General features: G+C 43.4%; 2 protein-coding genes across 2 annotated transcripts; both read left to right on the top strand.

Annotated features, from left to right (window-relative positions):
* Positions 1-12,004: 12,004 nt before the first annotated feature.
* Positions 12,005-21,116, top strand: RPL34 (ribosomal protein L34). Its single transcript, XM_033956296.1, has 5 exons — positions 12,005-12,068; positions 14,003-14,076; positions 14,302-14,401; positions 17,182-17,285; positions 20,979-21,116. Exons 2-5 carry the CDS (start codon positions 14,012-14,014, stop codon positions 21,061-21,063), a joined length of 354 nt encoding a protein of 117 aa, XP_033812187.1. The 5' UTR covers positions 12,005-12,068; positions 14,003-14,011; the 3' UTR covers positions 21,064-21,116.
* An 11,600-nt stretch (positions 21,117-32,716) lies between these two features.
* On the top strand, positions 32,717-50,872 carry OSTC (oligosaccharyltransferase complex non-catalytic subunit). The gene is made up of 4 exons (XM_033956283.1): positions 32,717-33,116; positions 39,955-40,048; positions 42,544-42,741; positions 50,640-50,872. The coding sequence occupies exons 1-4, from the start codon at positions 32,978-32,980 to the stop codon at positions 50,656-50,658; spliced, it is 450 nt and encodes a 149-aa protein (XP_033812174.1). The 5' UTR covers positions 32,717-32,977; the 3' UTR covers positions 50,659-50,872.
* Positions 50,873-72,089: the final 21,217 nt, after the last annotated feature.

The following is a 72,089-nucleotide window of genomic DNA, read 5'->3' as shown; positions in this document are numbered from 1 at the left end:
TTGGATTATCTTCTCTATCTTTCCAATTCTGGCCAAAAAACTACTTTGATCAGAGTTCACCTCAGTGCTATTAGTGCTTTCCACGTTCCTGCTAATAATAAATCTATAGCCTCTCATCCTCTTGTTTCCAGGTTTATGAAGGGACCTTTCCCCAGCACCTCCTCTCAAGTCGCCTCCAGTTGTCTGGGATCTTAATATAGTGCTAGCCACTCTGATTAAACCACCATTTGAAAAGTGGTCTTCTTGATTTCTCTCACTTCTGCCCATCAAATGAGTGAACTCCAAGCATTGGTGTTGGACCCACCGTTCACAGCATTCCATCATGATAAGGTTGTTCTCCATACCCATCCTAAATTCCTCCCAAAAGTGGTCACGAAATTTCATCTAAATCAATCCATTGTGCTACTAGTTTTCTTCCCAAAACCTCATGCTCATCCTGGAGAAACAACTCTTCATACCTTGGACTGTAAACATGCCTTGGCTTACTACATACAACAAACTAAGCCACACAGGACTTCACTTCAACTGTTCATCTCCTTTAATCCTAACATATTGGGCAAGCCTGTAACCAAAAGAACTATTTCCACATAGCTAGTGGCCTGTATTTCTTTCTGCTATGCTCAGGCTGGGCTGCAGCTCGAGAATCATGCAACAGAACACAATGTCCAAGCTATGGCAGTATCAGTAGCTTTCTTATGTTCCACTCCTATTGATGAAATTTGCAAAGTAGCTACTTGGTCCTCAATTCACACATTCACATCTCACTATTCTAGATGAGAAAGTCATTTCAGCCAAGCAGTATTACAGAAGTTATTTTCTTCTTAATGGCCAACTCTTCCTCCATCCCATAATATTTAGCTAGGGATTCCCACATGTAAGAATATGCTGCCTGCTTGTCCTAGAATAAAGCACTTACTTACCGTAATAGGTGTTATCCGGGGACAACAGGCAGATATTCTCACATCCCTCCCAACTCCGCTAGTTGGCTTCTTAGCTTGATTATGGAACTGAGGAACCGCAAGCCTTCATCGAGCAGGAAGACACTCACGCATGCGCAGTGCTGGCAGTCACAAAATTTCTTAAAACTTAAAGTGACAGTTCACTTTTAACACTGTCCGTACCGGGCTCCATGGATGACACCACCTACATGTGAGAATATCTGCCTGCTGTCCCCGGATAACACCTGTTACGGTAAGTAACTTTGCTTTTTTATTTGTAGCTTTCCCTCTATAGACCTAAGTAGACTTTATTTCTAAAAGCTAATTACTGATTTATAGGAATGCCTTAATGAAACCTTCTAGCCTCCATGTGTCAGCTTAGGATAAAAAGATCTAGCAAATATGACAAACAAAACAAAATCTAGGGAGGGTAGAGTACAGAGGACAAGAGAGAGACAGGGTACTGAGTTTGGTTAGCAAGATCAGCAAATGAGCAAGGATTTTTGAGGGGGGAAATTGATATACATACATTTTGTAAAAGTTCTGTATCTTTTAGTAATAAGTTTTCTTCTGTGTTGCATCTTGACTACTGAAAGATGCTTTGATGTTTTTTCTAAAAGGTGGTATAGAAAGTTTATTAAACGAATGGACAAATAAAATATTCAGTATTATGCAGACATGCACATTATGGCATTTATTGCATAGAATTCCACTAAGAGTACAGTGTCCCTGATAAAACACTGGGAGATTAAGAGGGTAATCTCCCCTGATCCCTTGAGGAGAGCACTTCCCAATAGGAGCAGGTGTAAATCCCATTGATTTGAAATGAGGGAAAAATATTCATTTTTAGGCCTGCTGTAGTTTCTAACAAACCCACCCAGACCATACAATCTTGAACATTCTTCCGTTTTGAACATGGACATCCTAGGGCTCCTTTTACTACGGTGCGCTAGTGGTTTTAGCACAAGCAGCAGATTAGCGCTCACTAACCCCGCGCTACGTGGCTAGAACTAATGCCAGCTCAATGCATTGTAGCACGCGCTATTCCACGCGTTAAAGCCCTAACGCAGCTTAGTAAAAGGAGCCCCTAGTTTGGTAGAACTGGAACTGAGATGTTCATGAAAAACAAGTATCCAGAGTCTGGTTTATGCATGTCCAAAACACGAGTAGCACTTCTAAAATGAGCACCTTTGTGAAGGGTACTAATACACGCACTAATGCATATCCCAACATCTTCTGTATGACCAACTGCCTTATCTCTTTTGCACCAGCATGAAAGATTTACCGACATCATTATTAATACCACCATTTTATAGTATTAACAAATACAGAGAACGAGTGGGCACAGAATCCTGTTCAAGACATACTCATAGAGATTGGTTTTGATTTTCACCACTAAGCAACTTCAGTTTCCTCATGAAAAAAAGAAAAAAAAACCCTCCCAACTAGATCAACCAATGTCATTTACATTTCAAATATCTTTTCAGTTGGTTATTCCTTAATTAATCAAATAGCTGGTGTATCCCTAAAGTAACACAGTCATGCACTGTGTGAAATCAATTTCCCCTTCTAAAAATCATTAAAATTCAACAAGCCTGGAACCATATTCCTTCTACTTCTGGTACCCATCTTTTCATGCTCCATTAGCTTGGCTCGCCTCTTGGACCAAATCAGATATAATTTCCCAGAATGTAAATAATTCAGAGATGATAAATTAATAAATAATAACAGTGCATTCCTGGGAGATAGGATAGGTCAATTAACCAGCTCTGCTTTCTGTTTCTCCACAGTGGGAATGGGAAGGAAAAGGGGAAGAGGGCCCTTGCAGCTGAATTCATTACTACAAACCTTCCTCTGATTCCTACCAGTGATTTGCAGCTCTTCATTACTTCATCCAGTCACACAAAATTACCTCCATCACTATCTCAGTCCCCGACTTCAAAGAAACACACATTTGCTCAATTGCTTTCCACCCCCCTTCCTTGTAGCAGGCTCAGCATGCTGTCCCTAGAATTGCTTTCACGCCGACTAATTAATAAGGTTTTGACTTATCATATTCATGTCTTTTCTTTGATGTTCTACCTTTGTCAATCAGCCTATTTAATTAGAATTTGTAGTGATAACTCTGCACGTCTTGTGGCTAGATGTAAACTGATGTATGAGGATGTGTTTTCTTTATAAGAGGTTAAAGCAATTTTTGACAAAAAAAAAAGGAAAGTTTCAGTGAATGGGGAAGGTAATTTTCAAGTCTTTTTACATGGGTAAACACTAAACAGGCCCAAAAAGACTCCTTGAGAACTACCCCCACCTCACTGGGGATAGATGTGTGCATGCAGTGAACAGTGAGTATACTTTTACTCACAGGGAAAAAGGGGCCGAGGTAGGTCACATGAGGGAAAGTCACATGAAAATTGTATTTTTAGGATTTCTGAGAAGGCAGGTTAAGTGTTCAAACAAACAAGGCTGTACTTGTTTAAAAATATCCTCTTTTTGAAACCTGGATCTCTCCAAATTGTCATTCGGGCTGGCTCTAGACATGAGTTGGGTGTAAGACAGTGGCTCAAGGCACCAAAATCCTGCCTCCCTGGCTCAGCCTTCACAGCTGCAAGAGTGTATTTTGCTTTCACTCTCATTTCTGTATGGCCACAGGTTAAAAACAGCATGGAGAGGGTCAACATACACCAAAACGTAAAGCAAAAAAAGCACAGCGGGGACAAATTTTACTGACCCAACATGAGCTGTGTTTCGACGTGCAGTGCCTGCATTAGGGGTCTACAAAAGAGTTAACAACAAACATTGCACAATCTATATCATGAGTTAAATCAATGTGGTATGTGTATCTAAAATGTATGTACAATAAAGTGAATAAAATGAGAATAGTATATATATGCTCGTATGTAAATCTTTTATCTAGAATCCAAAACTTATATATGTGCAGATAAAAGAACCATTTGAACAAGGATTATTGTGACTGAATTGTGTTGGTGTGCAATAAACAATATCTTCAATCTTCATTGTGTGTGTGTTAAGAAATATATATTACATAAATGCTTACCAGGCTACCTAGCAGGAAAACAGAATATATTGGCAGACAAATTGAGCAGAATTCTGCAACCATAGGAATGGTCGCTCAACACCTTCATCTTGCAACAGATATTTGTGGCTCGGGGGACCCTGGAAGTGGACCTTTTTGCTTCCCCCTACAATCACAGGCTCCCTCTTTTCTGCTCCAGGCTCAACATTCCCAATCGCCTGGAAATGGATGCCTTTCTACTCGACTGGCAAGGCAGGTTCCTCTATGCATTTCCTCCAATCCCTTTAAACAGGACAACACTGAGCAAACTTTGCTAGGAACTAGCCACCATGATACTCATTGCCCCTCAGTAGACACGTCAACCTTGGTTCCCTCTCCTCCTACAAATGAGCAAACAGGAACCAATCACTTCCAATACTGCTGACACAGAATGAGAGCTCTCAATTGCATCCCAATCTATGTTCTTTAGTCTCATAGCATAGTATTTCTCTACCAACAGTAGATACTCTTTCATTGTCTATACCAGTGTTGGCTATTATTGAAGCCTCTGGGAAACCTTCTGTACAGCAACTGGACTCACTTCTTGTTGTGGTGTAGTAGCAAATCTCTGCATCCAGTAAACGGTCCTCTTCTGTCCATACTGGATTATCTCCTACACCTCTCTGATTCTGGACTAAAGACTAGTTCATCTCAGTGCTATATGTTTTTCATACACCACTGGACAACAAGCCCTTAGCAGTACATCCTCTGATTTCTAGATTCATGAAGAGCCTTTACAATACCAAGCTACCTCTAAAACCTCCTCTAATGGCTTGGGACCTTAATGTGGTGCTTTCAGTTCTCATGAAGCCTCCATTTGAACCACTGTCTGTTTTATCTGATAATCTCCACTATATTCTGTTATCACTTGATTCCCTTGATTTGTAATTCTCAAAATTGAATCCTCTACCACACCATTTAATGTACACGAATCACTGTTATGTAATTTATCTAAATAATCTTTATTACGCAATTCTTTTGGTAATTCCTATAATTTGTATTCCGCCTTGAACAATATATAATGTATAATGTATTCGAAATTAATTTTCCTATGAACTGTTTTCCTACCTTCTTCTACTCTATGTTTATAACCTAACTAATTTATTTTTCTCAAGTACTTTAGCAAGAATGTGAGCCTTTGGGACAGTCAGGGAACTCTAAGTACTTTCTCTTCATCTTAATTAATCTTACTTATTGCATTTCTTCTGTTTCTACTGTAAACCGCTTAGAACCTCACGGTACAGCGGTATATAAGAAATAAAATTATTATTATTATTATTATTATTATCTCTTACGCCTCTCACTTGGAGAATAATCTACATTGCTCTCACGTCAGCATGCTGAGTCAGTAAAATCCAGGCACTAGTAGCATGGCCACCTTATACTACATTTTTTCCTGACAAGGTGGTTCCTCAAACTCAACCGAAATGCCTCCCAAAAGTTGTTTCAGAGTATCATCTCAACAAGTCCATCAATCTTCTAGTGTTTTTTCCTAAGCCACATGTTCACCCTGGTGAGGAAACACTTCATACATTGGACTGCAAATGTGCTCTAGCTTGTTACTTGGATAGAACCAAGCCTCACAGAACTTCTACTCAGCTATTTCTGTCAGTTGACCTAAACATGTTGAGAACTCATGTAACCAAGAGAATTATCTCCACTTGGATAGCAGATTGTATTTCGTTCTGCTATGCTTAGACTGGTCTGACGCTAGAGTGTAATGTTACTGTACATAAGATGCAAGACATGGTGACTTCAGTAGCCCATCTACACTCTACTCCTATTGAGGACATCTGTAAAGCAGCCACCTGGTCCTCAGTTCATACATTCATGACCCACTACTGTTTGGAAAATCTTACCAGACAAGATAGTTAGTTCAGCCACAAAGTTCTCCAAAGTCTAATTTCTAATTAGAAGCCAAATTCCCTCCAACCTTATTTGTTAGCTGGAGAGTCCCCACATGTGGGAATATGCTGTTTGCTTGTCATGGGATGAAACACAGTTACTTACCTGTAACAAGTGTTATAACAACCCGCCCACCTCCCCTTCTTGGTTTCTTAGCTTTGTTACTGAACTGATGAACCGAGCTGGCAGTGGGCAGGAAGGCACCCACGCATACACAGTACGAACAGCCTTTTGATTTCTTAAAGTGACAGTTCACTTTAGATGGTCCGTGCTAAGTTCTATGGATCACGTCACTCACATGTGAGAACATCTGCCTTCTGTCCTTGGATAACACATGTCCTTGGATAACACATGTGCTTTCTGAACCCAGGGGAATTGGGTTTCTGCTCTCCCATGCCCCATCTGGTGGGACTGGGGAATCCCCCTCCCATCTTGGAATTATAGGAAGTAATTCCAGGTTTTCTTTTCCCCCCTTCCTGGGGCTATAGACCGTCCCCTACTTGTGTCCAGGGAGGGTTCTTCACCACTACCTATATTTCTACTGTAGCTTAAAGAAAAATTCTCAAATTCAGTTTCTGGACAAGCTTTTCCAATTCAAAGTTCTTCCCTTGGGGCTCTCCTCCACCCCAAGAGTAATTCATAGTTCAAATTCACACAAATAATCAGGTTGCAGTGCTCTACATGAACAAACTGGGAAACAAAACTTCACACAGTCTTTACAAAGAAGCCCTTTATATTTAGGACTTTGTCATTCAGATGAATATGTTCCTTGTGGCTTCTTATATGTAAAGTCAAGACAATCAGCTTACAGAACTTCAAGACCACAGTTGCTCATCATATATTTTTTTGATACATCTTTTTGCCAATAAAAAATGTCCTTGTTTTTGTTACAAATATCCCAGTCCATTCAGGATAGCCCAGGATGCATTCAGAATCTCATAGTCCAGTAGTCTGCTGCATCCTTTTCCTTCAATACCATTAATCTTGAGAATGTTACAAAAGATTCAGCAGAGTGCAACACGGAGGATCTCAAATTGGACCTCACTTCCCTATCGACTGAGATGGCTGTCTTTCGATCATGAGTCGATATAGTGGAGCAGCGTGTTGAAACAAATGGAATGAACATCAAATTCCTGCAACATCAAATTAAAAAATGGCAATCTTAGAACAAGAGCTCGAAGATGTGCAGAACAGATCACGGCGCAATAACTTTCAGATACTTGGGATTCCTGAAGGCTGAGAGGGTCATGATGTTATATCCTTCTTGCAATCATCGCTCCTGAAAATCCTAGACATGGTCTTCAAACATGAGCTGGAAATCGATCTGACCCACTGGGTGCAGACGTACAAAACTGATCCCAGTGCACATTATCCACGGCCCAACGTGTGAGGCTTCTTAGATATGCTCAAGTCATGGACATCATGAAGCAGGCCAAGCTGAAACACCCTTTGAAATTTGAAGCCTCATCACTGCTTATAGTGCCTGATCTCGCTAAGCAAAGTGCTAAGTGACAAAAGATGCTTTTAGAATACCACCCCCATCTCAAAGCTATCGGGGCAAAGTTTGGCTTATTCTATCATGCAATGATGCGTGTCAATCAGAACAATATCGTGAAGAACTTTGTGAGCCCTACCAACCTTGTGGATTATTTAGAACATCAGGCACCAAGTACCATAGATAAGACCTGAGAAATATTACATCGTCTATGCTCTGATTTCTGTACTTAATATGCTATTGTTGTTGTTACCTCTACAGCAGATATGGGTTGATGTTCCGTTTTCCTATCTGTGCTCTGCCTGCCTTCCTTTCTGGCACACGGACCTTTGATATTAAGCTTAACTGTTTCTACATTTATCTCTTACAACAAACCAATTTACTATGTTAAATAATACTCTAATCTAGGGCTATGGACCTTAATCGGTTATCGCTTTTTCCTTATTACAGACTACGACTGCTATTACTTTGTCTTATGATTCTATACCTGTTATACAGTTCTTGGTTATGTATTTACTTATGTATGGCACTGCTCCATCTTAGTGCCGCAGTATGTTTTTCCTATACGCTAATATAATTTGCAGCTGTTATTTGTTATCTGTCAGCTGGTTTGGCTGCTTGCTGCCCTTGTGATCTCGCTAACCCATCTTTTCTGCTCTCTCACACTTATGTCTGACTCTTCTTTGTTCCCCTACGCTGCAGGTAAAATTTATATTTTCATATTGTTGTCAAGAAGTTCATGGCTTGGCTCCTCTCTTACCTTCTTCAGTTTCAACTGGCCAAATGTGCTACTGTCTTGTCTCTGCTCTTTGATACATTACCCTCTATACTTCTACCTTGATGATGGCTTCCTCACTTGCTATTGGAATTTGAATGCCTTATGTTTGATGTGAATGCCTTATGTTTAGTTTTTACCCTAGAATTTTGTTACACCATGTTATGTCATTGACTGTCTGTTCTTTTTAACGTTAAAGAATTGAATAATCCTGTGAAAAAGCAAAAAATTTGGGATTATATCAATAGACTGCAACCTGATATACTGTTTTTGCAGGAATCCCATCTGTCTGATTCAGACTCAGTGAAACTGTCCTTTTCATGGGCTTTGCCTGTTTTATACTCACCTGCAATAGATAAACACAACGGTGTCCTCACTATTATCAGGAAAAGACAGGATATTGAGCTGCTTACGCTTGCTCCCCTGTGGAACAACCCCAGGATTAGAATACAAAATAACCTGGTCTCTGGAAGATATGGCAAGATCATAACATCTGGAATGTGGGACAACTATTTGACGGTCAGCAATGGTTCACATATGCTACTATCTGCAGGAATTTTAACTTATCTCCTTCACTATTTTTCGGTGGCTTAAGCACACTCATGCTATTAAAAAGAACCTCCTTCCTTCATCCTCATGTACTGGTTATCCTTCATATATATCATATTGTGATAAAATTACATTCAAACGACAAGAAGCATCTCACTGGTATAAGTTGCTTCAACTACATAAATTTACGCCTGACACTTGCTTAAGAGAGTCCTGGCACAATGATGCAAACCTGACTTTTTATGAAGACTCCTGGAATTCTATCTGGTTTAACACTAGTAAAGTCCTTCATTCTTCCTCAATTATTCAAACTGCATTCTTCATGTTACATAAAGCCTTCTGGACTCCTCACTGCATTGCCAAACTTGGACCCCTTTAACAGAACAAATGCTGTGAATGGTACTCTCCAACATATGCTGTGAATGTAATGCTGTGAATGGTACTCTCCAACATATGTTGTTTGACTGTCCCTTAACTTACGCCATAATCATCTTTGGTGCTGAGGCACTTACACGCCCCCTTTCTGAACTGGCATCACTATTACTGAAAGGATTATTGATTATGGCACTGAAGGTGATCCTCTCTAATTGGAAGGATTTGTCTTCTGCTACTTATTCAGCATGGTGGGCCAGTGTTTCTACTATTATAAAATATGAACATATATATGCTGAAAAGACAAGCTCCCTAAGAAATTTTCATGAGATTTGGGACCCTATACTAGTTTTTTGCTCCTCACATTCCACCTGACACCTAGTGGCATGGTTTCTATATATAGATAATCTGACTCTGACCTCTCTCATTTTGTGGCTCAAAGTATTTTTCTGCTCTAATGATTTATATGTACCTAAATCCTATTCTCCTTTTGTAGCCAGTGACTTATATATCATTCTATATCATTTTATTTTTATAATTCAAAATGGATTATTCAAAATGAATACACTCTCTGCCTTCCTACTTGTGTTACCTGCTTGATTGATGTCAGACATTGGTTCCTTGTTTAGCCTACCTACTTTGCTGTTACCTTTGATTGCTTTTCATGTTCATTGTACTTTTTTGATTTGTTCTATATACCAATAAAAATATTGAACACAAGCTGAAGAGCTCTAACCGTTTTAGTCTTTCCTCATAAAAGCCAATTGAACATCTTGTAACTTATATATTTAAAAGTTTTTTGTATATCCTGTGCTTTGTGTAGAACTTTCTCTTTTAAAATATTTTTTTATTTTACACTGTTCTTTTAATTTTTTGTGCTTGACATATTTAGGGCTCCTTTTATGAAGCTGCATTAGTGGTTTAACGCACGTAATAGCACACGCTAGTTTGACGGCCATGCTAGCCGCTACCGCCTACTCTTGAGCAGGCGGTAGTTATTCGGTTAGCACGGGGGGTTAGCGCGTGCTAAAATTTATTTGTGAATTGTGTTGAGTTAATGGTAAGGATAGTATATAAGAGCTGTATATTATTGCATATCTACATATAGGGCTCCTTTGACTAAGGGGTCCTCTTATCAAGTTGCAGTAGGGGTTTAACACGCGTAATACCGCGCGTTAAACTGCCTGCCGCGGTATCCGCTAACGCTTAAATTGAGCAGGCGTTAGTTTTTAAGCCGGCCGCGGGGGTTAGCGCATGATGAAATGTCCGACGCGCTAACCCCACTAGCGCGGCTTGATAAAAGGACCCCTAATGTGCGCTAGCATTTTTAGCGCACAATACAATGCCATGTGCGCTAACCCCACGCTATGCACCAAAAACTAATGCCAGCTCAATAGAGGCATTGGCGTCTAGCACACGCGCTAAAACCGCTAGCGCAGCTTAGTAAAAGGAGCCCATAGTGTACTGCTTCACCTCAGAAACCATAGCAGGTCTTCATTTCTATTGACTTCAGTGACTCAATGCCTGCCATTAAGCAGATTATTTTTAACTGGATTGAAGATTGCATTAATGTTTGTTATTTGAGAGTAAACATTCACTTGAATGCTGTTACAGTACATTATTTATATATTATGGCAACTACAAAGATTATTTTTTAATAAGAGAGTTTCTGTGCAGGAAAACTGTAGAGTAGTGGTATTGTCTTCTCTCCATACTTTATTAAAGCATTATTGTTTAAGTAGGTCAGATGCTGCTGATACAGTGGTACCTTGGATTACGAGCATAATCCGTTCCAGGAGCATGCTCGTAATCCAAAATGCTCGTTTATCAAAGCGAGTTTCCCCATAGGAAATAATGGAAACTCGCTTTGATAGGTTCCCACCCTCCACCCCCTCAGGCCAGCAGCGCTGCTCCCCCCCCCCCACGAGAATCGGCATTGCTCCCCCCGAAGGCCCCCCACAAACCGGCATCCTCCCCACCCCCCACCCCGCAATCCGGCACCCCCCCGCCACCATCGGGCACCCCTCTGCCGCGACCTGAGGTCCCCCAACCCACCCGAACCCTCTTCTTACTTTGATGTAGCCTCTGCACCTGCACCAGCATATCCTGTGCTGTGCTGTGCCCGAAAATTTGCCTCCAGTGCTGGGCCTTGAGCATGTGCGCATGCTCAAGGCCTGAGAGTTCACGTTGGACGTGAACTCTCAGGCCTTGAGCATGGTTAATCAGCTGGCTGGGTTGGTGGACAGAGGAGTAGGGTTAAGGATTGAAGGCTATATAAAAAAGGTGGGTTTTCAGTCTACTTTTAAAGAAGGTAAGGAAAAGGGCTTGGCAGACAAATTCAGGCAATTTACTCCAGATAGGGTTACCATATGGCTCCATAAAAAGGAGGACGGATTGAGACATCCAGGTTTTACTTTCATTGAAAGCTATGGAAATAAGGAGGGCAGACTGACACATCTGGGTTTAATTCCACTGGAAGTAAAACCCATTTCCAGGCATAGGAGGCAGCTACGGTAGATGAAAGGAATAAATTCTGGAATTGGCAGTGGAGCAGAAGGGTACAGCTAAGAGTGGCTTATCTGAGGAACGGAGTTCTCTGGGAGGTGTTCAAGGAGAGAGGAGAGATATTGAGAGGCAGCAGATTGAGGCTTAAAGAGATTAGATCACAATTAGCTACAAAGCGTCCAAAAATAATACGGAGAGGGGAGGAGAATAGTTATGTCAGAGTGAGGCTTGATAGACACTGAGAGAAACTATTGGCCACCAGAATGAGGTTGTTTTGAAACAATGAGAGAAACTATTGGAACTTCAGAATAAGACTTGGTAATACACTAAGAGACTATTGGAGCACCAGAGTGAGGCTTGCATTATTATGACATTAGAACGAGGCTCGAAATGCTACGTATATTGAACTTTCACCCTCACGTTCTTTCTTTTCTCTTCCGGTTACGGCGTCTGCAGGTACTGTAGTTTGGTATTACATTTTTCAAAACAGAATCTGCCTCCATCCTCGATTATTAGTTGTTGGCGGAGGCTGAAGTTTCGGAAGACCGTAAAGTGAGCACGGAGGCTGAGTGCGATTGGAGAAATGGGGGATTTGGGGGGAAGTTTGAGGTCTCTGGAGTGGGTGAGACGGCACTACTGACTACTAGGGGCTGTCTGCGTAGGGTGGCTGGAGGTGCTGGGCCAGAGCGCGCGCGTTCTTACTTGCTTATATGCCACCTGGCTGACAGAAAAGTTTCAAGTTAATTCACGTTATGCAGTAGTGTTCAGTGAGAGATGAGGATGCTTGCTTACCGCTCCCCGTCTTTTTGTTTCTGGCCGCCCGGCACTTTGTCCTAGCCAGTGGAGCCGGTCTTTTCGAAGAGTGAAAAAGTGGAAGCACCCTGGCCTTTTAAGAGCTCTTTGTAAATTTGGAAGACTGGGGAAATGGGAATTTAGAAGTGCTATCCTGTGTTTCGATTTCTAGCAATATTCTTTTGAAATATAAGTATTTCGCTTGTTGGGTTTCTTAGTGTTGAAGATTTTTTTGAAGGAAGTGAACAAGTTCCCGGAGTCTGGCTGTCTTGGTGATTATCCAATCCTGAAACTGTCTTTTACTTAACATAATCCACACACAAGAATATTATATTAGAGTCTGTCTATGCGCGATTCAAAACTTAATTTAATAACAATAATGGTGATGGTGCTCAGAAAATGGCTACATAGCTCTCCATGCTCATTTTTCAGTCTAGTGAAATCACCATTTTCAATCATTGCACTGATCCTCATGTCAGTAGTGAGCAAAGAGAAATTTTTGTTGAGTCAAAATCTGCCAAGCAGACTAACTGTAATCATTTTAGATTTTCAAATCTCCAATTCATAAACCAAAATAGAAAAAACTGTCATGGCTCAAAGCTTCTATAATTCCATTCTCTTGCTCCACTGTAGCAATTTTCTGCAATGTTCTGTGGATAGATTTTGACTACAAAACTTTCTCTTTGGTTACTATTGACATTATGAAGATCAGTGCAATGTTTGAAAATGGTGCTGTTTCACTATATATGTTTCACTATGAGCCATTTTGTGAGCACTAACACCATTATTGTTATTAAATTAAGTTTTGAATCACCTATAGACTCTAATAAAATGTGTGGATTGTAAAAAACAGTTTCAGAATTGGATGATTGAAGAATAAAGTAACCTGGGACTATAACTATATATTTGACTTCTCCTTTTTGGATATATGTGTTGTGATTAGCCATGATTGAGCCCTGGCTATCTTAAAGCTATTGTTTTTATTTTAGTCGTTATTAGATACATTATTTAGCCAATACAGTCAAACCTCGATTTGCGAGTAACCTAGTTTGCAAGTGTTTTGCAAGATGAGCAAAACATTCTCGCAAAACTTGTCTCGCAAACCGAGTGTTGACTCGATTTGTGAGCACCCCCCCCCCCCAATAACCGGCATCGCTCCCCCCCACTCGAACCGGCACCCCCCGCCCGAACAACTTGAACTTACCTCCCTCCTCCCCCCGTCTGGCATCGGCACGCAGCCCACAGGACGTGCCGGTGCCGCTAGAAGATTTTCCTGCCTCTGCTGGCCTTGAGCAAGCATCTGCGCATGCTAAAGGCCTTCTAATTCTCCCTCTCTCCGAGATTCTCGGCGAGAGGGCGTATTCCCTGTATTCCCAGGCTTATTCCCTGTATTAGGTATTTTGATCAAAAGTCTTTTCTGGATGTATCTGAGATTCTTTTAGGAATTTGTTTTCCCTACTTTAAAGTGTCTTTTTGTTATATATTCCAAGCTAATTCCTGTGCAACTTTACAAGACAAAGTAATGTATAATATATTGCATGTTTGTGTTCATATTTTGTATTTAGAAAAATTTTCTTTCTTTTTTTTTTTTTTTTAAGAAATAAATCATGGTGCAACGCCTGACATACCGTCGTAGGTTGTCCTACAATACAACATCCAATAAAACCAGACTGTAAGTTCAATTTCTCTTGTATAATATACTTAAATGTTGGTTAAAGTAACAGAAGCTGATGGTACCTTAGTTTATTAAGGTGTTAACTTTTGACAACAGTATTCCATTTCTCATGAAGCAGATTTCAATGTCTTTGTTTTTGGTGCCTAGTATGAGGTCTACACATTGGAGGGTATTAGTCTAGTTTTCCATAGTTATAAAAATTTGTGTTACTCTCGCATATAGGTCCCGAACACCAGGTAACAGAATTGTCTACCTTTATACCAAAAAAGTTGGGAAGACACCTAAGTCAGCATGTGGCATATGCCCAGGAAGACTGCGTGGTGTAAGTATGGTTCTTAAAAGTTTCATGTTGTGGCATAAAATAAAATTGCTTATTTATTTGCATTATTTCTAAGCAGCATACTAACTTTTATAAAATAATAATTGCCCACAGTAACATACCCACCAAAAGATGAAAACTACCCCACGTCTAACAAATATCAGTCAGTCAAAGTAGAGATAAAGAGATGCTTTTAGGCGGATCCAAGATGGCCGACGGTCCCGGACGCTGAGCAGCATGCCAGAGATTTTCTGAAAACTTTTCTTTGGAAAGAATTACTTACTCAGAATGCCGAAGAGGAGAGGCCGCAGCGCCGCTGGAGCCTCGCGGCGTTCGGCGGTCCCCTCGTTCGGCAACATAGAAGAACTACTGCGTCGGATGCAGGATGTCCCGGCAGCGTCGGTGCCCCCGCTGGAGACGCCTCAGAGGGGCGGGAATGAGGCGATCTCCTTGGGGCTGGAGACTACGCTGAGCCCCGACGCTAGGGCACCTCCCCCACCTCCTCAGGTTACCAGCTCCCCACGAGAGGAGGAGCTGCCGGTAGAAGGCAGGCATCTACCCTCGGAGGCCAGGGAGAACAGTGAGGGGAGCGTGGAGATGGACTCCCTGAGTTTTCAGGTGAGTCCAAAGAATATTGAGGAATTGGAAACATCAAGGACTACTTCAGGCCAGCAGAAGGATTACCAGGAACAGCTGAAAACTGGTGAGACTATTCAAACTTTTAATTCTTCATATGTTATTGAAAAACCCAGAGAAGTAACACTGGATTCAATTTGGGATTTGGTGGCTGACCTAGCCAAGTTTGTCAAGTCCCAGCTTTTGCAGCTGGAAAATAAAATTACTCTTCAAGAAACTGAGATAAAAAATATAAAAGTTGAAATTGGTGAATCTAAGAATTCTATTGAGAATATACAACAGGAATTAAAAGCATCAAAACAGCTTAATGAAGCAATAATAAAAGATAATACAAATATGCGTAGAAAATTGGAAACTTTGGAGAATTTTTCGCGTAATAATAATCTCCGACTGATTAAATTTCCTAAGATACCCTCAGTGACGCCTAGGGATATGTTGAAACGTTATATGTTGGAGATTTTGGGTATTCCAGAGGATACATTACCACCACTTACTCAAGTATATTACCTACCAATGAAACCTATTAAATCACCATCTAAACAACAGGAGAATAATCAACCAATTAATGTTTCAGCAATTTTGGAACTTTCGGATAGAGAGCTTGCATCTCCGGCAACATTGCTTCTTACTGTGGCTCTTGCCCCAGATAAAAACTGGTTGCTTAGGTTGTTCTTTAGAAACAAAATGAAAGAATTTCTTGGACAAAAAATATTAATGTTTCCAGACTTGGCACGGGAAACCCAGAGAAGAAGGCGAGAGTTTCTTTTGTTGAAACCAGGAGTTATATCTCTTGGTGGGACTTTTTTTCTTCGACACCCTTATAAATGTGTAATACAATACCATATGAAGAAATATGTATTCTTTGAACCATTCCAGTTGACAGCCTTTTTGGTAGGAACTTGGCTAGATGAAGGAAAATCAAAGTGAAGTGCATTTGAATAATGATATCCTTCCTCAGCCAAGGGATCTTGTTTTCCTAATATTTGAATTGATAGTTGTTAGTATTTGTTACTAAGTCCGCCTTATCCTTCTTGGATCTAATTTTGAGGACTTGAGCTGAATTTAAGCTAAAAATTTTATTTTATTTTACTTGATTACCATGTATTTTACTTTTGAGTATTATTTTCCTGCTTTTCTTCAACTTTCTGTACAAGTGGATATTTGATTTATAACATGTAAAAATTTGATAAATAAATAATAATAATAAAAAAAAAAGAGATGCTTCCACTTGGGATCTTTATTCATCAGATTGTGTAAAGAATAAAATGTCAACACGGCTAGTGTTTTCGGTACCTGAAGAGGTTGCTTTCATCAGGAGTCATTGTTAACACAATGGCTACTCAATTGTGTATAGTTCTATTTTATCTCTCTTTCAAAATAGAACTTGGTTGAGTTTCTGATTTAAGTCTGGCATTCTTGATATACATTAATGTGAAATGTTGATCTAGCCCCAGAGGATGGAGCATCAATTGCTTCTTGAATAAAAACTTGTTGGAACATCCAAAGAGTTACTTGCTGTGATCCTTTGCCATGGATGCTGCTACAATAATCTGCCATGTAGAGGGATATAGGAATATTGGACAAATGGTTGTTATAAAGACCAGTAAATCTAAATAATTGTCTGACCATGTGATCCAAAATTGCTATAAATTTGAAAAACCAACAGTGGAATTATGTACTACTGAGATATCTACTCTTGTTCTTATTATATTACTACAATCAATCCATGTTATTATAATTACATTTATAAGGGGTAAAAAAGCCTCAGGCTACCTAAAGATGAGTTTATAGTAAGTTTGAGTATAACACAATCAAGTAAAATAAAAGTAAAAAAAGATAATTAAAACATTAAGGGCTTCTTTTGCTAAGGTGCGTTAGTGTTTTTAGTGCACGCAGGATATTACCGTGCGCTACGCGGCTAGAACTAACGCCAGCTCAATTTTGGCATTAGCATCTAGCACGTGTGGCAATGTAGCTGAACTGCAGCCAGGCCCATCAATTCATTAAAGAATGCTCTAACCATTATTTGAATTTTTTGTTTTAAAGACTGGGATTTTATAAAAGTACATAAATGTTTAATTACTTCTTTAAAATGATTAGAAAGCCTGGTGTTAATGAAATATTCATATTTTCTTTTCTTTTTATAGGTCCGTGCCGTTAGACCCAAAGTTCTGATGAGATTGTCTAAAACAAAAAAACATGTCAGCAGAGCTTATGGTGGTTCCATGTGTGCTAAATGTGTCCGTGACAGGTACAATTAAAAAAAAAGTTTTTGTGCTTAAGCATGTGATTTCTGAGTTAATTTAGGGAAATTTTGAAATACCTATGGATTGGAATAAATAGTACTTTATCTGAATGTTCTGAGAAGTTTCTTATAGGCTGTGATGCCCTTTATGATATCAGCATGAATATTATTCAGAAGTGCATATGAGCTTTGTAGCAACATAGTTGTTTCAAATTCCAGGTGACTTGAATTCCAGTATCTTGAATTTACTTTGTTAGCTTTTTTTCACCGTCTGTTACTGGACAGGAAAAAGTGTTCAGAACGCTTTCTGTGGCAGTTGACATCATAGACAAAGTTGGGAGAATTTTTCAAAAATGTTAATTACTAGGAAATAGCAGAGTAGCTTAATGGTTAGGGCAATTCCCACTGTCGCTTTTTTGTGAGCCTGGACAAGTCACTTAACTTTCCATTGCCCCAGGCACAAAACTTTAAGATTGTGAGCCCAATAGGGACAGAGAAAGTACCTGCATATAATACTGTAAATGTCTGTTATACCACAGAAAGATGGTATATCAAATTCATGATACTTGAAATACACTTGCCATGTTCTCCTATCCTCAGCCTTTGGGTGACACAGTAGCATAATGTTTCCTTCTCTACACCCATCGCATTTATACATCCTAGCCTAGTGAGTGCATATATTCCAACCCTTAGCTGCTCAACTTCCTTCAGTGTTGCTATGCTACCCTTCCTGCTCTTTTTTCCCCTGCCTAATCTATCTGTCACTTTTTCTCTTCTGGTTGCTCTAACGTAAATGTGATACTTCTCAGGGTGGGGGAAATCGGCAAGCAGATTTTTCAGACTCTTAAAGAATGATTGCTCTTTGACCAGGAAGAGTATGTCAGGAGTGTTATATTTCATCAAAGCAACAGTACTGAATATCTGGATATTTGGCTGCACCCAGAAGTTATCCAGGTATGGCTGATATTCAGTGCCGTAACCAGGCATAGAAGGGTTGCTTTTTGTGCGCTTCAGCAAGACCAGTTAGCTATGCAGGTGCTGGCACTGAATATCTGTGGCACCTGTAACTTCTGGGTCCACCCCAGCAGTAACTGGATAATGATATGAGGACCAGCACAGATACTCTTCTAGGGCTTGCTAGTGCAATTTAACCATACAGGGCCGTTTTAGATATCTGCCCCGAAATGTTCACACTGCCTCACCCTAGAAAATGAAAGTCTTAAACTTTCTAATGTAAATAAATTCCTGGTTTTCCATACATTATATTAGGTCTCTTTTATGTTTGCATAGCTTGTTTCAAGTTTCTCCCTGCCCCATCCACACAAGTCTCAAACAGCTATGATTAAATCATTTTATTAAAGTATAAAAAGAAGCAATTCACTGTTTTTTGAATCATAAACAGTACATAACAAGGATCAACAAAACCCATCATCCCTTCCCACTCACAAATATCCCCTCCAGTATTGAGAAAACTGAACAAGCCAAATTCACTTTTTTTCTCAATGCTTTGCAACTAACTTGCCGGAAATTGTGTCTCCTTATTGGCTCCTTTTTCTGTTCTTTAAAGGATTGATTTTTTGCTCTAATAGTCTCTTTCACTTCACCTTTTAGCCAAGCTGGCTCTAGTTTCTCTTTCCACCTTTGTTAATACATGGAATACATTTGGTCTGGGCTTCCATAATACTATTTTTAAATAACGTCCAGACCTGGTTTACAGTCCTAACCTTTGCCACCGATCCTTTTAGCTTCTTTTTAGCCATTTTCCTCATTTTATCTTAGTTGCCCTTTCGAAAATTAAGTGCTGCTACAGTAGATTTCTTTAGCGACGTCACTTCAGATATCAGCTCAAATCTGATCACATTATGAAACACCATTTCCAAGCAGACTCAACACAGTTACCTCCTGTACTATGCCCTGCATTCCACTAAAGACCTCAGTATCTCTCCTCACTTCTCTCTCCTTATACAACTCCCAGAGAACTCCATTGCTCAGATAAGCTGCTCTTAACTTTACCCTTCTCTTTCACTGCCAGTTCCAGAGTTCATTCCTTTCATCTAGCTGCCCCCTATACTTGGAATAAATTACCCGAGTTTGTCTGTCAAGCCTTTTCCCCTGTTTAAAAGCAGACTGAAAACCCACCTTTTTGATATAATCTTCAATCCTTAACCCTACTCCTTTGCCCTCCAACCTGCTGATTATCCATTCCCCTTAACTGTATCCATGACATTGTGTTTGTCTTGGCTGTTTAGATTGTAAGCTCTTTTGAGCAGGGACTATTTTCTTCTTTGTGACCGTGCAGCGCTGCGTGCGTCTGGTAGCGCTATAGCAATAATTAATAGTAGTAGTAGTAAGGACCAAATCTAAAATAGCTCCCCCTCTGTTCCTGGACCAGTTGTTCCAAGAAGCAATGATTTATGATGTCTAGGAATTTTACCTCCCTAGCACTCCCTGATGTAACATTTTTCTGTAGAGCATGGTTCTGATTACTTTGGGCTTTGTCCTGAACTTTCCTTTTTTATTTATTTTACTGATTTCTTGTTCCCTTTGTGGTCTGAACTTCCATGGCTTTCAGTGTCATTTCTGTGTTACTGTCTCCAGCTCTACCCTTCAACTAGAACCCAGAATTCAGTTGCAGATTTTAATCTGTTTGTCTAGTGTGACTGCCTAGTTATTCGACTTCCATCTTATATTTGTAAGATAACTAAAACTTTTTTTATCCAGGTCCCTCTCTTTTCTGTTTTTATGTCCACGGATAGTGCTCATTCTCCCATACCCTTCAGACCACAGTTGGTTGTCTTTGATAAATTTTTTCCTTCTGTATACATCCAATATACTGTTAAAATGTGCTTTTTTTTCCTCCAGGATTTTCTTAAGATCTGTTCCTTTTTGAATGCACTACTAAAGTTCCTGTTTGTGATTTGTCTTTCATTTGCACTACTGCAACCTTCCTCATCCTTGGAGATATCGAAATTGTCTCTCTCCATTATATTATATTTAAAACATAGCCACTTGCATTCTTACAATGTCATTATAACCACACAGCTGTAAATTTCAAGTTATTTCAGAGGCTGTAATCTGCTTTTTAATTTAATTATTTACAAACGCTTGATAAACCGTAGGAGCCATTACTGGTATCTATTCAGTTAACAATATCACATCAATTTGCTGGAGGAGAAGGAGGGAGGGGGGGAAGTGGGTCAACAGGAGAGAGTTATAGAAAGCAGAGCAAGAGGGTGGTGGATTGAATCATACTGTAAGAAAAGCTGGGGAATATATGTGAGTTTTAAGAGCAGCCTTGAATCGAGATATGAGGACTCGTAATGGAGGGCAGAAGACAAAATATGCCAGGGTTTGGTTCCAGTGTAACAAATGGCAGAGGCATGAGTAATGTTTAAATGTATAACTTTTTTGCATTTTCCACCTTGCTGTATCATGTACCTGGTGTAACTGCATTGAGTTAGTGTGTCATGCCACATTAAATATGAAAACTTGTAAATTGATGTAGAAGGCAGTGCTTTGAGCGAGATGCTGGCGTCTGTGATATCAGTTATACTTAGTGGATAAAGAGACAGAATTATAAGACATGGGATGAGCTGCACATTTTGTGTATTGGTTCTATACTGCACTTGATAATGGGGAAACTTGAGTTTTTGGTAGATGATACAAGGAATTTTTAAGATCTTATTATTTTTCTTTCAGAATCAAGCGTGCTTTCCTCATTGAGGAGCAGAAGATTGTCGTAAAGGTGTTAAAGGCACAAGCACAGAGTCAGAAATCAAAGTAAAGGAATTTGTTTGTATTTCCCATGGTATAATAAAGGAGAAATGTTTTCCTGTATCCTGTCATTCATCTATGAATCTTGTAGATGTGCTCCCCATTCTGGTGGGCAGGGAAGGCATTTGACTGTATCTCATGAACAACTCCTGAGGAAATTAGAAAGTCAGAGGGTAGGAGGTAATGTCCTATTATGGATTAAGAACTGGTTAAAAGATAGAAATCAGGTTAAAAGGTTAATATTCTCAGTGGAGAAGGGTAGATAATGGGGTTCTCCAGGAATCTTTGGAGCTTTTTTCAATATTTATAAATGATTTATAGATGGGAATTAGTAATGAGGTAATTAAATTTGCTGATGACATAGTTATTAAATTGTTAAACTTCAAGAGGACCTTGGGAAACAAGACAACCAAATGGCAGATGAAGCTTAATGTCATCAAGTGCAAAATGATTCATGCAGAAAGAGGAACCCAAAGTATAGCTATGTGATAATGAATGTGACTGCTGGGCAGATTGGATGGACCACACAGGACTTTATCTGCCGTTATTTACTATGTGATGGAAGGTTCCACGTTAGAGGTCACCACCCAGGAAAAGGCTTTAGGTGTCATTGTTAATATGTTGAAACCCTCTGCTCAGTGTGCAGCAGTGGGGAATTATTAGGAAAGTAATGGAAAACAAAAAGTAGAATGTTATAAGGCCTTTGTATCTCTTCATGGTGTGACTACATCTCAAATACTGTGTGCAATTCTGGTCACTATATTTCAAAAAAGATATAGTGGATTAGAAGGGTAGAGATGGGTGATGAAGAAAAAAAAAATAGGATGACTGTGGCTAGTGTTCAGCTTGGAGAAGAGACCACTGAAAGGAGATATGATAGAGGTCTGTAAAATACTGATTGGAGTGGAATAGATGTGAATTGCATGTTTACTCTTTCCAAACATACTAGGACTAGGGGGCCATGTAGTGAAGCTACTAAGGGGAAGATTTCTCAAATGTTGGTAAAATCCAACAGGCCGCTGTGGCAGCCACAACTGTAATGATTTCAAAAAGGTGAGCCATTCTTTCACAAACCATGCATGCAAATGAGAGCCGCTGAGGGTCGCTAAATTTTCATGTGCCAATCACTGGTGATGGCAATCGGCACATATTTCTGTAGTACTACTAGACCAGTGTTTTTCAACCGCTGTTCCACGGCACACTAGTGTGCCGCGAGATGTTGCCTGGTGTGCCGCAGGGCCGCCATCAGGGCAGTACTACCAGTCCTGCATTCAGGGGCCCGGAGCTGACAGGGGGCCCGAGGCAGGGGCGCCAGTAGCTCGCCAAGGCAAAGTGAGTCGATCACCCAGGACTCACTTTGTCTTGGTGATCTAATCTATCGAGCCGATAAGTCTTCTCCCCGACGTCAATTCTGCAGTCGGAGAGGAAGTTCGGGCCAGCCAATCGCTGCCTGGCTGGGCGGAACTTCCTCTCCGATTGCAGAATTGACGTCAGGGAGAGCATGTGTCGGCGTCGGCTTTGGGGCCTGTTATCCATTGGTGGGTCCTGTTCCCCGATGGCAGCGGCAGTGGCTTAGGGAACGGCAGGGAGAAAGAAAGAAAGGGGGCAGGCAGGAAAACAGAAGGAAAGAAGAGAAACAGAAAAAAAGAAAGAAAGGTCAGGGAGAGAGGAAGAAAAAGTTGGGGGAGGGAATGAGGTGTGGAGGAGAGAAAGCATACAGGCTGATAGAAGGGAAGAAAGATTGGATGCACAGTCAGAAGAAGAAAGTGCAACCAGAAATCACCAGACAAGGTAGGAAAAATGATTTTATTTTAAATTTAGCAAAGTGGAGGCAGTATTACCACAGTTTTCAAAGGAATTTGCCCAAATAACATAATAGTTAACTGGGTAAATTCCCAGAGATGAAAACTTCCCTTCACTTACTATGCACAGTTCTGAATTTATATCTGCTGTCTATATTTTACAATATGGTCACCTTTTACTAAACCGCAATAGTGGTTTTTAGCGCAGGGAGCCTATGAGCATCAAGAGCAGCGCTGGGCATTCAGCGCAGCTCCCTGCGCTAAAAACTGCTATTGTGGTTTAATAAAAAGGATGGAGGGTATATTTGTCTATTTTTGTATGCTATAAAAACCAAATACAGAGAGAGACAGAGCTGTTGACGAAGAGCTACGTGTGTGTCTTTCTTCGATTCCAGCCAAAATATCAGCTTTGTGTTCAGCCAAACAGGCCCAGGTTTCGCACTGAATAAAGTATTTTATAATTTTTCACTATTCTGTTTACTTAATATTTCATAATAAAGTAATTATAAAATACTTTCTTTGTGTTTATTTGATTCCTATTCAAGAGAATCCTATATAATAAAAGGCTAATTCGCGCATGCGCACTCCTATTTGCGTGTTCCGTGCGCTGTAGGTCTGTGGTCGCAGGAGTGCGCATGCGTGAGTCCCCAGCCTTCTTCCCAGCACCTACCTTGGCTGTTAGCAGCGGCGCCTCATCTCCTGTGGGGACCTCATGTGTGCTGTGTCCGTCCGTGGCCGCGGCTTGAGGCGTATGTGCCAGTTAGGTGCATCGGGTGACAGGAGCAGCGCTGGCGGCGGATGGCGGGAGGAGGGCTCATGGTCCTGCTGCCGCTCCTGTTCACAGCGGCCTGCACGTCGCCGACTCCCCCCTTCCCGCAACAACCGCTACCGCTCCTGTTCAAAGCGGCCTGCTGAGGTTCGCGGCCGGCTGTAACGAACCTCGCAGGCCGCTCTCCACATGGTAGCACGTTCCCTCTGACGTGATCGCGTCAGAGGGAACATGCTACCGAGTTGGAGAGCGGCCTGCGAGGTTCGTTACAGCCGGCCGCGAACCTCAGCAGGCCGCTTTGAACAGGAGGATCAGCCACCACGGGGATCGTGAGAAGAGCCGCCGAAAAAAAACCTTCAGCCGCAGCAGAGAACCTTCAGCACGCAAGAAGGGAAGGGGAGGGGCCGAACGGAGCAGGGCAGCTCACGGTAAGAGAAGGGAATGGGGGTGAGGGAAAATGCTTCTATTGCTTCAGCAGGGACCTGGAGGGGAAGGGAAATATCACTGCTGCTTCTGCAAATGAAAGTGGGGGGGGGGGGGGGGGAGAGAAGGGAATGGGGGGTGGGAGAAAATACTGCTACTGCTTCAGAGGGACCTGGAGGGGAAGGGAAATACCACTGCTGCTTCTGCAAAGGAAAGTGGTGGGGGGGAAGAGAAGGGAATGGGGGGGGGGGTAGGAGAAAATACTGCTACTGCTTCAGAGGGACCTGGAGGGGAAGGGAAATATCACTGCTGCTTCTGCAAAGGAAAGTGGTGGTGGGGGGGGGGAAATGCTGCTACTACTTCACAGGGATCTGGAGGGGAAGGGAAATATCACTGCTGCTTCTGCAAATGAAAGTGGGGGGGAGAGAAGGGAATGGGGGGGGGTAGGAGAAAATACTGCTACTGCTTCAGAGGGACCTGGAGGGGAAGGGAAATATCACTGCTGCTTCTGCAAAGGAAAGTGGTGGTGGGGGGGGGGAAATGCTGCTACTACTTCACAGGGATCTGGAGGGGAAGGGAAATATCACTGCTGCTTCTGCAAAGGAAAGTGGTGGTGGGGGGGGGAAATGCTGCTACTACTTCACAGGGACCTGGAGGGGAAGGGAAATACCGCTGCTGCTTCTGCAAAGGAAAGTGGTGGGGGGAAGGGGAAGGGAATGGGGGGTGGGAGAGACAGAAAGAAAGACAGACAGACAAAGGGTGCCAGGGAGAGAGACAGAAAGAAAGGAAGAAAGAGACAGGAGCAGGGAGAGAGACATAAATAAAGACAGACAGCCATATATTCTAGCACCCGTTAATGTAACGGGCTTAAACACTAGTTACTTTATATATAGTCAATATAGGCACAGAGTTAAATTTTTTAACATTTTCTAATGGTGGTCCGTGATTGTGGTCATTGTGCCTCGTGATTTTTTTCATGAAACAAGTGTGCCTTTGCCCAAAAAAGGTTGAAAAACACTGTACTAGACAAATGCAGTGCTGTATATTAACCACACATAAGAATTGCCGCTGCTGGCTCAGACCAGTGGTCCATTGTGCCCAGCCAGGGCCGCCATCAGGGCAGTACTACCAGTCCTGCATTCAGGGGCCCAGAGGTGACAGGGGGCCCGGGCTCCCCCAGGGTCTTAGGCAGTGTTTCCTCTAAGGCAGCGGTCTCAAACAAGCAGCCCACGTGTGGCTCTCCAGGTTTTATTTGTGGCCCGCGGTCTGGAGGCGATCATTCTCTTCCTTTTGGAGCAGCAGCCGGCTCGTTCGTTCAAAGCCGCGGGTTGGCGGCTCCTTGCGCTATCCACTCCTGCATCGGAAACCTCTCTGATGTCACACCATCAGAGAGGCTTCAGGCGCGGATCTCACAAGAAGCCGCCACTCGCGGCTTTGAACGAATGAGCCGGCCAGACACGCTGCTGCTCCAGTGGCGTACCAAGGGGGGGGGGCGGTCAACTGTTCTCGTCTAGAGCAGTGGTGCCCAACCTGCTTCCCTTCCCTTCTCACTGCTGCCATCGGGGATCAGGCCGGCACCGTGCCTTTGATCTCCCTGCTTCTCTTCCCTGCTGGGCCGACCAACTCTCGCGGCGGCCTGACGTCAAGAGGACGTTCTGGCTAGCCAATCACTGCCTGGCTGCCTGGAACGTCCTTTCCGACGTTAGAATTGACGTCGGGCGGCGAGAGTTGATCGGCCCAGTGCAGAAGAGAAGCAGGGAGATTTCGGCCTGTTCCTGATTGCGGCAGCGGCAGCAGCCTATTCCGCGGCGGTGGTGGCATGGGGGAGGCAGGAAGGAAGAAAGAAAGAAGGTGTGTGTGTGTGGGGGGGGACAGGGAGCCAGAAAAAAAAAGCAAAAAATGGGGCACGGAGGAAGGAAGGAAGGAAGAAAGAAAGAGGGGGGGAGGGGAGACAGGGAACCAGAAACAGCAAAAAAATGGGGCACAGATTCAGAGAAAGACAGACATAGAGAAAGAAAGAAAAAGTTGGGGGAGGGAATGAGGTCTGGAGGAGAGGAAGCATACAGGAGGCTGAAAGAAGGGAAGAAATATTGGATGCACAGTCAAGAATAAAGTGCAACCAGATGAAATTACCAAACAAAGGTAGGACAATTATTTTATTTTCAATTTAGTGATCAAAATGTGTCTGAATTTATATATGCTGTCTATATTTTGCACTATGGCCCCCTTTTACTAAATCGCAATAGTGTTTTTTAGTGCAGGGAGCATATGAGCATCAAGAGCAATGCTGGGCATTTAGCACAGTTCCCTGCTCTAAAAACTGCTATTGTGGTTTAATATTTGTCTATTTTTGTATGGTTGTTACTGAGGTGACAATGCATAGAGTCATCTGCCTTGACCTCTTTGAAAAAACCCAGAATAGGAATGATAATTAACATTTTCTCAGCGTATAGTGTGCTTTGTGTTTTTTTATTTTATTTTTGGTAGATCATTTTGACTTGGTCATTTTAAAGTAGCTCGCAAGCCCAAAAAGTTTGGGCATCTCTTAGCTAGAGCGTTGAAACTGTGTATTTCTATTTTATCCCCCCTTTTACAAAACTGCGGAGCGTTTTTTAGTGCCAACCGTGGTGGTAGCAGCTCTGATGCTCAGAATTCTATGAGCGTCAGGGCTGTTACCACCGTGGCTAAAATCCACACTACAGTTTTGTAAAAGGGGGAGGGGTTCGTTTGTGATGACATATTCCATACTAAGCAAAGGTGTTTTCTGTGTTCTTTGTGTTTGAAAGACATGGTTTTCTGTTAGGATTGACGATGTAGGATTGATCTGTGCTGGTCTGGCTTGTTTAGTTTTACAATGGGTGTATTGATGTACTGCTCACTGCAATATGTAAGATGCTGCCTTTTCCTAGGTACTCATGTGTGACGTGTGGTTTGTTACTAAAAATCATGTTTTTCTTACAGATGGGGGGGGGGGGGGTGCCAAAAAATGATGGGCCCCGGGTGTTACATATGCTAGGTAAGCCACTGTATGTAAAGATACCAGAAAGCTGGCGTAGCAAAAACTTTAAGTAAATTGTTATTCTTCTAAGTTTTGAGTATTTAACCCTCCCACAATCTCACGGGCACTCGTTTCAAGTTTATTGAGATTTTGATTTAAACGCAATATCAAATATTTTCAATGCGTATAACAAAAATAAATTTGGGGAAATAAATAAAACCATTTGAACAATAAACATACAAACATATCCATAGATGATTAAAAATACATAAGGAGTACAAGGATAAACATTTGTTTAAAAATGCGTCCTCCGTGCCTGCTCATAAATTTGTGGAGTATGTATGTAACTTGTCGCTCATGCATATTTTTTTTTGCACACACCTCATCAATCCTTAGAGGAAACATTGGTCCTAGGCCACCATAGCACAAATTATGCTTTATGTTTCTGCTGTGCACAACAATAAACACTGCTGTCATACTTTTTTTTGTCCCCTGCTGATTTCCTGATAGCACCCCCCCCCCGGACAAAAGGGGGGGGAAGGGGTGCGTGGGGGGGCCCAATAGGATTGCTCAGTAAGGGGCCCAGAAATTTCTGATGGCGGCCCTGTGCCCAGCAGTCCGCTCCCGCGGCAGCCCCTAGGTCAAAGACCAGTGCCCTAACATAGACCAGCCCTACCTGCATACGTTCCGGTTCAGCAGGAACTTGCCTAACTTTGTCTTGAATCCCTGGAGGATGTTTTCCCCTATAACAGCCTCCGGAAGAGCGTTCCAGTTTTCCACCACTCTGAGTGAAGAAGAACTTCCTTACGTTTGTACGGAATCTATCCCCTTTTAACTTTAGAGTGCCCTCTCGTTCTCCCTATCTTGGAGAGGGTGAACAACCTGTCTTTATCTACTAAGTCTATTCCCTTCAGTATCTTGAATTTTTCGATCATGTGCCCTCTGTCTCCTCTTTTCAAGGGAGAAGAGGCCCAGTTTCTCTAATCTCTCGCTGTATGGCAACTCCTCCAGCCCCTTAACCATTTTAGTTGCTCTTCTCTAGACCCTTTTGAGTAGTACCGTGTCCGTCTTCATGTATAGTGACTAGTGCTCGATGCCGTATTCCAGGTGAGGGCGTACCATGGCCCGGTACAGCAGCATGATAACCTTCTCCGATCTGTTCGTGATCCCCTTCTTAATCATTCCTAGCATCCTATTCGCCCTTTTCGCCGCTGCCACGCATTGTGCGGATAGCTTCATCAATCTGTCAACCAGCAGTCCCAAATCTCTTTCCTGGGGGGTCTCACCAAGTAACGCCCCAGACATCCTGTATTTGTGTATAAGATTTTTGTTCCTGACATGCAACACCTTACACTTATCCACGTTGAACCTCATTTGCCATGTCACAGGCCATTTCTCAAGCGTGTTTATGTCACGTTGCAGATCTTCGCAATCCTCCTGCGTCTTCACTACTCGGAATAACTTAGTATTGTCTGCAAATTTAATCACCTCACTCGTCGTACCAATTTCCAGATCATTTATAAATATGTTGAAGAGCACAGGTCTGAGCACCGAATCCTGCGGCACTCCACTGGTGACGTTTTTCCAGTCCGAGTATTGTCCATTTACCCCCACTCTCTGTTTCCTATCTGCCAGCCAGTTTTTAATTCACGTGAGTATTTCACTCTCGATTCCATGGCTCGCAATTTTTCAAAGTAGTAGTTCATGCGGAACCTTGTCGAATGCCTTTTGAAAATCCAGATATACAATGTCGACCGGGTCACCCTTGTCTGTTTGCCTGTTTACTCCCTCGAAGAAGTGCAGCAAGTTCCTCAAGCAAAGATCTTCCTTTGCTGAAGCCATGCTGGATGGTCCTCATCAGATCGAATCTGTCAAGGTGCTCAGTGATGCGGTCCTTTATCAGCGCCTCTACCATCTTTCCCGGTACCGAGGTTAGACACGCTGGTCTGCAGTTTCCTGGATCACCCCTCGAACCTTTCTTGAAGATCGGCGTAACATTTGCCACCTTCCAGGCTTCGGAATCCTTCCCGATTTGATCGACGTTTTGGCTATTAGTTGAAGCAGTTCATTTATAGCCCCTTTCAATTCCTTGATTACCCTCGGATGGATGCCTTCTGGTCCTGGGAATTTATCATTTTTAAGCCTATCGATCTACTTGCATACCTTTTCTAGACTGACCGTCAACCCTGTCAGTTTCCCGTCTTTGTTTCTCCCGTGTACCCTGTCTGCTTCCAGAATGTTGTGTATATCCTCTTCGGTGAACACAGATGCGAAAAATGTGTTCAGTTTGTCGGCGATAGCTTTGTCCTCCTTTAGCACTCCCTTTATCCCATCGTCATCCAACGGCTTCCTTCACGGGTCGTTTCCCCTTAATATATTGAAAGAACGGCTTGAACTTTTTTGCCTCCTTTGTTATTTTTTCCTCGTAGTCTCTTTTGGCCCCTCTTACCACCTTATGGCACCTGCTTTGATGCTGTTTGTGCTTTTTCCAATTTTTGTCTGTTTTTGACCTTTTCCATTCCTTTAAACGAAGTCTTCTTGTTTCTGATCTCTTCTTTCACCATAATGAGCCACACCGGTTCCATGTTCTTTTTCCTTTTGAATCCCTTGCCGATACGTGGTATACATAGATTTTGTGCCTTGGTGACTGTCCTTAAAAAGGGACAATGCTTGTTCTAGCGTCTTTACAGTGCTTATCCTCTTCTTAATCTTCTTCCCCACCATGAGTCTCATCCCTTCGACAGTCCCTACTCAAAATAACTTATAATCTAATTATGAAAGACACACTGGACAAAAATGGTGAATCAATATATGCTGCTTATGTAGGGGAATACTGCCCCAGTCGTAACAGTGGGTTTTTTTTCTGCTGTAAGCTTTTCAGTGGGAAAAGGGGGAAGATGCCTAGAGCTTGCATCCTCTTTCCTCTATTGCATCATTAAATTGTCCACTCCTTATAATGACACTAGGGCCACAGATTTGCCAGCTTAGCTACTCTGAGACTGGGTGTATACCTCCTGATCACAAATAGCTCTGGGGTATTAAAACTTATCTTTCATAAATACAAAGATGCATATCTAACAGGATGAAGCACTGCCTATACTTTATGCAGTGATTGGCTGACCTAAGGAACAAAGATGTACTCTATTTAGGATTACTGGGCTTTTACTGAGGGGAAGATTCTCAAAACTTAATGGTAAAATCCGATGGGCTGCTACTGAGGCCGCTATTGCAACATGGAAGCTCGCTAAATTTACTTGAGTTGCTGGTGGTAGTGATCAGCATATGCGCGGAATACACCCGCATATTTAAAACAAAAAAACAACCAAATCAGCTTGTCAGGAAAAATGCCCACTCTCATCGTGCTCACACAACCTCTGACCACCCATCCCTAGTGGCAGGAGAGATGCCCACTCCGGTTATGCTTGCACAATCTGACCACCCATTCCTGGCAGCAGGAGAGATTCCCACTCTCCTGCTGCATTGCACAATCCCCTGACCCTACTATCCACCCCTTACCCCGCAGCAGGAGAGCCCACTCCTTCCTGCTGCACACTACCCTGACACTACTACCCCAGCAGTGGGAGGGATGCCCACTCCCTCCTGCTGTTGCCCTCTCCCCCCCTCCCCCAATGCCCCTGATGACCCTGCACCGCTCCCTACCTTATTCAGAAACTCTGGCTGGAAGGACGCCTATCTGCTCCGACTGGCAGACCCGCCTCTTACAAAATGCATAAGAACATAAGAATTGCCGCTGCTGGGTCAGACCAGTGGTCCATCGTATCCAGTAGTCGGCTCATGCGGTGGCCCCCCAGGTCAAAGACCAGGGCTATAAATGAGTCCAGCCTCACTCATGTTTGCTCCAGTCCAGCAGGAACCTGTCCAATCCAGTCCTGAATCTCTGGAGGGTGTGTCCCCCTCCTTCCCCCCCCCCCCCAATAACAGACTCCGGAAGAGCACTCCAGTCCTCCACCACTCTCCGGGTGAAGAAGGACATCCCCACGCCTGCACGGAATCCATCCCCCTCCAACCCCAGAGAGCGCCCTCACTTTCCCCACCCCGGAGAGGGTGAACAATCTGCCTCCATCTGCCAAGTCCATTCCCCTCAGTATCCTGAATACTTCGATCATGTCCCCTCTCAGTCTCTTTTCAAGGGAGAAGAGACCAAGTTTCTCCAATCTCTCACTGTACGGCAACTCCTCCAGTCGCCCAATCATCCCAGTCACTCTTCTCTGGACCCTTTTGAGCAGCACCATGTCCCTCCATGCACGGCAACCAGTGCTGGACGCAGTACTACAGGTGAGGGCGCACCATGGCCCGGCACAGCAGCATGACAGCCCTGTCTGATCTGTTCGCGGTCCCCTTCCTCATCATTCTGTTCTCCCCCTTCACCGCTGCGCATTGCGCGGACAGCTTCATCAACCTGTCAATCAGAACTTCCAAGTCTCTTTCCTGGGAGGTCTCTCCAACTACCGCCCCAGACATCCTGTATTCGTACATGAAATTTTTGTTACTGACATGCATCACTTTACACTTATCCACGTTGAACCTAAGGCCTTGAGGTTATTTTATTTTTTTCCTATTATTTGCGTGGATGGTCTGAGCCGTCAAACCTTACTTTCCTGTCAGTGCCTGAGCTAAGGAGGCATTGATCAGAAAGTAAGGCTACACAAGTTCAGACCATTAGGCAAAATGTGGCACAACAAAGTTAGGGAAGCACTTGGAGCGCTTATTTTAATGTTAATGACAGCATTGCACTACGTTTGTATGGCTGTATCAGAGATTGGTAGGAAACTCGTAAAAGACCATGCTACACTGTTTTGATAATCTGCTAATTTTGAGAATTTTCCCCTGATATCGTAACCTGGCAGCATGGAAGCCTTTACAACGGTTGACATGTTATGCATCCAAATACTGTGGTCTTTGTTCATCCTAATCATCTGCATGTGGAAGCTTTGCAGCAGTGTTTTTCTGGTTCCATAGCAGTGCCGAGATGTGAATGACAGTAAAACTTCTTCATGTAAGGCTGTGGAAGAAGTTGCCCTTTATGGCATCTGAACTACCCACTCTCCAGATTTGGGGGACACTGTTCTGATTGTTAACATGGCTGTGACAAACTGTATTGAGTGCTGTTAGATCAACAGAGCCTTTCTGACTTTCGCATATGGAAGCAAACTTAAACATCTTAAATACGTATACTATGGAAGAAAGGTAAAGGGGGATTTTCTAAATCCATGGTATAAATGTACTAAGGCAGGCCTCTTTCAATTGAAAAAAAAGTGCTGAAATGAGGGTCTTTAGACTGAAGGTGAAAGGAGTAATCCGCAGAAATTCTTCTTTATGGAAAACGCGGTGGAACCAGGAGTGACAGACCGGGATCATAACCCTGTGTATGGTAACCCTCCTTAATCTTGCCGGCAAGGGATAGGGCTCAAGTGTAGTGTCCGTTTTCCTTGGGCCCGACACATGCAAAAACAAAACGGGGATATTTGCCGTTGTAGGAGGGAAATTCAATAATTAAAGTGACATTAAGGTACTTAAAAACCACCTCTCTACTCCAGATATTAGCAGAACACGATCAACACTTGCATAGATTGGTTTGTCACTGTTACTTTCTCAGCAGTTCAATAAAGTTAAGCGATCCTTGGGATTTCCTGCTCGCTAGCCGGGCAGCGTCGCCACGTCAAGACAAGGGCAGGCCCTGGCAGCTACATAAACCACCAAATCTCACCGCTGCCTCCCGTACACGTTATTGGTCCGGGGAGATTTTTTTTCCACACCTGGCTAAAGTTAAACTGAACGGTGCCCCGTTGGGACCAGAACTAATACCGAGGCGGGAGAGGCTGAGGCCGAGGGCTAGCTGTGCAGCTTGCAAGACCTGTAGCTTGTCCGCGTGTCTGGGGAAGGGGGCGTGGCGGAGCGCTGACCCGCCAGGATGGAGGCTCTGTACCGCGTCCCGTTTGCTGTGCTCGAGTGTCCCAACGTGAAGCTGAAGAAGCCGTCATGGCTGCACATGCCCTCTGCCATGACCGTGTACGCCATCGTGGTGGTGTCCTACTTCCTCATCACCGGCGGTGAGAGCCCGGGGCGGGGGGAGAGCAAGATCGTATCGCTCCCCTCGGGATAATTTTTGTTTCCTCCCTCTCCCCCTAACACCCTGCAGCTTCCTGAAATAGCAATTTCTGCTCGAGTGCTGTTTTCTTTTAATTTCTGTTCTTAGCAGAGGTCTTTTTTTACCTCACACCTTCCTGAGTTTCTCCTGCGTTAACAGGTGTGAGGACATTGACACGTACCTCACTAATTCTGTGCCTACAACCATAGTAACTGGGAAGTGTTTTACGGTTGGCTTAAGGCAATGGTCTCAAACGTAAACCCTTTGTAGGTCCACATTTTGGATTTGTAGGTACTTGGAGGGCCTCAGAAAAAAAAAACAGTTAATGTCTTATTAAAGAAATGACAATTTTGCATGAGGTAAAACTCTTTATAGTTTTTAAATCTTTCTTTTTGGCTAAGTCTCAATAATAATATTGTAATTTATAGCTAAAGAGACATATGATCAAGAAACTGTTTTATTTTACTTTTGTGATTATGATAAACATAGTGAGGGCCTCAAAATAGTACCTGGCGGGCTGCGTGTTTAAGACCACTGGCTTAAGGTTTATTTTATTCGATATACCACTTTTCCTTAAAGTAATAACGGAGCAATGTGCAATACAAACTAAAAAGCTAAAGCCAAAGAAAAGAACGCTATTCTGTAACAGAGCAGTACACTCAAAAGTAGTTTGTTTATTTATTTATTGTTACTTATTAAGTGCTTTTATGAATGGATTTACCCAGTGTAGTGTACAGAAAATTGGGCAATATGGGTGATTTATATTGCCACAATGTACACAAAATTATTTAATCTCCTACTGGTGAGAGGGAAGCGAAATTGCTATAAATAACAATAAAGGAGAAAAAGACCTCAGTTATAACAGACACTCATCATAACAGAGCAAAAGCTGTAAAATAAAGTGAGCCCTCGGTTCATCATAAGTCACAAAAAACTCCTTCAACAAAACAGCAATATCCCTTCCCAATCCACAGCAGGAATGCACAACAAGGAAAAGGGACTGAAAAAAAATTCATCAAAATATACCCTTCAGGAGATGTGTTGGTATTGTTATTTATAGCAATTTCGCTTCCCTCTCACCAGTAGAAGGAGATTAAATACAGTGGTACCTTGGTTTACGAGCATAATTCGTTCCAGAAGCATGCTCTTAATCCAAAGTACTCGTATATCAAAGCACATGTCCCCATAGGCCACAATGTAAACTGAAACAATTTGTTCTACAAACAAGGTTTAGTATGGTGTCCCAGGGGTGGGTGGGTACCTGTCTGTGGGTGCTGCAGCCCTTGCAACGTGGTGGTTTCCTTTCCCCGGGGTCCCTGTGCAGCTCTCCTCCCTCTTTGGCGATACCTTTGCCGTTAACCAGTGCCTCCCGGTTTCCGATTCAAGCCGGCCATCCTCCAGATGTCCTGCGTGCTTGTACGTGGTGCGCGTGTTGTTGGAGCGGCACTGGCTTGACGGGGGAGTTCAGAGGTCCTGCGCATGCATCTGGAGGATGGCTGGCTTGAATCGGAAGCCGGGTGGCGCTGGTTAACGGCAAAGGCATTGCCGAAGAAGGAGGAAAGCCGCACGGGGACCCCGGGGAAAGGAAACCACCACGCTGCTAGGGCTGCAGCACCCACAGACAGGTACCCACCACCCCTGGGCCACTCTAGTGAGAACTCGTGTAGCAAATCAACACTCGTTTTGCGAGACAAAAGTTTGCTGAGTGTTTTGCTCGTCTTGCAAAACACTCGCAAACCGAGGTTCCACTGTAATTGTGTATACATTGTGGTTGATTTATCTCATCTAGTGTTGATATGATTTAAATTACCCCAATAATGACTGCTTCTTGGAGCAACTGGTCCAAGAACTGACGAGAGGGGAACTTACTTTAGATTTAGTAGAATGCAGGGCCTAGAACAAGAGGTAATGATGTTGGAGATCCACTGGGAAACAGTGATCATAACATACTAAAATTTGAGCTGATATATCTGGAGTGATGTCACTAAAGAAATCTACTGTAGCGGCATTTAATTTTCAAAAGGGTGACTATGAGAAAATAGGTAAAAAGAAGATAAAAGCTGCAAAGATTAAGATTTTAAATCAGGCATGGATGCTATTTAACAATACCATCGATGAAGCCTAGGCCAGATATATTGCACATATTAACAAAGAAGAGCAAATGAGAGTAGGTATGGTTTAAAAGGTGAAGTGAAAGAAGCTATTAGAGCCAAAAGAACATCCTTCAAAGATTGGAAAAAGGATCCAAATGAAGCAACATAGGCACTGGCAAGTTAGATGCCTCCTACCTCCAGCCAGCAGACCCACTGTTTTAAAATGATGGGCCTTCCCCTACCCAATGCATCCTGGGCTGTGCCAGGGAGGGGCCTAAGGCTCTGATTGGCCCAGATGCTATTTGTTCAATTTTCTGTACTGTTCTTCCCTGGTAGCTCAGAACGGTTTACATTAATTTATTCAGGTACTCAAGCATTTTTCCCTGTCTGTCCCAGCGGGCTCACAATCTAATGTACCTGGGGCAATGGGGGGATTAAGTGACTTCCCTGTGCAATACGGAGTAATATGGATTTGAACCCATAACCTCAGATGCTGAGGCTGTAGCTTTAACCACTGTGCCACAGTGACAATCAATTCAGCTCCTCCTAAGGCATAAGCAGAAATCATTGTAGTTTGTAGTGAATAGAATATTAAAAACTGTGTTCATTAACAAGACTTCAGATTAATATTAGGGCTTATCAGAGCCTAAAAGCTAAAGACAATTGTTGCATAGCTTTTTATATATGTCGAGCAGTTTAAAAAAAAGAAATGCATGTGGAATACTTTACAAAAGCAGGAAGAGCTTTGCTTCACAAAAGCTAAAGTCCATCTAGTAGAGAAGAGAACACCACATTCTTATATAAATCACAAGAATTGTTTTCTAGACTTAAGAAGGAAAAGCAAAATGAAGTTCTGACAGTAGTATGTTGCCTCTGTTTTGTCTTTTGGGAGCTATAGATACAAGGATATTTCAGTCCCTTCATCTTGTTTTCCTTGCTCATCTGAGTCCTGATGTTATCCCAGGACAAGCAGGCAGCATATTCTTGACTGATGGGTGACGGCACCGACGGAGCCCCGGTACGGACAATTTTAGAGTGATTGCATTCTAAGAACTTGGAAAGTTCTAGCAGGCCGCACCGCGCACGCGCGAGTGCCTTCCTGCCCGACGGAGGCGCGCGGTCCCCAGTTTCTTAGTTTCCGCGGAGCTAAGAAGACGCGTCTTTTTCAACAGCCATTGAAAAATACTTTTTCTTGCCTTCCCGCTCGCGAAAATCTTTTGAGGAAGTAAATCTTCCTTCTTTTCTTTTTATTTCATTCTTTTTTCTCAAAAAAAAAAACCCCTTTCTTTTTTTCTCTCGGGTTCGCCCCGGCGGGGCCTGTTGCCATCATCGAGGCCTCGGCCTTCGATTTGGCAGAAGCCATTTTTACTTTCATGCCCCCTCAGCCAGGGTTCAAGAAGTGCCAGCGATGTGCACGGCCCATTTCTCTGACCGACCCACACAACTGGTGTTTACAGTGTCTGGGTCCGGATCATAGGGCTTCCACCTGCACCCGTTGTGCCACATTGAAAAAACGCACGTTTAAAAATCGTCAAATTCAACAAAGGTTACTTTTCGGTGCCGAGATGGCTGACTCTGCGGCATCGATACCGGCATCGGCTCCGTCTCAATCGGCACCCACCTCTTCGACACCGCGCCGGCATCGCAACAGTCAGGTAAGCCGGCTAAAAAGCCTTCCCTGCTGGAGTGCCCTCCGGTCTCTGTGTCAGCGAGCCCAGTCCTGCCGACCACAAGGCGCCCGCGGAAACGCTCCGCCCCTATAGAGGTGAGTCCCTCGTCCTCGGGTTCCTCATCCTCTGAGCGTCGAGCGGCACCACAGGTACCGCAGAAAAAGAAAACGGTACCGGTGCCCTCCCTGGACAAGCGAATTGCAGCCGTCCTTCAGGTGCAACTTAAAGAGCAGTTGCAACAGCTCCTTCCTGCTCTATTGGCACCGAACCTTCCAGTCCCGGTCCGGTCTGAGCCACCGGTACCGACAGTGGGGCAGCCTCTATTGTCCGCTTCCACTCTATCGGTACCGGTCCATTCTGCTTCCTCGGTCTCCATGCCGGTTCTGGTCCCGGAGCCGAGAGCGCTACATCAGGCTGTTCAAACTTCGGCACCGATACAGCCTTTAACTTCTCCCGGTACCGCTTCTTTGAGGTCGGGTAAGTCGGTACGTAAATCCCGACACCATGAACCCTCGACACCGGAGTCTTGGGATCGCAGTTTCCAAATTCGGGATCCTGATCTGTGGGGTGACTCCGAAGAGCCTCTTCTCTCAGAAGGTGAATGTTCATCTGGTGAAGAGGATCCTTCTGTTCAAGATCCATCCTCTAAACCAGATACTGCCTCTTTCACCTCTTTCTTAAAAGAGATGTGTGAGTCTCTTTCTATTCCCTTGGAGGCTGAGTCCAAGAAATCCAAAGCTTTCCTTGATGCACTGGACTTTGACCAGCCTCCAAGGGAATTTCTTAAATTACCCCTCCATGATATTTTGAGGGAAACCTTTTACAAAAACCTTGAGACTCCTTTGACTATCCCAGGAGCTCCTCGTAAATTGGACTCCTTATACAAGGTCATCCCCATACCTGGCTTTGATAAACAGCAGCTTCCCCACAAATCTCTTTGGTGTAATCTACTCTAAAGAAGTCTGCGGGAGCTAGTGTGTATGCCTCAGTCCCTCGTGGCAGAGAAGGGAAGGCCATGGACAAATTTGGTAAGAGGTTATACCAAAACGCTATGTTGGCTAACCGGTCAGGGAATTATGCTTTTCATTTTTCCTTTTATCTAAAGCATCTCATTCAGAATCTGGCTTCTTTTGAGAAGTACCTCCCTGACCGTAAGGGGTCTGCTTTCCGCCAATGTTCTTCCTCTCTTCTCCAGCTTCGAAAGTTCATGGTCCGTTCCATCTATGACACCTTCAAACTCACTCTCCAGTCCATTTTCATTCAATGGGGCACTCCTCAGATAGACCTCTTTGCAGCTCCTCACAATCATCAGCTGCCCCTCTTCTGCTCCAGACTCTACTCTCCTCACCGTCTGGCAGCGGATGCGTTTCTCCTGGATTGGTCCAATCTGTTCCTGTATGCTTTCTCTGCCTCTCATGCTCCGGACCTTGTTCAAGCTGAAGAGGGAACACGCCACCATGATTCTCATCGCTCCACGGTGGCCCAGGCAACATTGGTTCTCCCTTCTACTTCAACTCAGTTCCAGGGAGCCCATTCTTCTTCCAATATTTCCTTCTCTGCTTACACAGCATCAGGAGACCCTTCTGCATCCCAACCTTCAGTCTCTGCACCTGACAGCTTGGTATCTCTCGGCCTGACCTCATCTGATTCTCTTCTGTCTCAGCCCGTCCGTTCTATTCTGGATGCTTCCAGGAAACCGGCCACTCTTCAATGTTACCATCAGAAGTGGACACGGTTTTAATCCCTCTTTCCTTGCGGTAGAGACCTTGTTAGATTATCTTCTTTTTTTGTCTGACTCTGGTCTCAAGTCTACTTCCATCAGAGTCCACCTCAGTGCTATTGCTGCTTTTCATGAGCCAGTTCATGGGAAACTTCTCTCAGCTCATCCTTTGGTTTCCAGATTCATGCGGGGTCTTTTCAATGTGAAACCACCTCTTAAGGCCCCTCCTGTAGTCTAGGATCTCAATGTGGTTCTTTCCGCCTTGATGAAGCCTCCGTTTGAACCTTTGGCTACAGCTCCCTTCAAGTTTGGAAAGTGGTCTTCCTTATTGCTCTTACCTCTGCCAGGAGGGTCAGTGAGCTGCATGCACTAGTTGCTGATCCAGCTTTTACAATCTTCCATCATGACAAGGTGGTTCTGCGTACCCATCCAAAGTTTCTCCCTAAGGTTGTCTCTGAATTTCATCTCAACCAATCCATTGTCCTGCCTGCATTCTTCCCGAAACCTCATTCTCATCCTGGAGAACAGGCTTTACATACTTTGGACTGTAAACGGGCTTTAGCTTACTATCTAGAGCGTACTAAGCCCCACAGATCGACTCCGCAACTCTTTCTGTCCTTTGATCCGAATAAATTGGGACGCCCCGTTTCTAAACGTACGTTGTCAAATTGGCTTGCAGTGTGCATTTCATTCTGTTATGCTCAGTCCGGACTGACACTGGAAGGTTCTGTCACGGCCCATAGAGTTCGAGCTATGGCAGCATCTGTAGCTTTCCTCCGTTCCACTCCTATTGAGGAAATTTGCAAGGCTGCTACTTGGTCCTCAGTTCATACTTTTACATCTCATTATTGTCTGGATGCTTTCTCCAGACGGGATGGACACTTCGGCCAATCTGTTTTACAAAATTTGTTTTCCTAATGGCCAACCTTCCCTCCATCCCTCTTTTTGTTAGCTTGGAGGTCACCCATCAGTCAAGAATATGCTGCCTGCTTGTCCTGGGATAAAACACAGTTACTTACCGTAACAGGTGTTATCCAGGGACAGCAGGCAGATATTCTTGCGTCCCACCCACCTCCCCGGGTTGGCTTCTTAGCTGGCTTATCCTAACTGGGGACCGCGTGCCTCCGTCAGGCGGGAAGGCACTCGCGCGTGCGCGGTGCGGCCTGCTAGAACTTTCCAAGTTCTTAGAGTGCAATCACTCTAAAATTGTCCGTACCAGGGCTCCGTCGGTGCCGTCACCCATTAGTCAAGAATATCTGCCTGCTGTCCCTGGATAACACCTGTTACGGTAAGTAACTGTGCTTTTTCTCTCTATAGGTATCATTTATGATGTGATTGTGGAGCCTCCCAGTGTTGGTTCTATGACAGATGAACATGGCCATCAGAGACCAGTGGCCTTCTTGGCCTACAGGTACTGTGGAAAGAGCTTAATTGTGTCAGAATGTTGCACTTGCAGGCTCTATTCAGTAAAAAGCGTTGGTTTCAGAGTACATAGGGTATTTTGTGTAACCTGATGTCTGAATTTGTTTCCTATTCATTATGACTGTTTTAAGTCCTTTTGCACAAGTAAGGATTGAGTGATACCTAAAGCAGTTTATGGTGATCTCGTACAGAATTCAGATCTTAACCACTGAATGAGCTGTATTACATTTAAACCATGTTATTTAGAACATTTTTAAAATATGAAATGTGATTTAGTTTATTTTTATTGTTAAGTTTAAATTTTGTTTTATTTATGAGACTTGTTTGTCTTAACGGTTTTTTTAGTCTTGTCTTTTTTTTTTAAATTATACTCTGTAATCTGTTTTAGACATTATGGGATAAATGTGGATAAATTAATCAAGACCATGCAGATGCCATTAATATCTAAATGCAGCATTCTCAGCTCTAGCCATTCCAGGGAGCAGAAGACCTAGTCATCTTACATGCAGAGCCACTGGGGGGGCACTCTTTATTTTTCAAAATGTCATCTTGGGCCTTTTAAAAGTTTGAAATCTGTACACTCTTCTGAGCGTGCACTTTGGGCCTTATTTTGGAAATGGCACTTGTTTTTAATACATTTATATTTTCATTGTAAGATGGAGAAAAAATATATACTATGTGTAGATGTAGATATGAAAATATTGCGTGTGTGTGTGTATAAATATGAAAATATGTAACTTATTTATTTGGCCAGTCCAAACCACCACTGAAATTTCTGCATCCTGGGGATCTACATGTGTAAATAGTCGCTTTCTGAAACCACCCTTTAAACATGTATGCAACTTAAATAGATAAATGCTACTATTTCTGCTTGTAGACCAGGGGTATCAAACTCAGGCCCTTGAACCAAATTTAACCCGCAGGGTAATTAGATTTGTCCCTCTGTTCGTTCTCTCCCTCCATCCTGGCTTCCCGGTCTCACCTTCAAAGCATCCTGCAGAGAATCGCCAGTTGGCCATAGTGAACCTAGTAGGCTGCTGTCAACCTCTACAGCATGTTCCCTCTGCAGTGGTCCCATACGTCAGAGAAGGGGGCGGTACTGCGACAGGGAATGTGCTGTGGAGGCTGACGACAGCCTGCTAGGTTTTCTACAGCACCAGCAATCCTATGCAGGCTGCTTTGAAGGTGAGAATGAGAAGCCGGAAGATGCTAGAAAGAAGGCAGGCCCTTGTGTAAAGAAGGGGGACAGCATGCAGTGGGGTGTGGGGGCCCCTGGTGTAGAAGTATACGGAGGGAGGGAAGGAGGATTCCCAACAGATGTGCATATGCTGGACTGAAGGGGGGGGGAGGGAGAAAATAATGGGTCTAAAAACAGAGGAGAGAGATGGTGGACAATGGAATGGAGGGAGGGAAGGAACAGAAAGGGAGAGAAGTTGGACACAAGGGATAGTATGGAGGGGGGATAGAGATACTAGATAGGGTAGTTGGGAAGAGAAAGGGAGAGATGGTGGATCCTGGGGTAGTGGGGAAGGTAGGGAGAGATGCTGGATGAAAGGGTAGTTGAGAAAAGGAGAGATGGTGGATCTGGGGATGGTGTGGTCCATCGATGAAGCTGTGGGGATGGAGATGAAAAAAAGGAAAGATGCCAGACCTCTGTGGGAGGAAATGGAAGGGGAGGACAGAGATGGAATATGGATGTTTAGCATGGAGAAAGAAGAAAATGACAAATGGGAAGAAGACCCTGGCAAGCAAGTTATCAGAAGGCAACTAGAGCCTGGGACCAACATGATTTGAATAATGACCAGACAACAAAAGGTAAAAAACATAATTTTATTTTCTGTTTTGTTATTACAATATGTCGGATTTGAAATGTGTATCCTGCCAGAGTTGGTGTTAGACAGCATGCATGAACTAGGACCTAAAAGAGAGGAAAAGTCTTTTTTTATTTATTTTGTTTACATCACAGAGCTGGCGTGGGATTGAAGAGGATGTAACCCTATACTTCTTCTAAGACTAAGGGGTCCTTTTATTAAGGTGTGCATTTATCGTGCGCTAAATCCGTTAGCATGCCTTAATAAAAGGACCCCTAAGTATCGTAATAAAAAATTCAGCTTGCGACTTAGCCTATGTTTTAGATTTTGGCCCCTTATGTGATTGTTTGACACCCCTGATGTAGATGCTTCTAAAATGAGTTCCTAAGTGTACAAATATGGCACAGACTCTTATTTTTTGCTTGTGGGGGAAAATACATGCTCTTCACTGGGCAGGAATCTTGACTTTTGAAATAAAAATTATAGGTTCAGGATGGGAAAGTGGATCTGAAATTAATGAAAGATATTGTCTCTCAACCTTAAAATCTTTATTACTTTGACAAAATATTGACTCCTTCCTTTGCAAATCATATAATTGTCTTTGTAAATTCTGTGAATAAGATCTTGTATTCTGTACTAGCCATGTTCTAAAAAGTTGTTCTCTCTTCCACAGGGTGAACGGACAGTACATTATGGAAGGCCTTGCCTCTAGTTTCCTCTTTACAATGGGAGGATTGGGCTTTATCATTCTGGACCGGTCAAATGCCCCAAATATTCCAAAGCTGAACAGGTTCCTGCTGCTTTTCATTGGCTTCGTCAGCGTGCTGTTAAGCTTCTTCATGGCCAGGGTTTTCATGCGCATGAAATTGCCGTAAGTTATTGGGTTTAAACAGCTACTTCCATGCACTTTCTTCCCATCTGTGCCCTTTCTGCTTATCTCCTTATACTAGAAAACAATTTGGCCTTTTGTATGAGGATGTGTTAGAAAACAAGCAGTTTAGTGGCCATATCCTCAGCGAAGAGAATCTTTGAGATACAGGCTAGAGAATGATACGGTGGCTGTCACCCACCGAAACTGTGGTGGGAAAAAAGTGATCTTTGTGGGTATGGGGACAAGGCCATTCACTGCCCCGTGGAGCGGTGAATGGTCTTGTGTCTGCAGTTAAGGGAGGGAACACGTGTGGTCACCTCCCTCCTTCCGACCTACTGGCCGCATCTATCTTCCTCCCTCCTTCCCCCTTACCTTCGTGGCATGTTTTACTTTACAGTGTAATTTGTTCAAGCTGCCAGAGCCTGCCTGAAGTCTCGTGCATCTGCAGGAGGAAGTTTCTCCTCTGATGCAACCGGAAGTTGCTTCAGAGGAGAAGCTTCTGCCCACACACGCATGCGACTTCAGGCAGGCTCTGGCGGCTTGAACAAATTACACTGTAAAGTAAGATGCGCTACGAAGGTAAGAGGAAGGGAGGCGTTCGAACCGCGCAAGGGCGGTGGAAAGGAACAGACGCTGAAGGGGGTGGAAAGAGGGAAGGGGTGGTGGTGGAGAGGAACACGCTGGAAGGGAAATGGGGGAAGAGAGAGTGGGGAGAAGACGCTGGAAAGAGGTGGGTGCTAGACCAAGTTGGGGGGTGTGGAGGGAGAGGCACAGTAACAGAGCAAATGGAAGAGGAAAAGAGATGGCAGACAATGGATGGGTGCCAGACCAATTGGGGGTGGGGGAGAGGTGGAGGGAGAGGCATAGTAACAGAGCAAATGGAAGAGGCAGAGAGAAGGCAGACAGTGGATGAAAGCAGAAACCAGACAAAAAAGTTAGAAAAAAAATGTTCTATTTTCTTTTTTCCTTTAGGATAAAGTAGTATATTAGGTGTGTTGATAAAAATTTATAAACAAAGCCCTGCCAGCTGAACATCTTTCTCTAGTTCAGCAGCCAGAACTTTGATTTATAAAATGACAATTGTACAGAATATTATTTCTTTTTATACTTTAAGAAAATAAGTTCAGTATAAAACAATTCGAGGCTTGTGTGGATAGGATCAGATGTAGAGAATGACAAGGGGGGGGAGGTTCTTTCTTTGCTCCAGAATCCAGTAGAGCTGATTGCAAGGGAATCCACGATCAGCTGAGCAGGCAAGACTCCGTGAAGCTGCAAGCTCAGCTGTTTGTGGCTTCCTTTGCGATCAGCTCATCCGGATTCCGGAGCAAAGAACCCAGGTGAGTATGCAGTTCTGTCTCCTGTATATCCATTAGGTATACCCTAAAAGCTTTACCTGTTTGCAGTCCTGAAATACAGAATGTATACCCCTGCTCTAAGTGTAATTATTAAGATAAAGAAAACAGGCTCCGTGTAGTTATTAGCTTATTTTTCTGTCTCTCTGGGCTTTGACTGTGCTAGGTAAAATCATATTTCAAAGAAGGAATAAGCTAAATATTGCAGTACTGAGGCTTGTATGGATGCTGCGGGGGATGGTGGTCACGGGGATGGGGCGGGGCCAGTGGTCGCGGGGACGGGGTGGTGACAGGGATGGGAACTATTAGCACTATTGCTGCTCTTTTCAAACTCCCAGTAAATATATTCTTCCCCAACCCTGAGGAAGTAAATATAAAATGTGTCAGCAAGGGAGGATGTGCCAGAAACAAAATCTATAATACAAGCTAAGTCTGATTTATAAAATCAAGTCTATAAAATGTATGAAGTGGCAAAGTAGTGTAAAAGTTAATTATAAACTGACTATAGCAAAACGGGATAAATGAGGATTGCAGCCGCGTGGAATTATGATACTCTAGTCTGAAGATCCCATAAGCAAACACAAAACTGGATTCCATATAAGTAAATGCAATACTGGAGAAATAATTGTAGAAATTTTCAACGCTCGAGTGTGTATGATTGTGATCTACCAATTTACAGTATTGGAATAATTATTTGAGAGTAGTTTGAGATGAAACATCTATTATCCCAGGACAAGCAGGCAGCATATTCTTGACTGATGGGTGACGGCACCGACGGAGCCCCGGTACGGACAATTTTAGAGTGATTGCACTCTAAGAACTTGGAAAGTTCTGGTAGGCCGCACCGCGCACGCGCGAGTGCCTTCCCGCCCGACAGAGGCGCGCGGTCCCCAGTTTCTTAGTTTCCGCGGAGCTAAGAAGACGCGTTTCCTCAACGGCTGTTGAAGAAATATTTTTTTGATCTTCCCGCTCGCGTAAACCTTTGTTTTAATAAAGGTTTCTTTATTTCTTTATTATTTTCCTTTTTAAAAAAAAAAAAAAAAAACTTAGTTGTTTTTTTCTGTCTTTTTTCGTTTCGCCCCGGCGGGGCCTGTTGCCACAATCGAAGCCTCGGCTTTCGATTTGGCAGAGGCTGTCTTTACTTTCATGCCCCCTCAGCCCGGGTTTAAAAAGTGCCAGCGGTGCGCTAGGCCAATCTCACTGACAGACCCACATAACTGGTGTCTGCAGTGTCTTGGTCCCGACCATCAAGCGTCCACTTGCACCCGCTGTGCAACTTTGAAAAAACGAACACTTAAGAACCGCCAAATCCAGCAGCGGTTGCTATTCGGTGCCGAGATGTCCGATTCCAATGTACCGGCACCGACATTAACTGCATCTCAATCGGCACCGACTTCATCGACACCGCGCGATACCGTGCCGGCGTCGCAACCAGCAGGTAAGCCGGCTAAGAAGCCTTCCCCGCTGGAGCGTCCTCCGGTCTCTACTGCAGTGAGTCCAATCCTGCCGACCTCGAGGCGCCCACGGAAGCGCTCCGCTCCGATTGAAGTTAGCCCCTCGACATCGGGTTCTTCATCGGAGTGTCGAGCGGCACCCAAGGTACCGCAGAAGAAAAAGGCGGTACCGGTGCCTTCACTGGACGAGCGCATTGCCGCCGTTCTGCAGGTACAGCTGAGAGAACAACTCCAACAGCTACTACCTGCCTTTTTGCCCCAGAACCTTCCAGTTCCGGTACGGTCGGAGCCACCGGTGCCGATAGTGGAACGCCCTCTTTTATCGGCATCCACTTTATCGGTACCGGGTCTTACCACCTCATCGACCTCGATGCCGGTTTTAGCTCCAGAGCCAAAATCTCACCACCAGGCGGTTCAAACCTCGGTACCAGCACAACAGGTTACATCGCCTGGTACCGTATCCATGAGGTCGGGCAAGTCCACACATAAAACCCGACACCAGGAACCTTCCACACCAGAGTCTCGACACCATGGCTCTCAGGTTAGGGATCCTGATTTGTGGGGTGATTCGGAAGAGCCCTTTCTTTCCGAAGGTGAATGCTCTTCTGATGAGGAGGAACACCTTGTTACCAATCCCTCTTCTCATCCAGATTCCGCATCTTTTCCTTCTTTTCTAAAGGAAATGTGTGAATCCTTGTCTATTCCCTTGGAGGCTGAGTCAAAGAAATCTAAGGCATTTCTTGATGCATTGGATTTTGACCAGCCTCCAAGGGAATTTCTTAAACTTCCTCTCCATGATATATTGAGAGAAACGTTTTATAAAAACCTTGAAACTCCCCTGACTGTCCCTGGAGCCCCTAGAAAACTGGACTCCTTATACAGGGTGATACCTATACCTGGGTTTGATAAACCCCAACTCCCGCATGAGTCTCTTTTGGTGGAGTCCACTTTAAAGAAATCAGCGGGAGCTAATGTGTATGCCTCAGTCCCTCCTGGCAGAGAAGGGAAATCAATGGACAAATTTGGCAAGCGGCTATATCAAAATGCCATGCTTGCAAACAGATCAGGAAATTATGCGTTTCACTTCTCATTTTATTTGAAACATTTAATCCAAACAGTTTCTACCTTTGAGAAATATCTGCCTGATCGCAAAAAATCCGCTTTTCACACTTGTACCTCCTCTCTTCTCCAGTTGAGAAAGTTTCTAGTAAGATCAATTTATGACACCTTTGAATTGACTTCTAGAGCCACGGCTATGTCAGTGGCTATGCGCAGGTTGGCATGGCTCAGGGTCTCAGAGCTGGAAGTAAACCACCAAGACCGTTTAGCAAATACACCTTGCTTAGGGGATGAGCTGTTTGGTGATTCCATGGATTCCACCACACAGAAGCTATCAGCGCATGAGACACGTTGGGATACTCTCCTAAAGAACAAAAAGAAGACTCCACCTGCTAGGCCTTTCCGACAACAATCGGCCTACCAACGCCGCTATGCTGCTCGTCCTTTGCCTCAGGCTACTCAACAGCCTAGAAGGCAACGACAGCAACAACAACGTCAACCTCAAAGGCAGACGCAGCAGCAACAGAAACCTCCCCCACCTCAAAAGTCTACTCAACCCTTTTGACGTGTTTCTCCTGAGCATAGCCAATATCATACCATCTACCCATCTTCCCCAACCTATAGGAGGGCGCCTGACCCATTTTCTCAGTCGGTGGGAGATCATTACATCCGACCAATGGGTCCTAAACATCATCCGCCACGGCTACTCTCTCAACTTCCAGACTTATCCCGCTCAAAGTCTACCAAAAGAGTCTGCTTTGAACACTCATCAATCCTCTCTCCTGATACAAGAGGTTCAATCTCTTCTTCTTCTAAACGCTATAGAAGAAGTTCCTCTAGACCAGAAAGGTCAGGGATTTTACTCCCGTTACTTTCTAGTTCCAAAGAAAACAGGAGATCTCAGGCCCATCTTAGATCTTCGAGATCTCAACAAATGCTTGGTCAAGGAAAAATTCAAGATGCTTTCTTTAGCAACTCTTTATCCTCTTCTCAATCAGGGCGAATGGCTATGCTCCCTCGACCTCAAGGAGGCTTACACTCATATTCCCATCCATCTAGCCTCCAGACAGTATCTCCGCTTCATGATCAATCACTGTCATTACCAATACAAAGTTCTCCCCTTCGGACTTGCTTCATCTCCAAGAGTGTTCACCAAATGTCTGATTGTGGTAGCTGCTTTCCTTCGTTCATTCCTTACCTGGACGATTGGTTGATAAAGGCCAACTCTCCTCAAACAGTGCTACTGGCCACCAATCAAACCATCTTGTTCTTACAGACTCTGGGGTTCGAGGTCAATTTTCCCAAATCTCATCTCATCCCCACTCAGAGACTTCAATTCATTGGAGCAGTGCTGGACACGATCCTCATGAGAGCATTCCTGCCGTCCAACCGGCTCCACACTCTTCAGGTTTTGTGTCAACAGGTTCTTCCTCAAAGTTCCATCTCTGCCAAACAAATGATGATACTATTGGGACACATGGCTTCAACAGTGCATGTCACTCCTCTGGCACGTCTTCACCTGCGCACACCTCAATGGACCCTTGCTACCCAGTGGTCCCAAGCGACGGATCCTTGCTCACGTCACATATCTGTGACATCATCTCTTCGTCAGTCTCTACAATGGTGGTTGGTATCCTCAAATCTATCCAGAGGTCTTCTATTCCATCTACCTCCTCATCAACTAGTCATCACAACCGATGCCTCCCCGTATGCTTGGGGAGCTCATTTGAACGAGTTCCAAACTCAAGGTCTGTGGACAGCCCAGGAAAAGAAGCACCACATCAATTTCCTGGAACTCAGAGCAATGTTTTATGCCCTCAATGCTTTCCAACATCTTCTCTTCCCTCAAGTTCTGCTCCTGTGCACAGACAATCAGGTGGCGATGTACTACATCAACAAACAGGGCGGAACGGGTTCTCGCCTCTTGTGCCAGGAAGCCCAGAAAATCTGGACTTGGGCCATAAATCATCATCTATTCTTGAAAGCGATTTACATTCAGGGAGAAGAGAATTCTTTAGCAGACAAACTCAGCAGAATTCTCCAACCTCACGAGTGGACACTCGATCCTGCAACTTCTTCAGTCCATCTTCGCTCAATGGGGCACTCCTCAGATAGACCTCTTTGCAGCTCCTCACAATCACCAGCTGCCCCTTTTCTGCTCCAGACTCTACTCGCCTCACCGTCTGGCAGCGGATGCGTTTCTCCTAGATTGGTCAAATCTGTTCCTGTATGCTTTCCCTCCTCTCCCTCTCATGTTGAGGACCTTATTCAAGCTCAAGAGGGAACGAGCCACCATGATTCTGATAGCTCCGAGGTGGCCCAGGCAACATTGGTTCTCCCTTCTACTTCAACTCAGTTCCAGAGAACCTTTTCTTCTGCCACTGTATCCTTCTCTGCTTACACAGCATCAGGAAACCCTTCTGCATCCCAACCTCCAGTCTCTGCACCTGACAGCTTGGTATCTCTCGGGCTGACTTCGAGTGATCCCCTTTTATCTCAGCCTGTTCGTTCAATTCTGAATGCCTCCAGAAAGCCGGCCACTCTACAATGTTACCATCAAAAGTGGACACGTTTTTCTTCCTGGTGTCTTCTTCATCACCATGATCCCACTTCCCTTGCAGTGGAGACCTTGTTGGACTATCTTCTTTCGTTGTCCGACTCTGGTCTCAAATCCACTTCAATCAGAGTCCACCTCAGTGCTATTGCAGCTTTTCATGAGCCAGTCCATGGAAGACTCCTCTCAGCTCATCCCTTGGTGTCCAGGTTTATGCGGGGTCTTTTTAATGTGAAACCACCTCTTAAAGCCCCTCCTGTTATCTGGGATCTCAATGTAGTTCTATCCGCTTTGATGAAGCCTCCATTTGAACCCTTAGCTACTGCTTCTTTCAAGTTCCTCACTTGGAAGGTACTTTTCCTTATTGCTCTTACCTCTGCCAGGAGGGTCAGTGAGCTACATGCACTAGTTGCGGATCCACCTTTTACAATCTTTCATCATGACAAGGTGGTTCTGCGTACACATCCAAAGTTTCTCCCTAAGGTTGTCTCTGATTTTCATCTCAACCAATCCATTGTCCTGCCTGTCTTCTTTCCGAAACCTCACTCGCATTCTGGAGAACAGGCTCTACATACTTTGGACTGTAAAAGGGCTCTAGCTTACTATTTAGAGCGTACTAAGCCCCACAGATCAGCTCCCCAGCTCTTCCTGTCATTTGATCCATATAAATTGGGACGTCCTGTTTCTAAGCGTACGTTGTCTAATTGGCTAGCAGCGTGTATTTCTTTCTGTTATGCTCACACCGGACTGACACTGGAAGGTTCTGTCACTGCCCATAGAGTCCGAGCCATGGCAGCATCTGTAGCTTTCCTCCGTTCTACTCCTATTGAGGAAATCTGCAAGGCTGTTACTTGGTCCTCAGTTCATACTTTTACATCTCATTATTGTCTGGATGTTTTTTCCAGACGGGATGGACACTTCGGCCAATCTGTTTTGCAAAATTTGTTTTCCTAATGGCCAACCTTCCCTCCATCCCTCTTTTTGTTAGCTTGGAGGTCACCCATCAGTCAAGAATATGCTGCCTGCTTGTCCTGGGATAAAGCACAGTTACTTACCGTAACAGGTGTTATCCAGGGACAGCAGGCAGATATTCTTGCGTCCCTCCCACCTCCCCGGGTTGGCTTCTTAGCTGGCTTATCATAACTGGGGACCGCGCGCCTCTGTCGGGCGGGAAGGCACTCGCGCGTGCGCGGTGCGGCCTACCAGAACTTTCCAAGTTCTTAGAGTGCAATCACTCTAAAATTGTCCGTACCGGGGCTCCGTCGGTGCCGTCACCCATCAGTCAAGAATATCTGCCTGCTGTCCCTGGATAACACCTGTTACGGTAAGTAACTGTGCTTTAATGTCTCTAAATTATAGTGTATTAATGTCTCTAAATTGTAATATTGTGTCTGCCAGAGGCTTCTGTGATTTGTCCTGCTGTAAATACAGTTCCTGACTTACTTGCCTTTTGAAAATCATGTTCATTTTATCTTAAAGGGGTTACCTCATGGGTTAAGCAGCATCAAATGAGTTTGCCAGCATGACATAATCGGTCAATTAAGAATTACAAGAAGAATTGCAACAAACCTCAACACATCAGATTCAGATGAGGAAATGAACTGATTCCAGTGGTGACCATCGGAAATCCAAATCTTAAATAAGACTCTTTTTTAAAGCCTTAGCACAGTTTGTCTATTGATAAATAAAGTTGTTTTTTTTTTGTTATCGAACCGTAATTCAGTTTTCTGCTTTTGCTACTATTATGTTGGTTCCGATCAGCAAACTTAGATTTGGATTTTATTTTTTAATTAGTCACTGTTTCCAATTCCAAGCACACAGGTTATTTTTCCATCAACAAGCTCTCCCATAACTCAAAATGTAGCATCAAGTTCTAAGCGTATTTAGTTCTTCCCCTGTGCAGCAGTTTTGTTTTGCTGCTCTGCTAAATGGACATTAAAAAAAAAAACCTCCCCATGTATTAAGGGTTTTTTTTTTCTTTTTGGTTAATTGATGATATTTTTTACATGTTAGATTTAATTGATTTCTTCTCTGACATGTTCCCAATTGGGCTTTGCTGCCATTGGTGGGCTGAGCTGAACAGTCAAAATATCCAGAATGCTGATACCCCATTTTTTATAAAATACCTGGCAGTCAACCACGATCAAATATGTTAACGTTTGTACTTCTGTCTTCCCAGATACAGAGACTATCACACTTCATAGATATCAAGATAACATGGACAGTATGGGGTAAATCCAAGAAATGGTGCTGAAATTTTAGGCACAGGAATGATGCTTGCTTAGTGTCCCATGATTACTATGTAGAGGTGGGCAACAAGTCAGATTTTCAGAATTTCCCCAATGAATATAATTGAGAGGCAGTGCATGCAAATAGATCTCATGCATGTTCATTGAGGAAATCCTGAAAAGTTGACTGGATTGCAGCCCTCAAGGACCAAGTTTGTCCACCCCTCCTAGAGCTTCCTTTGTCTGCAGGTTTGATGACAATGTTTTGATTATTTTGCAAGCTTTTTATGGCAGCTTACTCTGGTGGAGAAAAGTGCTACAGAAAGTTCTTGTTTGCTGGAAAGTTGAGATTACACCCTATGAGGGACATTTTCGATAGAACGTCTAAGTCAACTTTGGAGGTTTTGGAAAAAAAAAGGTCCAGAAATCCAATAGAGAAAATGTCCATTCTCAAAACAGCCAGACATCTGTCTTTTATTTTTGAGAATGACCTATACTTTTTGGTCCTCAGAAATGTTTGGTCCTTAGTATGTTTGTCTGTCTTTTTTGGCCATTCTCAAATATAAAAATGTCCACATGAAAAACCCAGAAAAGCAAGTTTTTCAGACAATCACGTCGGGGGAATCCCTATTAGCTGAGCCAGTTTTGGTGCAGTCCTGCCAGTTGAGCTGATAGACTAAGGAAATTTTAAGACAATCCAGCAATGTAAGACCTTTGAAATGATAACATATTTTAACACCCACCAAACAGGACTCAACAAAGACCTTGATTTTCTATCCCATTACAAGCCATAAACATACAAATTAAATCAAAATCCCAAGAAGCCACACCTTGCATGTAGTACAACACCTATATATATATTGTATAGTCGAAGTGGAGATACCGTACATAAAGGAATCGGAGTTGAAGTTTTTATGTACTGACTACACAACCCTGCTTGAAGGTACTTGAAGGTTGCGGCCTACTTATCTAGGGCTCTGCCAAATTGTTCATTAGGCCCAATTTGATGTGAAGTGTTGGCATTAGCACCTTCCAGGAGTCCACAATGACTCACATTTGACATTTTTCCACAAAGAACTCAGTCTGCTGTGACCAGTCCTGCTTTTGGTACTGTGCCTTTGTGTCCTTGCTGTCCCAAAGGCAAAGATAGCAGGGAAACTTGGCAAAACCGCCTGGGAGACCTATTATGAATGCCACCATTATGAAGTCTTCTATGACCTCCCAGTCATACTCATCTTACTTCAAGGCAGCTAGTAAGGTCTTGATGCTGTTGTAATTCTCTTTGAGGTGAACTGAGTGAGCTAGTGGAAGAGATGGGACTTTGTTCCCGTAATGAAGCAGCACAGCTTTGATGCTCCTGTATGAGCTGTTGAGACGCCACTCTTTTGAGTGACAGGCAGTTCCAATTGCCTCAAACAGATTGGTCACATTGTGGCAGAAGCAGAGCTCATCTTGATGGGTAAAGAAAGTTGAAAAACTTAGTGGTACTTCCTCTGATCTGTGACTTGCACACTTTCATCCAATAAGTTTCACGGCTTGAGCCTAGATGTCAAAAGCTAGGCATTGGACTTGGTGAGACCAAGATTTCTGATCAAGGCATTAAGGTCTTTTGGGTTTGGATAGAATGGGTTTCTCTCAGCTGCAGCACTGACATTGCAAATTGGATCTACAACGTCTCCTTCACTCTTTGACTTGCTGCTCTCTCTCTCTCTCTCTCTGGGGGAGTGGAGAGCTCAGGGCAATGTGGTAATTGATGAAGGAATGTCCGGATATGTGATTGTAGATGCATGCTTGCCAGTTTGACATTTGGAAGGGTCCACCATGCAGAATTAGCAGTTGCCTGAGTAGTCAGTGGGTTCTCGTCAGATTCTTGGGATAGCAAACTTCATGACTCTCTTCCCCTCTATGCTATCATGTAGAACAGGGATGTCCAAAAGGTCGATCGTGAAGGCAATGCAAGTCGATCGTGGAGCCCATCCCGGGCTCCATGATAGACTTGCATTACCTTTGCATTCTACCTTCTTCCCGACATGGTAAACAGAAGGGCCGGGCTGACCAGCTGCTCCCTCCCTGATGTCAATTCTGATGTCAGAGAGGAAGTTATGGAGTATCTTGTCTTGATAAATTGGCTGCATAGATAGCAAAATGCATCTGCTGGATGTCTGCGCCTTGTTAAAAGGTTCCCTAAGTTTACTCAGCTTGGAATCAATCCAGAATTTTCTGCAAAAAAGGTAAATTTCAAAATATGAATGTCCTGGTTTCAAAAGCAAAGTTTGCAGGGAATGATAGCCATTTTATATACTTTTGTGGCATAGGCAATTAAGAAAGCTTATTACCATATTTCCCTGCATATAGGCCACCCCTCTGCATAGGCTGCACCCATGTATAGGCCTCAGAAGTCTATGTTTAAAAATTGGAAGATAAGCTGCCCCATGGTATTAGCCACGGCTTATCTTCCGGTACTTCCCCTTCCTTTTTCATTCATCCCCCCTACCTCCGGTTCCTTTTTCAGAAGCCCCCTCACTGGCACGTGGCTCGGGTCTCTAGAGGTGCAGGGCAGCCGTGATCTCTTTGGCATCCGGCCTGCCCCTGCACCGGCTGCTGAATGGCTGATGTCAGCTCTCGCGGGACTCGTGAGAACTGGCCTCAGCCACTCAGCAAACGGTGTGGGGGCAGGTTGGATGCCGCTAGAGACCCGAGCCACTTGCTAGTGAGGGGGCTTCTGGAAAAGGTACCGGGGTGGGGGGAGGGCCGACTTAAAATTTTTATTTAGGCCGCCTCATACACGGGTTTGTAAAACTCATGTATAGGCCGTGGCCTATATATGGGAAAATACAATACCCAGGAACCAAAAAAAAAAAATTGTTACGTAGTGTAATCAGTAAGGGCTTGATGTTCATGATAATCCCCAGGAGATGGTGCTAGTTCAATGCAATTTGGAGTAAACCAATATCCATTATACACATAGTTTTGGTGATATGTACGTTACATGGTGCATTATCTTTGTCATGCACAGAACCACATTAGATGAATCTTAAAATAGAAACATTTCAGTTCCATTCACATGACTTTAACCCTTTATTTGGCATTGTTGCTCATAAGCAACATATTTCTATGGCTCTTATGGGAGATCTGCATCTCCAAATGCCTGTTACTTGCCACTGTTGCTCTCATTCAACATCAAGTTACATAAAGCAGCCATTTCACCATCTGCTGGTTAAAGGCAGATACTTACATTTATTCTCTTTCATACACTTTTAACTGAAAGCTTTAATGAGTTGCACAGCTCTAGATTGAATAACACTCTCCAAACCCAATGTGCTATTTAAGATAAAGGTTGATAAATATTTTAAACAGTTTTCTGGGTGGCTAAAGAGTATGCATTTAATAAGCTTCTGTGTGATTGCTAAATCACAGGAGTCTAATAAATATACCAAGTGCCCTTGGAATGTGCCCCAAAGTGATGGATTAGGTCAGAAACTGGTTGAGTAGAAGGTGATTGAGGGTAGTGGTCAGTGGAGATCACTCTGAGGAAAGGGATATTACCAGTGGTGGGCCTCAAGGTTTGGTTCTTGGGCCTGTTCTTTTCAACATTTTTGTAAGCGATATTGCTGAAGAGCTGTCAGGTATGATTTGTCTCTTTGTGGATGACACCAAAATATGCAATAGCGTAAACACCCCTGATGGTGTAAATAACAAGGAAGGACCTAGCGAAGCTTGAAGAATGGTCTGAAATTTGGCAGCTAAGATTTAATGCTAAGAAATGCAAAGTCATGCATTAGGGCTGCAAAAGTCCAAGGGAATGGTACAGTTTAGGGGGTGAAGAACTTTTGTGCATGAAAGAGGAGCGCGGGACTTGGATGTTCAGTGGCTTAGTAAGGAGGGGTGGGGGGCAGAACACCCTGGGCACCCTCTTTGCAGGGGCACTGGTGCCTTTCTTTCTCTCCGCTAACCCAACTTACTTCTTGAAATGTTCACTGGCATGAGGAGCATTTTCTGCCTGCTGTTTGCGCTGGCCTCAACCCCCTTCTGACTTCATTTCCTGGTCGAAGGACCAGGATGTGACATCAGAAGGGAGCCAAGGCCAGCGTAAGCAGCAGGTGGAAGATGCTGCTCATGTCAGTGTTCTGATACTCAAAATCTAAATGTGCACTAAAATGACAATACTGAAATCCCAATATATATCAAGTTACCACCTGAATATGAGAAATTCAACACACAAGTTCCTCAGAATGCCACACCTAATACGTGTGTGGTAGCTGTCCTCATAGGAACATTATAGTGTGTAGATTTGTTGTTTTATAACGATTCATAATACTAATAAAGTGCAAGTGCTTCAATAAATTATATAATTGTCATTTTTAAAGAATTGCTGCAATGGTAATACTTAGCTTTATGAAACTGGGTCTGCCTCAATCCCCACCGACACGTTTCATAATTTCATCAGGGTCGGGGATAGGGAGAGCAGAGCAGTTCAAAGTCTTAGCAAAATGCTAAATCCCGGCACATCTAATAGGGATTTAGCATTTTGCTAAGACTTTGAACTGCTCTGCTCTCCCTATCCCCGACCCTGATGAAATTATGAAACGTGTCGGTGGGGATTGAGGCAGACCCAGTTTCATAAAGCTAAGTATTGCCATTGCAGCAATTCTTTAAAAATGACAATTATATAATTTATTGAAGCACTTGCACTTTATTAGTATTATGAATCGTTATAAAAAAACAAATCTACATACTATAATGTTCCTATGAGGACGGCTACCACACACGTATTAGGTGTGGCATTCTGAGGAACTTGTGTGTTGAATTTCTCATATTCAGGTGGTAACTTGATATATATTGGGAGCTCATGTCAGTGAGCATTTCAAGAGGCGTGGGAGTAGCAGGGAGCGCACAACATGGCAATGCCAGGAACCAACCTCCCTGGGCACCAACCTTCACAGCTATTCCACTGTGGTTGAAAAGGTGATGGCAAAAGCTAGAAGGATACTAGGGTGCATAGGGAGAGGTATGGCCAGTAGGAAAAAGGAGGCATTGATGCCTCTGTATAAGACTTTGGTGTGACCTAATTTGGAATATTGCGTACAATTCTGGAGACCTTCAAGAAAAATATAAACGGGATGAATTTGGTCCACAGGAGAGCTACTAAAATGGTCAGTGGTCTTCGTCATAAGATGTGCAGAGACAGACTTAAATATCTCAATGTGTATACTTTGGAGAAAGGGGAAAGAGGGGAAATATGATAGGTGGGAGAGTGTGGCGCAGTGGTTAAAGCTCGACAAAATAAGGAAAAAATCAATTTGTTCAATAAACTAATATATCCAATAGTAGAGAACAAACTTATATTGAGTGTATTTAATTACCAGACCTCAAACACCTTTTTTGCTTTTTCGTGCCCTTACTGGGGGTGATGTATTCATCAACGGTCATGGTAAAGTGACAAATGGTCAATATTTTTTAATTTTAAATTAATTTCTTCTTTAATCACAGGCTCTATAAAATATAAATATACAGTGCTTAAGGTGTCTGGTGATGGGGGAGTCCAGGGATGTGGGAGAGGGGATGTTGGGGGGAGGGGTATAGGGCTCCAGCTGATCCTGGCAGGGGGCATCCCCTTCTACTGAGCCAGCAGGAATCCCTGAAACCATCTCAGCTGATGGGGATTTTTCTGCCATGATCAGACAAGGTAGTTGGGTACGTCTACAAAACTAGCTTTTCTGCGCTTTTCATGTGGACATTTTTATTTTTGAAAATGTCCAAAAAAGGTAGACATCCTAAGGACCAAAACTTATACATAGGTCATTTAAAAAAAAATAAAAGATAGACGTCTGGCAGCTTTGAAAATGGACATTTTTTCTCTAGGGTTTGTGGTCATTCTGCCCTAAAATGTCCAACCTTAGACTTATACTATCGAAAATGCCTCTCCACGTGTATAGCCCTTGATGGAGACTGCCCCAACTTTGTTGGTTGGGCTGAGAACTTTTCATCAGCCCCTCATATTCTATAATTGGAAAATAGCTTTGCACTTGTGTAAAAAGGTCATCAATATAGAAGAAAAGAATATCTCTCAAAATGATCTCTATATCATTGTCTTTCTTCAATTATTTGGGTTTCTCACCATCTCCTTTCAAGCTGATTTTTTTGTTGTTTAAGCAGTTTAAGCAGTCTTTTCTGTTTTTTTGCTACAAACTGGTGTGGGAAATGGCCCCAATTTACCTATAACCTTACTTCGAACTTTACACCCCCACAAGGTCAACCAGAAATCGCAACCTCTGCCTACCCAAAGATCATAGGTTGCAAATATAGAACCTTTCTGTTTAGAACTTTTAAGTTTCAAGCTGCCAGACAGCAAACCTGGCTAGACAATCTCACCGACAAAGCCAGGCAGACCTATGGCACCTTTTGGAAATAAATTAAGACCGCTCTATTCAATAGATTTATTTCCCAGCCAGACAATGCCCTCCCATCCTAAAATCTTTCTCTTTATGTTGATACTACACTTCTTCACAAATGTATTCTTCACAAACGTATTCTGTTCCTCTCTTGACTATTCAGTGTCTTCCTCACCACCTGTATTCTGTAATTTGCTGACCATCCAGCCCCTTTGATGTAAAATGATTAAGATTATACTGTAACCTATTTGTAACCGGTAAATACTGATTACTCAGTGACTGCCTACCTGATCTCACCTTGTAATTCGCTGATTGTACAGCTCTCTTTCATTGTAAACCGCCTAGAAGTCGCAAGATTATGGCGGTATAGAAAAATAAAGTTATTATTATTATTAAATGCTGGATAACAGGGTCCTCAAGAACCATCTGTCAGTTTTACTATAGGGGCTACTTCATCTAAGCTCTCTGAAAAATCAAGGTTCCATATGCTCAACTTTCTCATCTAAATTTGTCATATCTAAGGAAGACCACTGTAGGACAAGGTAATGAAGAACTGTGTTTCCTGTGACCTGCCAGACTTCCTGACAGACACATATGAAAAAATTAAGCAACATGCAGTTTAACACACAGTAACAGGCAAACTACTGCAAAATGCCTAATTATTTTCACCAAAAATGGCCAAGTTCAAAATGTTCAAATCCAGACCATTTGGATGTGGGAGGGGCCATCACTATAATGGACTGGCCACACAGACATACCAAGAGAACAGTGGGGCACCTTAGAGGGCACCGCTGTGAACTTCACATAAAGTATGCCAGATATACATCTCACCATAACCCTCTTATAATTTCTGGTGAGCCCTCCAAAACTCCCTCTAAACCTACTATATCCACCTGTCTGCCACCCCAATAGCCCATATGGCTGCAGGTGGCACCTATATTGCTGGATAGTAGGGTTTTGGTGGGCTCACACTTTCCACCATAAATGTGGTTGAAGTGGCTTATGGGTCTGGGTCTTCCTGTCTATGGTTCACTAGCCCATCCACCAGGCTACTTATGACTCTGTGTGCTGCTCTACTAGGCTTTCCCATACCAGGTACTGCTGTTTTAGAGATAGGTATGTATTTTTTGATTTTGGGGGAGTGGGGGCTGTGACCACTGGGCGAGTGGGGGGGGGGGTCATTAATTAATCCCTCCAGTGGTCATTTGACCAATTTGGGTATATTTTTGGCACTTAGACACTTTTTAAACAGGTCTAAGTTCCGTCCTGGACCTCTTGGGAATTGTTTGATTATCACCGCAATATGTCCAAGTGCTAAGACTGCCCAAATCCCACCCAAAACATGACTATAACAAGCCCCATTAACATTAATACATTTTACAAAACCGCAAAAGTGGTTTTTAGCGCTGGCCAGCATGCTGAATGCTCTGCACTGCTCCGACGCTCATAGAGTTATGAGCATGGGGAGCAGCGCAAAAAATTTAGCATGCTGGCCAGTATTAAAAATCCCTTTTATGATTTTGTAAAAGTGGGGTTTAGTTTTGAAAATTGTCACTTAGATAGCTTGGTGAGTAAGATGTCCAAGTGCCATTTTATGCGATATTTTTTTTTTTTAAATGAGCCCCTTAGGCATTACTTTATAGAATAGTGCCTAAGTGCAGTTAAGCACCTAACTTCCATTTGAGTATTTAAAGTTAGGTGCATAATTATAACCTAACTTGAGGCACACCTTTTATAGAAAAGCCCCAAGTGGAACAGAATGAGAGGTTCAACACATTTTAAACCCCGAATAACAACAAACTGAATAAAAGTAGAAAAAATGTGTAAACTCCAAATAACCCACCCAAACCAAGTTAGACAGTATGGCCCTGATTCTATATATGACACCTAAAGATAGGCGCCTAGATAGATCTGCCTAGCCAATCTAGGCATCTGACTTAATTAGAAGGCTTAATCAGTGCCAATAACTAACAAGTAGCACCTTGTAATAGTCATAAATTGAACTTAATTGGATGGTAGGGGCCTTGTTTGGTAGGCTCCTACCTTTTTGGAGTAGGCACCTAGTCCAAGACACCTACCAGAAAGTAGACATGGTTATGGGGAAGGTTTCCTGTAGGTGGCTGTTTTGGACTTAAGCGCACTCATGTAGGCCAAGATTAGGACACCTATTGACACTTAAGCCTCCTTTAGGAGTCACTAAGTTTGATTCTAAGTTTTAGGTGTCCTATGTACACATGAAGGGACATAGATGGGGACATACTAAGAAGCAAGACATAGCCCTTGGGCATGCCCCTTCTATGGTGTGTCTCACAGTTGGCATGTTTTTAGAGGTCCATGCAACCAATGCCGACATCACTGTATTGGGCTTAATTTGTTGACTTCCATTAACACGTTAATGCGCGTTAATTTGAGTTAACCTCATGCTGAGTAAAAAGGTCCCATTGAAATTAATGGGGCTTGCATTATTTAACATGCATTAATAGGCATTAGTGTGCATTAACATGGCAATGCACAGCAGTAAATGAGACTCTTAAAAAGGAGTTAAGTGGTTAGGAAAGTAATTCAGGATGCAGAGTATACTTTTTTGGCAGAAAGTTTTGCTAATGTAATCTATTAGGAGGGGCTGCTGGAAAGTACTTGACCCAACCGAGAAGAGAATGATGTGGAGCCATGAAATACAAGTTATTCCACACTTTTCTTGACAGTTTTTATTTCATTTCATATCATTAAAACAAAAAGTGTCAAATAAAGTGTAGAATACACTTCTCTCTCGGTATTCGCGGGGGATAGGGGCAGAGCCGGACCGCGAATTGAGAAAAACCGCGAATATCTTCTCGTCTAGCTCTGACCCACCCCCGCCTCCCTCCCGCCTTTCCCTCAGCATCCTGGCCTTACCTGGTGGTCTAGCAGGCTTTCGGGGCAAGAGCGATCTTCCTATGCTCCTGCCCCGTGCAGATCACCAATAGGAAATGACTGCCGTGAGTTCCTGTAGTCTCTCGAGACTATGATAGAAGCTCACGGCAGCCATTTCCTATTGGCGATCTACACGGGGCTGGAGCATAGGAAGATCGCTCCTGCCCCAAAAGCCCGCTAGACCACCAGGTAAGGCCGGGATGCCAGGAGGAAGGCTGGAGAGAGGCAGGAACGTGCTAAACTATGGGGGGGGGGGTTCCCCCTCCCCCCCAAAAAAAAATCACGAATATGTGAAATCGCAAGTGTCGAAACCGTGAATGGGGAGGGGGAAGTGTAACTTGTAAGTGTCTTGGCTCCACATCATTTTCTTCTCGTTGGGCTGAGAACCTTTCAGCAACTTCTCTTGTAAGTTACATTCTGTTTTATTTTTATTTTTATTTTTTTCACCAAACTGGTGTGGAATTGAGATCTTGAAATCTTGCGTGAATGTGCTCTACATTCATAAGTATTCATTCTTATGTATCATAAGCTTATTGCAATATTTTTATGGGCTACCTCCATATTTTATTGTTTTGATGTTTTCGTTCATTTTGTTTGCAGTAGGAATGACAGAGGACACCCGCATCTGATCCCTCTCTATACAGTGTAAATTCTGTCAGCTTATCCATCTTATTCAATCACAGGGTAGAGACAGACACCACCACTCCTCACACTAATAGGGGGGGGACAAGTTCCTAAAAGAGAAATCCAAAAGCCATTATTAAGAGGGACTTGGGAAATCCACAGTTTATACCTGGGATAAGCAGCATAAAATCTGTTTTACTCTTATGGGATCTTGCCAGGTACTTGTGACCTGGATTGGCCACTGTTGGAAACAGGATACTGGGCTTCGGTCTGTCTCAGTATGGCAGTGTCCCGCACACTTTGTCTAGCCGCGGCACACTGAACGTAGTGGCCACGGCTCAAGGCATCCCAGAAGTGTGTGATGTCAACATGATGACATCATGCACATGCGCAAAGGCATTCCAGATGAGCTCTGAGCCTCCAGTGATAGGTGCCAGCAGGGAAGATGCGTGGCAGGGAAGATGCGCAGCAGGGAAGATGCATTTGATTGTCTACAGGAGGGTGAAATACTTACTTGGATTAAAAACTGGCTGGAGCATAGGAAACAGGGTCACCAATGGTGTGCCACAGGGCTCGGTGCTTGGACCCGTGCTCTTCAACATCTTTATAAACGATCTGAACATAGGTACGACGAGCGACATGATTAAATTTGCAGATGATACAAAGTTATTCAGAGTAGTGAAGACGCAGGGGGGATTGCGAAGATCTGCAACGTGACATAATCAGGCTCGAGGAAAGGCCATCGACATGGCAGATGAGGTTCAACGTGGATAAGTGTAAAGTGATGCATGTCGGTAACAAAAATCTCATGCACGGATACAGGATGTCCGGGGCGGTACTTGCAGAGACCCCCCAGGAAATGGACTTGGGAGTTCTGATCAATAAGTCAATGAAGCCATCTACGCAATGTGCGACAGCGGCAAAAAGGGTGAACAGAATGCTAGGAATGATAAAGAAGGGGATCACAAACAGATCGGAGAAGGTTATCATGCTGCTGTGCCGGGCCATGGTGCGCCCTCACCTGGAGCATCCAGCACTGGTCGCCACACATGAAGAAGGACACGGTACTATTCGAAAGGGTCCAAAGAAGAGCGACTAAGATGGTTAAGGGGTTGGAGGAGCTGCCTTACAGTGAAAGATTAGAGAAACTGAGCCTCTTCTCCCTTGAAAAGAGGAGACTGAGAGGGGACATGATCGAAACATTCAAGGTAGTGAAGGGAATAGACATAGTAGATAAGGGCAGGTTGTTCACCCTCTCCAAAGTAGGGAGAACGAGAGGGCACTCCCTAAAGTTGAAAGGGGATAGATTCCATATGAACGTAAGGAAGTTCTTCTTCACCCAGAGAGTGGTAGAAAAGTGGAACATTCTTCCGGAGTCTGTCATGGGGGAAAACACCCTCCAGGGATTCAAGACAAAGTTAGACAAGTTCCTGCTGAACAGAATGTACGTAGGTAGGGCTGGTCTCAGTTAGGGCACTGGTCTTTGACCTAAGGGCCGCCGTGGGAGCGAACTGCTGGGCACGATGGACCACTGGTCTGACCCAGCAGCAGCAATTCTTATGTTCTTATGTGCCTCTTGCCATGAGAGGCATATCCTGTAGGCAGTCATCCGGCGCTTCTCCTTCTCCCCAGCATTTCGCGACACACCTGAAATTTCAGGAGGCACACTAATGTGCCATGGCACACAGTTTGCGATACACTGCAGGAAGGCAATGCTTATGCTTTTATGTTACCTAGTGGTGAAAATGCCTTGTGGTCACATCAGATTGTTGCACAACCATGGTACCCATTCTCCTTGACTAGCACCAACTAGTGGCACTTGGGCACTAGCTAATGATAGGTTGCCCTTTCAGCAAAGTGTGGCTGCATTGACCTGAATGCATTGCTGTTGCAGTATGCTTTGTGTGGGCCCTGAAGTTGCTGCCAAAGGGCTCTGTGTACAAGAACTAGGTGCCAGGTTTGACTTTCTAGTAATCATGTTGACATGGTGCCTGTAGTTTGTTGACCTCTATCCTAGTACCTGCCAATTATAGCTATAAAAGAGCTAAAAGGTTTTAGTTGCAATATTTTAAGTGTGTGCCTCCGTCTAGGCACCCTGATGCTACCCGGGTAACGTCTATTCTACAGTAGCATTTGGATGTTCACATTCCATTTTAGAATATTAGCATAGCCTAGTTTCAGTGCACCTTATTTTTAGACATCTGTGGTTACACCAGCCTTAGAGCCAATATGTATGCAGGCAGGGCCGAATTAAAGGGTAGGCCCAGTAGGCATGTGCTTAGTGCCCAAAAATATCATGGGGGGCCCAGGGCCAACTTTAGGGGAGGAGCAAACAGGCAGGGGGGCCCCCGACTGCCTGGTGAGGTCAGCTTCCCTCCCTCCCTTCCCTTACAAGTGAACTGAGCTCAAGCCCGGTGCTCTAACGCTGCGTGTGCCGGCTTCCCTTCTCTGAAACAGGAAGTGATGTCATCCCTATTTCGATGAAGAAGGGAAGCCGGAGCATGCAACGTTAGAGCCCCGCAGCCTCAGTTCAGTTTGCTTTAACACTGGCACGCTCTGGTCCCAGAGCGCGAGACACTTTTGGCAGTTGCAGCATCAGACGCGTCCCGCACATCTCCCTCGTGCGGCCACAGTGGCTTGTATCCGGACAGCTGAGGGAGACCCGCTCTGAGCCGTCGCCTTTCCTCATCGTGTCTGCCCCCGAGGAGAGCACCGCTGAACATAAATGGGTGAGTGCCGCTCTCCCCACCCCCTTCTCCTCTCCTTCCTCTCTCACTCACTTTGCGCCCTAGAGCTGGAGAAGGCTCAAGTTGCTTGTGGACCGCCGGCAGATGCCCAGCACTGAATGCTTTGTGCTACATTGCACCAAGGAATGCACTGTGCAGAAAATGTTCTCCGAGTTTTTCCTGTTGCAAGACTTGTGCTTGGAGAACATTTGGCCTTGTGTTTCTGTCCAAGATTACCGTTGAAGCGATTCATTGTGTAGCGCAAGGACTATGACAGATTTGGGGGGGAGGGGAGAGAAATGCTGATGCACCCAATTGGGGAGAGAGAGGGAAGGAAGGAGAATGAAGAGAGATTCCAAGACCATGGGAGGGAAAGGAAGGAAAAGAAATACCAGACCATAGAGTGAGAGAGAAGGGAAGGAAGGAGAGAAAATGCCAGCTAATGGAGGGTGGAGGGAGAGATAAAAGAGAAAGAAAGGAGAGAGATGTCAGGCCATGGGGTTGAGTAGGAAGAAAAGGAGAAGAGAGAGATGCCAGAGCATAGGGGAAGGGGTGGAGACAGAAAAATGGAGAGGGGGTCAAGCTGAAATGAAAGGGGCACAAGACAGACAGTTTATTGAAGGGACATAGAAAGACAGAAGATGCCATATGGAAGAGAGAGAGGGCGAACACTGGATAGAAAGGGCAGAGAGGGCAGTGGATGGAAGGGGCGATACAGAGGGTGAACAGTAGATGGAACTGTGGGGGAGAGAGTGGAGCAGATGCTGGAAGGAAGTGCGGAGGAAAAAGAAGAAAGGGCACATGCTGGATTGGGTGAAGAGGATAGAGTTAGATACTGGACGGGGTGACGGAAAGAGGTGGCAAGCTGTAGGTAGACACAATGAAAGAGGGAAATCATCTAAATTCTTTCTTGCTATTCAGTCCTCAGAGGCAGAAAATAAATTGAGAAGGAAGAAAAGGAGGAAGGGATTGGAGAGAGAGATGCCAGAGCAGGGGGAAGGGGAGGAGACAGATACCAGACCTGAGAGGAGGAAAGGAGGAGAGAGAGATGCTAAAATCTGCTGGGAGGGAGGGAGAGATGGAAGGGAAGAAGACAAATGCCACACCATGAAAGGGGGGGGGCGGAGAGAAGTAGATGGATGCCACCCCAATGTGGAGGGGAGGGAAAGATGAAAGGAAATGCATACAGTTCCTGGAAGAGGCACAGAAAGAGAGCAAATGCCATATAGAAGATGTAGAGAGTGGGCAGACAGTGGATGGAAAGAACAGAATGATGAGAAGATGAGGAAAGCAGAAACCAGGCAACAAAGGTAGAAAAAAAATTTATATTTGTTTAATTTATTTATTTTTGCTTTAGGATAAAGTATTATTGGAGCTGTGTTGATAATCGTTTATTAAAAGAAAATAGAAATAAGGTGATCCTGTTTATTGGACTAATTTTAATACATTTTTTTTACTAATTCAGAGATCATAACTCCTTTCCTCAGCTCAGAACAGGGATACTGTAACAGCAGTATAGTTTATTGACCTGAAGAAAGAGGTTTTAACCTCTGAAAGCTAATTGAGAAATGTATTAGTCCAATAATATGATGGGCACTAAATTTTCTTCCTGCCATGCCCCATGCCTCCTATCCATATGCAAAATATAAATTGGTGGGCTTCCCAAAGCCCTGCCAGATGAAGATCTTTTCCTCTAGGAAAGAAGGAGGGATTTGTTCAGAGATGTTTGGAGGTTGCATAGAAGAAAAACTGTACACTTGCACTGGTATGGTAGTCTTTGTTGTTTGTTTTGAATTTTAAAATAAAAGAAATAAAGTGGACATAAATTTAAAAAATGGGTAAATAAATGGGGGCGGGGTGGGTTTGGATGGGGGGGGGCCCTCAACAAATTAATCCTGCCCTGTAAGCAGGTCCCAGCCAGTATTCATACATACTGCTACTACTTATCCCTTATATAGCACTGAAAGGCGTATGCAGTGCTGTACATTTTGACATTTATAGAAGGTCTCAGCTCAGAAGAGCTTACAATCTAACTTGGACAGATGGGCATGACATATAGGGTTGCAGAACCCAAGATGAGTGGAGTTAGGAGTCAAAAGCACTCTCAAAGAGGTGGGCTTTTAACTGGACCTTGAACACTGACAGAGACGGAGCCCGTCATAGGGATTTGGGCAGCTTGTTCCAAACATATGGCGCAGCAAGGCAGAAGATTGTCTCTCCAGGTTTGACTCACCCCTCCCCCTAATTCTGATCCCCTCTCCTTCAGCTGCCTTCATGGAATAGCATCTGACTTCCCAACTCTGATCTCCCTCTTTCCCTCCCTTTCTGCTCCCTCCTGAAAGAACATTGAGACTCCCAAAAAAGGATGCCATTCCTTCCCTCAGGAAAAGCATTGGGCTTCCCAACAAGGATCTCTCATGCCCTCCCATCCCCTATAGGTCCCTCTGGAAAAAAGACAGGAGAAATGGCCACTCATTCCAGCTCATTGCAGCTCCACATTGAAAATGGCTGCCATAACCTCTAGGACCAATGTACTGCAGGGGCGGAGAGAGGGAGAAGGGAACACGGGAGGACAGATGCTCTTCAAGTTTATTAAAATATGATATATCGCCTTATCAGCATTCAAAGTGGTTTTACAAAGTTTTGTTAAAAAAAGAGTACAGCAAAACAACAACAAAAACGAAAGACAAAAGACCAACTGACAAACAATGACTTACTGGAACGAGAGGCGATGGGGAGGAACGACAATATTTGGATAGCAGCAGGGGCGGGAGAGAATAGGGATTGGTGTTGGGGGGATCAGTTGCTCTTCTGGGAGGGTGAAGGGGAAGGAAGAGGAAATCCTAGTTGGGTGTTGTTCCTTCATAGGAGGAGGGAGAAGAGATCAGAGTCAGGGGAGTCAGATGCTCTTCTGAGGGGAGGGGTATGCTCTGCCAGGTGGGTTGGTTAGGACAGTGACTTCAGGCCACTGACTGGAAGTTATTCAAGCACCAGTTAATGTTCAATGCTGGTGCCCAGACTGTTGCTAACTGAGAAAAGAAAGGACTGCTTTTTATGTGATCCTGTCTGCCCAGTTAGCTATCCAGGCACTGGAACTGAATATCACCAAGACGCCACCCCTGGATTGCACCTGCCCTCACCAAGAAGCACAGGGGCTGTCACTGCTGATATTTAGGGACACTGCCTACTTAAGTGCCACCGAATTATCAATGGATAGTTTGTCTGGTAGGAGTCCCCTGCCTAGCTGAATTACTTAAGGCCCTTAATGATTTAATTGACTGAATAAAACAGTGACACTCAGCTTGTATTATCTTGTTAGGTGACCAAATATTACAATATATTACATTAGTGACTTTTATTCCGCCAGTACCTTGCAGTTCTAGGCGGATTACAAAAGAAGTTAACTGGACATTTCCAGGAAAATTACAATTTAGAGTGCTGTTTACTTGGTTGAGTCTTTGGAGTGAAGATTACAAGAGTTGTAGAGACTTTGGAGGGAAATTTACAAGAAAGGGGAAGGACAAGGGGATGAGAATTGATATCTAGATACATTTTTTGAATAGCAGGGTTTTGATATATATTTTTAATCTTTATTCATTTTTAAACTCTCAATAAACGTAACATAAAATACATACATTTTATACTTTAACATCACTTAATATATCTTCAAATTCTAACTCGTATTAATTATTCATCTTTGTTAGCCAATGAAGTGGAATGTCAATTCTGAAATAAAACTAGTAATTTTCTTTTTGAAGATACTGCTAAAAATAAAAGACAAGTTATTTTTCCACCAAGAAATATCATGAGAAGTTTGAGATAGTTCAAGCCTAGCTTTGAATTGTAATTAAAACTGCATGAAACATTCTTAGTAAAGCGTTTTAAATTGTAAAGAAACTTTTAGCCAATTAATATAGAGTAAATCTTATTTTAATCGTATTGCATTTCTTCAGGAAGTTATTATTTTCTGTAAAAGTTGTTGTTATCTGATGTGTTGCTTTAATTAGAAGATTTAAGACCTAACTTTCATTAAATGTTAATGCATGTTAATTTGTGTTAACTGCATATTTGGGTAATATCCCCCATTAAGATTAATGGGGCTTGCACTCTTTAGCACGCATTAAAGTTCATTAACATGTTAAGGCAGATTAGCAAATGAGACCCTCAGAAAGAAGGTTAAGTGTAAAGGTAATTCAAGATTCAGAATACACCTAACAGTGCAAAAGAAAAGTAATTGTACTGTTTTTCTTGCTTTTTTTTTTAGATTAACAATTCATCTGTTCCAACCTCTCATTTCTAGCTCTGATACAGCTCTTATCTGTGTTGGTATCATCGGTCCATCTTAATTGAGAAGTAGAATTATTACATGGACCAGCCCTGCTGAGGGATTTCTGACAGGAATAGCCTAATGCTTAGTATAGGGGCCTGAGATTCTGGGGAACTGAGTTTAATTCCCATCGCAGCTCCTTGTGAATCTAGGCAAGTCACCTAACCCTCCATTGTCTGAAATACAAAATAAGTATCTGTATATGATATGTAAACCACTTGGATTATGACCACAAAAAAGGCAGTATATCAAATATTGATTCTTTTAAAATAATAGCATCAGGCGTCTCCATATTTAAAGTGATAGGCCGTTTATATCACTTGTCCAGGGCTAACCACAGATAACCACAGACAGTACTGAATATCAAGTTAACACCTAAGCTAAAACTGCCGGTGGATGTCTGGGTGAGGTAGCGGCAGGAGGAATTGGGTACTCCTACTGCTGCGGACATTTGGAGGTTTGGGATGTGGATTCGTGGGTTCCGGCAGGAGGGACTGGGCATCACATGTTTAAAAGGTCTTGTTCTGGGCATTTGGGACTTGGACAAATTTTTGGTTGAGAATGCGGTATAAAGATAGTGGCGGTCTGGGTGATTAAACGCCTGAACGTACAGGTAGATGATTAAAAAAAAAATTGGAAGTACTTTTTTAGAATGGACCTTTTCCCACTGCCGATTTTGGGCGACTAGAGCCCTACGTCCAAATCAGACTTGGATGTTTCTTTCGATTATGCCTCTATGTTTATTGGTATTGGACCCCTAGTAGGCGTCAAGCTAGGATAGAACTTGTATCGTAAATTAATACTGAATCTATGTCACATTGTAACCTGTTAACTGTACATTATGTATCTTTAACCTGTAATCTGTTCTGAGCTGTGGGGGGGGAAAATGGAATAGAAAAAGAATTAAATAAATAAATATATCATTTGGATTATGACAGTTCTCCCTTATAAAACATCTACATTGCTGGTTGTCTCCTCTGACTTGAACAACAGGTCATGAAAGAGTGTTAAGCAGTGATAAGAACATATGAACATTTGAGGAATAGCCTTACTGGGTCAGACCAATGGTCCATCTAGCCCAGTAGCCCATCTTCACGGTGGCCAATCCAGGTCACTAGTACCTGGCCAAAAGCCCAAATAGTTCAGCATAAAATTTTAGCTTTAGTTCTTATTCAGTTACAAAACATATTAGGCCTGATATTAGACTGTGGGAGTTAGCTGGGCTGACTCTTGCAACCAGTGCTGAGCCCAGATTATCAATGCAAGGTCATTTCCGGTGATTGGCATCGAATATTTGGTCTATTTATGGTCACAAGAAACTTAGGGCTCCTTTTACAAAGCCACGGTGGAGATTTCTACCATGGGCCGGCATGGTAAATGCTCTGACACTCATACAAATTCTATGAGCATCAGAACATTTATCTCACTGGTCAGCGGTAAAAACCTCTACCATGGCTTTGTAAAAGCCAACGTTAGCCGGCTAAATCAATATTAAGCGCTGGCTGGCTAAGTATATACTGGCCAAAGATAGACTGGCTATTTATGTGGCCGGATTTGGCTGATAAAATTAGCTGGCTATCACTTTAAATTTTGGGAAAAGCCGGTTAAGTCCACTAGCTACTAAGGGCCGGATTCTTCAAACGGTGCGGTTATCAGTGGCCACCTAATGAATTGCAATGGCACCATTTACAGAATCACAGCTTTTGTCATAGGAGGGCGCTGGAAATGTAGGCCAGAGTTTTAGAGGCCTACGTTTCAGGGCCTACGTTTCCAGTGCCTACCTTTGATGAGAATCACGTCTACGGAGGCGCCTTAGAACGTCTAAGGTCATTTACAGCATTCTAGGCGCTAGTAGGCACCTACATTTTTATGTTAAACAATATTTGAATTATTTTTAAATGGCTTTTACCAGTTAAGTTAGGTGCCTAACTTAAGGCGCAGTTTATAGAATACGGGCCTAAGTGCTAATACTCAGTGGTTATCTTGTTCCTGGCTGATTAAATAGTGCTGAATATTGGATTAATCAATGTTATTCTTATTTTATTCTAGTTCTGACCACAATCTTAATTCTAATTTTTATTCAGTCCTCTTCCAAAAGTTTTGGTTCTTATTCGGTTCTTATTTGGTCACAAACCCATGACAAATAATATCAGTTCATGCAAAACAAACAGAATAATTCTTGTTTTCATTCAGTCCTCTTCCGAAAATTATAGTTCCTAATCAGCTCTTCAGTTCATGCATATATATGTGTAAAATTTTCATTCCTCTTAAGCCATTTTGGCCCCCTTTTATGAAGCCACTTTAGGCTTTTTTATCATTGTCTGTGGCGGTATTAGCTCCGATGCTTATAGGAAGTCTATAAGCATAAGAGTTTTTACTGCTGCGGCCAGCGATATAAAAGCCTAATGCGATTTCAAAAAAGAGGAGGGGTTATTAAGAAAAAATGTTATTTATAGTTCTTATTCTATTTGGAACAGTACATGTTCTATTCCTATTCAGTTTTTGTTTTGGAAAAAAAACAAAAACACCTCACATTATTTCTACTTCTAATTTTCGTGAACTAATGGTCAAAAATTTTCATTCTGATTCTTATTCTCCTTAACAAAAATACCCCTGGTGTCAACTCACTGGACCTGCTATGACAACTGAGAGCTAGGTGGAACCAGTTCAGGCTGCCGGGCAAAGGTCAACAGACTGAGTGACTGTGCAGTCTTCCAGGAGCCATTTAGGATAAAGTGAGAGAGTTTAAAAGGATTGCACCAGTAAGCTGGTAAATACTTTTGTTGGCAGCATCAGTCATAAACATAGAGGAGAAATGGAATGGAATATGCACCCAGTCTATATTTACACATTAAAAACAAGCCAGTTTAAATTGTTTCCCACTTAGCTGTCTGTCCCATAGAATTTCTCGTTGTAGGGGTCAACAAATCCATATTTACTGATGACAACTCATACAATTTCTAATAAACATATTTTGTTTAAGATATGAACATAGATTATGGTTTCTGTATTTTTCCATGTACTGTTTTCGAAAATGCATTTATTCCAGAGCTCAAATAATGAATCCCATCTCAGGATATTCTCCACATTGGGTTTTATGTCATCAAGAGACAAATTCAGATCTATGCAGTTCAAGCATGCTGAATGCAGCTAAATAGAGAACTCCCAGAGTCTCCGTTGTGACATTGCTTTGCCTGAAGTTCCAGATAATGAAAATATTTTACAAAGCTTAGCCCAAGTAAGACACAGGGGAGATCTGTTTTTTATGACATGTGTAATAGACTAAGTAGTGTTTCCAACCAGCAGCATGTCATGAGGAGCAAGCTGAATCATGTCAAGGTTTATCTTGTCACATCTATGGACTTGTAGCCCTGCTGGAGATCATAAGAAAACTTCAAGTCCATTGATGCAATGGGTGGAAAACTAATGCTTACTCAGCTTGTCCAGTGGCAAACCAAGTAGAAACAGAATTCCAGAGCTGTCTAATAGAAAGCTCAGAGATATACAGTGATCCTCTGCAATGATGAAATTGTTCAATTTTGCTGTTGACTAGCTCCTGTACTCTTAAAAAGAACACTAATAGATGCTTTGGAACCTCTGATTCTATGGACTTCTAAGGAAAGCATTTTCTGATATTTGTCAGGGGGAATCAAGATAGATGTTATATGGCCTGGCTACTACTTTTACACCAATGTTTCAGAACTCAAACATTCTCCATT

This window comes from Geotrypetes seraphini, chromosome 1, assembly GCF_902459505.1.
Source record: "Geotrypetes seraphini chromosome 1, aGeoSer1.1, whole genome shotgun sequence".
In the NCBI taxonomy this organism is placed as follows: domain Eukaryota; kingdom Metazoa; phylum Chordata; class Amphibia; order Gymnophiona; family Dermophiidae; genus Geotrypetes; species Geotrypetes seraphini.
Note: the sequence above shows the minus strand (reverse complement) of the source record. Positions and strands in the feature narration are given on the sequence as shown.

What these genes read in the sequence shown, in the direction of transcription:
- RPL34 (XM_033956296.1), top strand. Translation starts at nt 14,012, where the DNA reads ATGGTGCAACGCCTGACATACCGTCGTAGGTTGTCCTACAATACAACA. An exon ending in GCCCAGGAAGACTGCGTGGT is followed by an intron (nt 14,402 to 17,181) that starts GTAAGTATGGTT and finishes TTCTTTTTATAG; the next exon opens with GTCCGTGCCGTTAGACCCAA. An exon ending in GCTAAATGTGTCCGTGACAG is followed by an intron (nt 17,286 to 20,978) that starts GTACAATTAAAA and finishes TTTTTCTTTCAG; the next exon opens with AATCAAGCGTGCTTTCCTCA.
- OSTC (XM_033956283.1), top strand. Translation starts at nt 32,978, where the DNA reads ATGGAGGCTCTGTACCGCGTCCCGTTTGCTGTGCTCGAGTGTCCCAAC. An exon ending in CTACTTCCTCATCACCGGCG is followed by an intron (nt 33,117 to 39,954) that starts GTGAGAGCCCGG and finishes TTCTCTCTATAG; the next exon opens with GTATCATTTATGATGTGATT. An exon ending in GTGGCCTTCTTGGCCTACAG is followed by an intron (nt 40,049 to 42,543) that starts GTACTGTGGAAA and finishes TCTCTTCCACAG; the next exon opens with GGTGAACGGACAGTACATTA.